Raw genomic sequence first — 72089 nt, forward strand, 5'->3', positions numbered from 1 at the left:
CTGTTTGAGGGCTTCTAACTCTACTCTATTAATATTGATTAATATTTGCTTATAAAGAAGCTTTCCTTGTAACTTTTTCCAAACTGTTTTCTTACTTGATTCAATCAGGGGATTGAATCAAGGGTTGTAAGGTTTGTTGGTGAGCCGAAGTTAAAACCAACGGTGTAAGGGTTCGATTGTGATCCCGGAAAAATAATCGGGTGGTTCTAGTCGGTGATCCTGTGAAAACCGACCGAGTTCGTTGTGATCTCGCGAAAACAACAAGTTGGGTTGTGAACTTGTAAAACAACCGGTTGTAATCCAAGGGATTATAGTGAACTCTCAAGTGAAGCTTGGGGAGTGGACGTAGGAGCAAGGGTTAGCTCCGAGCCACTATAATTTGGTTTGTGTCTGTATTGGCTGCTGTCCTCTCTCTCTCTCTTCATTCACTTCATCTAGTAACTTAACTAGTTGCTTGCAATAGAATTAGTTAATGACTAATCATAGTTTTTAATTGGTCGAGAATTAATCCAAACCCAATTCACCCCCCCTCTTGGGTTGTCTTCTTGGGCAACAGATGTGCCCTCGCACAACCTATCGAAACTGATGTTAGGATTTCTGAGTCTGCATATGCATTTGCACCACACATTTATAAGTTGCATCAGAAAATCCTTAAGGGCGGTCATGTATGTCCTGCTCAATCTAAGGTGCAAGCTGATTACCACAAGCATACCGAAGATGTTCAAACTTGGGGTTACGTAATGATCCATCTTTAAGAATTGTTGTCTCTTAGTGTTGGACCATTCAGGGTGTTGCACAAGGATGACACTGACACCTATACCATTGACTTTCTATTTGATTTGGGTAAAACCTTACTTTTAATATCAATGATTTAGTTGCAATCCCTGATGACTCTTTTGCTGCACCCTCTCTTGAGCTCGATACTTATCCTATTACTAATTCCATGCCATCTTCATTTTCTTTTCTCCTCCATCGAGCATAAAAAGAGTATATTGATTCTATTTTAGCCGAGCAAATAGTTTTTACTAGTGATGGAGGCATCCAGCATTTTTTGGTACGTTGGCGAGAACGACCGAAGTTCGGCTACACTTGGATCCAGCGCGAGGAGTTACCGCCGATTGACTCAGACTTGTTGGAGTACTACCGAGGGTACACCGAGCTGCTTTCGTCGAGGTCGACTTTTTTCCATCCAGAGAGAGTTGGTGTGGACACCAATGCCAGATCAGCCATCATCAAGTCTATGGTTGCCACAGGGTCCAGCCAGTTCAACCAGTTTGATTTTATTTTGGATTGATTTATTTTAGTTAGATTTATGTTATGTTGATTGGGTTTATTTGCATATTGTCATTTTAGGACCTTTTTCGAATTGTTTTCTTTGCAGGGGCCTATTTGTTATTTTGTGACCCTATATATATAAGTCTATGCTCATGTTTAGGTTTTTGATAAATGATGAATGAAAATTAGTCTCCTTTCTTTCTAAAGCTCTGGTGTGAAGCTATGGCCAGAGCCAGATGAGAAGCCTGGTTCTTCTTCCTCCCCCTCCTCTTCTCATCTTCTTCCATCTTCCCTCTTTCCTCTCCTTCCCTCTTTCCTCTCCTTCCTGCAGTTGTCCTGCATCACTTTCTTTGTGCTAGACATGTTTCATGTTCACTAAACTTATTTCCCCCACCCCCCAAAAGAAAACACAGCTCTTGATGGTCTGACAATATATGCGCAACTATTTGGCTTATTTCCCTGGCAAGACAAATGTTATTAAACCCACTCATATGATCTCCAACTTATATGGACACATTTTTTTTTTGATGTAAACTTATATGGACATATTGGAAGACAACATTAATACCATATGCATTTCTCTTACATGACAGGTGGGATTGACTAACTTTATCCTGCATTCGGTGCCTTTGAATAGAGCCCAATAGTCATATATACAATATCAACCCCTGAAGTACAAATTTGGCAATATCAAGCTTTATAAAGATCGGAATAGTTCTCTTGGCGTCAAATATGAAGCAAACCTTTTCATGGATCCACTTCTTGTCGTTTTTTCTTCTTTTGAGTGTTTCAAAACACCTCAAATTCCACTATTTTTGCCCATATGAAATATAGCCGTTTTATGCCTGCATCTGTTGGGATTTTTACCGTTGCATATTTGAATGACCGCTATTGTTGGACTGAACAGTCGCTACCTTTGATTTGTTAACCAGACTAGCCGTAGAATGACTCCATTAAAAATATATGACTTTCCTTCATGTATCTTACTGTATTTTTTTAAAAAAATAAAATATTTCTGTTTCTTTATATTCTTTCCAAAAAGTTTTTTTTTCTTTTTTTAAAAAAAATTATTGCATCCTAATTCTTGAGATAGGAGCACCTAGAAGCAATTCAATTAAATCTTCCTATGTGGAAATGCATCCTTACGAAGATACTATTGTAATTGAATCCTATAAGATAGACGGGTTAGAATGCCTCTATATATAGCGAAGTGTCTTTGACTCAATTTATTTTTTTTCTTTTGATTAATTATATTTATTATAAAAATTTGTGTCTGCAACTTAAATTTCCAACACCGCTCTCTTCTTTTATCTTTCTATTTTCTCTATTTATTTTCCCTACCCTCCCTCTGCTCCTGTCTTTGTCATTTGATTTTATTTGCTTAATGAAATATGAGTGCGCCGGAAGCTCTCCTATTTCTAAGAAAAAAAAAGAAAAGTATTTTTTTTTTATTTCATGCCTCTTTTTTCATATTCTTGTCATGATTTGAAGATGTAAGGATGACGGAATTAGAGAAGAAAAATGGAGAACAAACTATGGTTGAAGTCTTTAAAAGAATCTATATATATGGTTAAAATTGAAAAGTATAAATTGCTCAAACCTAAACTGCCAGTAAATATTTCGAACTCTAAGGAATTTCCAATCCCTTCTCTCAACATGGTTGAGGCAAATAATATTCTTCATGCAACATGTTTGCGATTTGGGTTGATGGGTCTCTAGGATTGAATCCTTTGGATGCTTGACCTAGGTTTGCTTAATCTCAGTTGAGCTGTATTATTCCTAGCAAGAAATAGCTTAGAACAAATACATTTTCAGAAACATCAATAAACTATAGCTTAATATATGTGCAAAACTCCTCAACATATTTCCAAAATTCTAATTTTTGGACCTCTTGGAAGAAATGATTTGTATCGAAAGATGTCAAACCGGCACCCAATCAAGATGACACCTATGATCATGTGTGCCGAAAATTACACTTACATTGCTGAATGGTCGGCCAATTTTATGCAATCAGAAATGCGGACTTGGATTCTCTAAACTTCGGACTAAAATAATAGATCATGTGCAACAATGTACATGTATTTTAGTGACTGACAAGCCTCGTTAATTATAGCTCTTTTCTTCTCTATAATAAAATTTTCTTCATGCTCACTTAACAAGCCAGATGGCTTTGCCTCCCTTTACATTAAAACAAAAAAAAAAAAAACAGAATCTTTAATAAACTATGATCTCCATACCATTGCAGTTCCTCACATCAATCTCAATGCACAATTGCACATGCCACACTGATTATAAATATTAAAAAAGAATCGAATATCACAAGCATACCTTGCATTGGTTACATACTCCACATACTCTCTCCCCAAATAATAATCAAATTAAGTACTAGAAACTTAGATTTACAAACCAAAGGAAGTACAATGCGTCGGTAGGAGAAAAATTCATGGCAGTTTCATCACATTCCGACAGCCATTCCCCCATGACAGCGTCATCTGTCACGTTGATCATTGATGCTGAAACCAATAAAATATTCTCGAAATCCATGAACCTTTTGCATGGATTTTACAAGAGACATGAGCAAATCCATCGTATCCACGCTTAAATACGACAGCGTGGGGCATGGGAATCCCCCCATCAACTCCTTATTTTCCTACCTCAAATAACGGCTACCAACTCAAGTCCATGAACACCACTCCTTCCCACAAACACACGGGGCGAAAAGTTTGATCTACGAGCTCTAGAATGGGACTCAAGATGTTGGACGTTTCAATGAATGAGAACCTCATCAATCTCCTGTCCACGAGCTCTCTACTTATCAAAGGACCAAGTGTCTCGTGTTTGCTCCACAAGAACATCAGGCTTTTCTTAATTTACCCTTTTCGGTCCCTTTTATAAACTCTACTGATCTGGGTAATCTCAAATGGATGCATGCGTATAATTTCTACTCAATCAAGTTGAGAAATATGCTCATGGTGATAATTTAGATAGTCCTTAGTTTTATAAAGTTTCTGATTTAATTCTATTTCACCATAATTTGTTACTCTTTGTGTTCCTTGTACCAGTTGAATTGCACATAAATTTGATAAAGCAGAACATTAATTGGATTTGGACCTAACAAGATCCATTTGGTTTGAACCAACTGTGCTTGATTCTGGGTTTAGAACTTGCATCACCGATATGACTTGGGTTCGTTGCAATGACACTACTTTCAATTAGAGAGGCATTTGTTTTCTAACTTTAGTGGTGGCGTTGCTGCAGTATTCTTCAAAACCATTTGGACCTTAGTTACCTATATGTGTAGACTCTGGATATAGGCTAAATCCAAACTGCATTAGTTATAACCTTCACCTAATCCATGTCTACCTAGTGGCCTGCACCTCTGGGTTCTATATTAGATTATATCACTAATCTCTAGGGTTGGTGGGAAGAGGAGTGTGATGTTGGCCCTTGTGTTTAAAAGGGTCAAATCGACAAGAGATTCTAGGGCCTTATAATATTCCATGGGCATGCATGCAAACCGGTGGAAGTTTTGTCTTGTGGGGTCAAGTTAATCTTGGAAAAATTTCACAGAATCTGGAATCCATTGAAAGTTGAAACCGATGCCATGTCAAGTCTGTCCCTACTTTCTTTGCGTAGCTCATCGTTTCGGCAGAAATAGAGGAGGTCGAGGAGCAAGACCCCACCATCAAGCCCAAGCAAAAGTGTGTCATGGTCTTGGAACGGCACAGAAGGGTGAACCATGACATTTGTGGCCTAAAGGCAACTCAGTTTGAATGATAAATAGCATAAAAAGTAGTAGTGCACTTCTCAATTGGCAAGGGATGCATGTTTGATGAAGAATTTTGGTGGTATTTTAATATTTCTCTCATGATTGACTTTGTTTTGGACTGATATAGAATGATTGGATTCTCTTTCATGTCTAAGCAAGAGGATTTGATATTTTAGAGTGACTAAAGGAAGAGGAAAAGTAGAAGAAGATACCCCAAAGTATGAACAAGGATCAAATCAATATTTATTTAATTAGAATTCATCCAATAATTGTACATCTAATATGTATAATTGAGCAAGACAAGATTAGATAAGGCGGACACTAAAGAGGGAAATGAGATTAGAAAGAGGGAGAACACTCGATCCTTATTTAATATTATTTCGAGCATGTTTGATATATGAAAACTAATATACACTTTCGAGTAGGCCGAACCTTTACTGTACATAACAATCAAAGTACTAAGATAGAAGGCTAAAATAGCCCATTATGTGTACATGATGCAGTAGATCCATTGCAGTCTTGTATGCCTTTTTGCTATCTTCTATCATGAAAGAGGAAGTTATTTCCAACAGCAACTTTCCTTAGGCAATTGTTTCTTATCTTAGTAACTCCAGTGATGGTTGCAAGTGGTGCTTTACATAATTAATTTCTCCTTTGTTCAAATAACTTTCTTTAGAAACTCAATTCCGGCAATAAACTGCCTATATGTGGCCTTTTATTTAAGTGATAAGTGGCCAAACATAGTTTTTCCAAGTGTCATGCATAAATTAATTAACCAAATCTTGATCGGCCTAATATTTTTAACTATTTTTATAGTATTAGCAGCTTTCGTCAATTTTTGAGTGTAAACAAGTGGTATGTTTGCCCGTTGGTATAAGTGGCTCATCGAACCTATTGTTACGGACTAATGCATCTATCTCATAGAAATTCTATGTGTAACCCAAACCAAACAAATAAGGTAAATAAGTCAAACCAAAAATAAAATTTTAAATCAAAAGAAAGGACCAATACTCTCCACATGCATGCAATAATATTAAGCATATTTCTTCTTTTAAATGAAGGCAAAGATTTATAAGCACCAATGGGAGAGTTACTCGCATGAACATTTTGTACCCACCCAATAGGCAATCATACTTGTTGATACTCGATTTCATTCCTAGCTCCATCCCCACAAGCACCGTGCTAATGATCATTAAATGTCATTTGTTGGACTTGCACCAATTATGCATAGAAATACCTCTCAATTCCGACTATACCAACTTGCTAACAAATCATCCATAAAAGAGTTCAATAGAAATAAGGTGTATTTCAGGTTTTTGGATACCACCGCTAATTAGTTTTCTTGGTATGGTTTGTATCTCTCTTGCATTGTAAAATAATAATTTTAATTAATTATTTTATGATTAAAAAATATTAGTATGGGTTTACAAGAGTGATAAATGGATTGGATCGGATCAAATACCAAATGAGTTAGATATATGATAGGTTAAAAATTTGTCGACTTAAATTCGATCTTAGGTTAAAAATCTAAATCTAAGGCTCTGTTTGGGAAAGCTTTTGGCACTTTCTGGCCCTCCAAAAGTACTTTTAGATGAAAAACTGTGTTTGGTAAATTTTTCAAAAAGCTGTTTCAGCTTTTGCGGGAAGCTGAAAACAGCTTTTGGGAGGAAGCTTCAATTTGGAGCTTTTGGGAGGAAGCTGTTTCAGCTTTTTCGGAAAGCTGTATTTTTGACAAAAATGCCCATATTAAAATATAATAATTACATAGCTTGTCCCTTTATAAACCTAAAAATCTGCTGGAGCCAAGAACCCTAGCCGTCAGACTCCCTTTCGTAAGAAAATTTATTTTTCTTTTCAATTTTTGTATGCATCTCTTGAACCATATTTTAGAAGAAAAAAATTTTAATCCTTCTCCGTACCTTCCAAAATCAATCTATTGTTATATTATGAAAAATTAATTTATACTAATAATTATAATATTTTATACCTTTATTATTGTATTATACTATAAATATTATATTATATTACATTATATTATAATATATTAATATATTTATTTTAAATAATTTAATATTATGTTATATTACCAAATATTAATTTACTCTAATAATTATATTACTATTATGCTATATTAACATAATATTATTTTATATTACAATAATATTATACTATATTGTATATTTATATATTAATTTATGTTATATTTTATTATGTTCTGTTGTATAATACTATGCAATGTTGTTTATGCTAATTTTGTCATACAAAAGTACTTTCTCAGTTTATTTACCAAACACAAAACAAAGTACCACACCACTTTATGAATGTAGTTATCAAATAGCAAATAGCTTTTTATAACAGCTCTACTTCAGACAGCTCTACTTCCAATAGCTATACTGCCAACAGCTTCTTTAAACAGGGCCTAAATATGATTATTTTACTAAATAGATAACCTATGTTGCAGAAAAAGATTTAAGTTGCGATAGCTGATTGGATCTGGCATGATCTAAAATGACGAACTCAAATCTTGTCAACTTTATTAAATGGATAACTTACCAGACATATCACATCAGGTCTCGAAAATCGTGAAGAGGTATCAAAACAATGCACCTTCTGATTCATTTTGAAAACCTCTCACACTGGTCCAAAAAATTCCATGCACCCAAATGATGCTGCGTCCCTTGGAGCCATGCAGTACCAAGAACCTCATAAATTGTGAATAGTTTGCAAATAAGTACCTATACAGCACCTCCACTGTGTACCCTGGGAATATATATGCTCTCTCCAAGGTTTGGTGTCAGATTTCTTTATTGCTCGCTTGGAGCAGGATCATTCCAGTTCACATGGGAAAGACATGGTTGCGTGTGCGTGTGCGTGTGGTAGGGATGGCAATTTGCACCAATGTTGAGTATTAAATATCATTTTGTTTTTAATTTAAGATAACTTTAACTTTCTGATGAACAACATTTTTATTTATTATTTCTACTAGCGTTGAACATTCAGTTTATTATCTTCTGTCTTAGAATCTTAGTTTATTTAATATTATCTGAGTAACCTAGATTTAACATTATATTCTTTTCATCTGTTTGATTTGTTTACTTAATAAAGAAATATTTTTTTTGTAGTTTTTTTTATTTCAACCCATCCTATGTAACTTTAAGCAAGGCGGGACGGAACAAGTTTTGAGATTTAAGTATACTCATCGGGCAGGCTCAAGACGTCTCGAGCTATATCGAGGTGAGTATGGTCGGTGCGGAGATGGTGCAGGTAATAATATACTATCCCTATATCTGCTCCATTGCCATCCCTGATTTATGGTTTTCTTTTTTTACTTTTTTTTCTTCTTTTAATTCATAGAAATCAAATACATTTTATCTTGAGAGTAAATCACTATCAACATTTTATGCTAGTTTAAAGCCAATTCTACTCTAAAAATGTGCCCTAAATCTGGTTTATTATATTTTCTAACTTATTTCTTTTTGTATTTTGTACTAATTACTTTATTTTTATGATAGCATACATGAATCATTTTTCCAATGGAGCATATAAAGAACTTTTGGTAGAAAGGCTTGCCCTACCAGCTTTATTTTTGCAAAAGCTAGCGTGCTGGTTTTTTTTTTTTTTTCTAAACCGGATGATCTATACAACACGTGTGCGGATACACCCAATAAAGTCGGAAAACAAAACATCCCGGAGCTCCCGGGGCAGCTCCCCGTCCCCTGCCCATAGGGTACTACTGGCATGGTTAGCCACATACGTGGCCACCCAATCCGCAGCCCTGTTAGCTTCTCGAAATACATGCTTCGTCTGGACTGCCCCTCCGTCCCTCATCATCAACTAGATATCGCGGATCAAGGGATGGTCGGCAGCACCGGCCCTCTGATCCCCCTGGATCCAACTAATAACCGTAGCCGAGTCACCCTCCAAGATGACTGATCTAGCTGAGAGCACACATCGAGCGTGTCGAAGACCCGCTAGCGTGCTGGTTTTACATACGATCCATTTACTTTAGTGTGTTATGTGAGGTCTCTTCATCGGATATCAACATAAAGGGTCTAGACACAAACATTATAACTAGCGTCTGTTGGAACTATTCAGGAAGCCCTAAACGTATGGGATATCTTCTTTTGTTGTTTCACAAAATATGCTTTAGGGTTGTCACTAGAACTAGTGGATGCAAACATGATCCAAACCTGTAAACCTACGAGTTACATTACATGTATGGGTTGAGTAAGAGACCCATTAATTGATGTCTGGGAATGAATCTAATAGAAGTGTACATTACATGGATCAACTTGATTTTAGCTCAATTATATTATATAACACATTAGGCTATGGGGTTGATCTGTGTGAAACTGACCCAACCCATACCCAAATATTCAAGCCTAATACGTTACCAATACATAATGTAAGGTTTTACGGGCAATTGGACATGTGCGATGCATATTTTTGGAAAAAGAGGGGGGGGGGGGGGGGGGGGGGGGGGGGAGGGAGAGAGCTATTTAGGAGTTTTTCTTGAGATAAAAGGAGCAGATAAAGCTCAACCTACCTTCATGAAGTGAATGAAATGAAACAGCTAACATCATATACACTCTTAAGTTAACTTTTGGACTTCTGATAAAATGTTGAACTTTTGATTTTCTTAGTATGGGAGCCTTATAAAGAAGCGAGGCTAAACTTATTTTGGATATGCTTGGATGCTCTATTATAGAATTTCAAGTTGTTGGTAGTTGAACTATAAAATGTAGGTTAACTTTTGATTTTCTTAGTACGAAATTTGGGCTGAAATTGGAGTATAGCCACACTCATGTTTGTTTTGTTTGACAATACACATACAGTTATGGATATTATTCGAATACAAAAGTTCTATTCATATTTATTTTAAATAGATGCATATAAAAGATAATTAAACTTTATGACCATAAAATCAAAGATATTACTAAATAGATTGTAAATAAAGTTAATAAAATATTAATATAGTCATAATTTTTTCTTAAATATTCATGAGTGCTATATATAATTAAATAGGATTGCAAATATAATCGGATATTTAGATACAGATCGGGTCATTGTCTATTCATATCTATATCTATCTTTTTTGATGGATACGGATATAGATACGGGTGTAGATATTATTTAGTTGCTCAATTTTCTATTCATACCAAGATAGATTTAGATACGAAAGTGGATCCGGACAGATCCGATCTACTTTCATCCTAGTATGGAAGCCTTATAAAGAAGCAAGGCTAAATTCATTTTGGATATGCTTAGATGCTCGACTACAGAATTTCAAGTTGTATAGAAGTGTTCGGTTTCTCAATCCAATCCAACATAATTTGAAGTTGGATGGGTTTTATCAGCCCAAACCAACCCAATGTTGTCTTATAATGGCCCAAAGTAACCTGAAGTACTTATGAGGTCAGCTTGGATTTAGGTTGTTTGGGCCCAAGTCGCATCTGTACGCGTCCATGCTCCCCGGGCTTAGGCCTTTTTTTCTTTTGTACCGGGCTTTTGCCTTTCGACTATTCTAATATGTTGCAAGCCCAATGCATGAAGGACGGTCAGAAATAGATCGCGTGCTATGAGGGTAGATCCTGCTTCGTCTCCCAAAAAAAAAAAAAAAAGCATCTAAGGCTCTTTGGTTGTTAACACAGAGGAAAGGTTTAAGTTTTGGATTTGAGTCTTGGTGACTTAATTCTCACGCATTTTGGACTTTCGTTGGATCGTCCGAAGGGAAATTGGCAAATTATCTTTTCCTTGATAGAAATAGTAAAGGCATGTAATGCTACTTAAAATAGCATGGTATATATGTCACTTGTCAAATATGATGCAGGTTTATATGGAACATGGGCTCCATAATTCCGGCGAAGCACATTTCAGGATCTGAGTATTGGTGTTCGTTTATTTAATGGAAGGTCAAGAACAACTAATTATACATAATAATATATACTATTCTAATTTTCGGAAAGATGAAAACTTTGTTCCCAATCTTTGAGTTCCCTTTTTCTCCCTTATGGGGACACCACACTGACCTCTAACCTTATTAATTATTCATCCCTACTTGTTACCTATTCTCAAGGTGAGATGGATAGGGAACAGGTCAATGACTTGACTAGATAAGTGCGTGGGTGTGCTACGAGTGTCTACACCGTACATGATAGTAGGTTCTGCTATCTTGATCTTTAAGAACTTTTACTATTAGCATGCTACCTTTTTGGAAAAGGGAGTGATGACTATCGATCTTAGAACTATAAAATAAGAATCTAGAACTAAAGGATAAAAAATGAAGATAATTGAAACATAAAATAAGAAGAATGATGATCATTGATTTGGCGAAGAGCCTCCTCTAAATTCCATTTTTATACTTGTTAGTGACTTTTATTAACTGCTAGGGTACATATTAGTGCTCAGCTTTGGCATTTGTCCTTATTATTTTATACCACATGAGCTACTATTGCCATAAATAGTAGTCACCTCATCTTCACTACTTCTATATTCTAGATAGTATTATTACTCCTCCCATATTCTAGATAGTGGTAAGATAGGTGTGAGAACTTAACTTTGATATTTGTTTGTTTTGGTTTATACCATATGAAGGCAATTATCTCTCTTTCATTACTACTACATTTTGAAAAGTGCTACCAGTTCTCCTATATTTTAGGTAGTGGTAATTGCTGTAACCCTCCCTTTATGTTCTATTCTACTAAAGACCTCATTCTAAGTTAATAGCTCTTGTCCCTCTAAGTTTACACCTCAATACTTGGTTTGACCCTGCTGTTTCGGCATGCACACTTAGTATTTTGGTCTACACCTTTGATATTTCATCCTATTTTTCTAACACGTGGTCTAAGGTTAGCGTCCTTCTAATACTACTTGGATTGCTGGCAATGTACTTCATCTTGTTGGCCAAGTACTTAGGTTTGTTGACCATGCAAAACTTTGGCCTACTGCATGAGCATAACTTAGCTTGCCGGCTGAATACAACTTCGGCCTATTGTCCAAATTCTTCAACCCGCTTACCGTGTTTTCGGTTTGTATCCTAGTACTTGATTGAAGGTTAGTATTCTTGTAGAACCTCTTATTTGGCCTGCACGAGATATTCCTTTTGAAGGCTTACTACTACACAAGACTTTTCAAAGGGTTATTGTTAATCGGTCTATGGCATCAATCTGGATATGGTGTAAATAATGCTCCCAATATATCATCAATCGATAGTTAGGAGGGTGATAGGATGTATCTGGAACATATCTATCGACCTGATTTTGAACTTAGCATGCATCCAACTTGACCGAATTGAAAGCAAAACTGATCATTTTATGCTAGAATATCTTTCGTATAAAAGTTATATAAAGTAATGTATCTTACCCTTATATGTCTTTTCTTGTCATTATATTTTGAGCCCACCCTGATTATCACAATGAATAATTATAGCAGACACAAGTGTGTTGATCAAAGACAAGCTTGCAGATAAACTTCTAACCCAATCAACCTGCGAGGTCAATAGCAATAGCAAAGTTTGTAGGGCACAACAGAGGCCCTCTAAGTGCTGTTGGTTTGTTAGATGGCACATTTATCCTCAGGCTCTATCTCTACCTCATGAGAAACTAGATTAGGTTTGCTTATTACATCTTTGAATTAAATGAAAATCCTAGGTTGAGCGAACTCTAGATAGGATCCATGGGTTGTGAGTTGTGACTAGACGAAGTCCCAGCGCCGTTTGTGCTCCAAGAGAAGGTGCCCAGAATTACGAACATGTCGCTCTAAGTGACATCTTTTGACATCAACAACTCTGCCCATTTCTCTTTATAAAACACTCCCATCCCTTCCTCTCTCATATGAGGATGGCTTATATGGTGATCTTGATGCATCAAAAGCCGTCTATTGTCGGCACAAATTGTTCGATGATGAGGTGCATTTGTGCCTTGATCTAAGATACGATGAACTTTACGGCTCTACCTCAACAGGATGATGTTTTTTCTTTTTTTAATTAGGTGATTTTGTGTCGATTATTGTGGACGTGCATGAATGTTTGTACCATGTAAGAGAGACTTTCCGGTTATATTGTTGAAAGGCATCTTGTTTAATAGAAGTACTAGAATTTTAGCACATAAAAGCAAACGGGGCTTTAATTGCCAGAAAGCTAAAACAAGAATACTTGTCAAGATTTAATGCAAATAAACCCAGTAGCTTGATATTTGTTAGATTATCAGCATAAGCACCACGCTGATTAAAGTCTTTTTTTTTTTTTTTTGCATAGATGGGAGTTTCACACTATTCTGGTGTGAATACATCCAAGAAAATTACAAAACAACGTATCCCTAAAGGCTTTTGGCATTTGTGCCCCATAGTCATAAATGAGGTCATCAAATCTGCAGCCCTGTTCGTCTTCCGATATACATACCTCGCCCTAAAGGAGATGCATCCCCTCGCTAAACTCTAGATGTCCTGAATCAGGGGGCGTGCGCTCACCTTCCTAGCTCGACTCTGGATCCAATCAATCACCATGGTCGAGTCACCCTCCATCAAGATGGCGTCAACTCTCAAAATGCGCCGCACATGGATGAAGCCAGCCTAGGCGGCCCTCAACTTCACTCCAGGCATCGAGCTAGCAAAGATCAGGCTCCTTCCCTATAGAATCCAGGCCTCTGATGAAAAAGCCTGCTTCTCCCTTTCTACCACCATCCAATATACATCAGTCGAAAATAACCTTGAGGAATCTCAAGAGTGGGGACTCCTAGGTGATGAATACCGTCCGAGATGCTACAAGAACATAGGTAGAGTCTCAGGTGCTCTAAGCTATTAAGGGTTCTCTCAGAGGACTGAGGTGCATGATCTCAACAGCCTGCACCCGAGTCTTCCCCAGTACTATCCTCATCGCCACCTTAGATAACACCGGCGAGTTGCTGGATTTGATTTTTTTTAAAAACCCCTATTTTGAATCTCCTCTCTCTTGTTCTATTTTGCCTGCTCTGCCATCCTTTGAGGCCAAGCCTCTTGTTGGAGCTCCAATTGAGCTCCTAGCAGGCTCTGCTATCGTAGCTAAACCTCAAGGTCGGTTAGCCGGAATCCTCCATTTCTCCCTATTCTAAGCTGAGCTAGTGTTAGTTCTCTTTTCTATTTTTTCCCACAGTCAGCCATCATGGCCATTGCTGGTGCCATGATCTTTATCGGAGGCTGGACCTCGGGCAGTGCCGCCATCGCAAAATTAAAGTCACCACCGGTTGCGACCACCAATGGGCCCTATGAGTTCTTTACCCCTTCCCCTATTTCTCCAAAAAGAAGAAGGAAAAAAAAACCAAAAAGATAGAAAGAAAAAGAAAAATAAAAGAAAAAAATAATTTTTTTGACTTCCTCTTCCTATGTACAATCTCTTGTTGAGCTGGGCGGACCCTAGCAGACGAACCCTCTCACGTGCTTTTTGACAATATTGGTAAAGAAAGTTTTGATTTATTCAGTTGGATTTGCATCGTGAGATTTGTATCAATGGATTTAGCTTTGCATGAGATGGTATATATTATATGATTTCGGTATGAACATACTTATATGTTTATCATATTTTGGATATCAGCAATTAAAGACATGATTATATGAACTATGATTCTAATTTTTTGAAATTATGGTAAGAAGTTATTTGGACTGACCTCGTTATGGGATAGCCTCTATAGGCTTATGCATGGAAGCCTCCACGAGCTTATACGTGGGACAACTTCTATGAGCTTATGCGTGGGACAGCTTTTACGGGTTTACATGTGGAAATTTTTTTTACTAGTTTTGGACTGGTATATGATCTTGATTAGTCCAAAGCCGAAAAAATAATTGTTATTGTTAACCTAAAGATTGATTTTGATGATCACAAAATCTTGAAGTATAATTACTAATGTTTGTGTTGCAAGAAAAAAGATAATTTGTTTTATAAAGAGTATAGCAAGTTGGAAGAATACAAGAAGGCTTCAAAAGTTCTCAAGAAAAGTTGGAAGAAAGCTACATTTCATTGGCCCAAGTTTCAAGTTCAAGGGATTCAAGTTGAAGGAGAAAATTCAAAGAAAAATTCAAAAGAACAGTCCTTGAATCGACTCCTGGAAGATTAGAGTCAACTCTGGAACTTTGGAATCCTATGGTACAGAGCTCGAGTCGACTCCCACTTTATTCGAGCTGACTCTCTCAGTCATGACAGAAGACAGTTTTCAGCGCTACAGTGCTCGAGTCGACTCCCACCTTATTCGGGCCGACTCTAGCAGGAAAAGACCGAGAGCAGTTTTCAATGCTACAATGCTTGAGTCAACTCCTACTATCCACGAGTCGACTCCTGTAGGAAAAGCTACAGTGCCGAGCCGACTCCTACTATTCACGTGCCGATTCCTACTTCAGCCGAGTCGACTCTAGAGTTGGGCACTGGGCCGGGCCGCCCACGGCCCGGCACGGCCCGGCACGAAGCGGCCTGATAGCTACAGTGCCGGGCCGTGCCTGGCACGGCCCATTTAAGGGGGCCGTGCTGGGTCACAGGTTACTGGCCCGCGGGCCGAGCCCGGCACGGCCCGCGGGCCAGCCCGGCACGGCCCATAAGGGCCTGGGCCGGGCTAGCCCGCGGGCCTGGCACGGTCCGGGCCTGGGCCCGGCCCGGCCCGATAAAAATTAATGCTTCATAATTTTTTTAATAAATTAAAAAATATTGAAAACTAAGGATTTATGAATATAAAGCCACCGGAATGGTGGGGGGTTTGGCATAGACCCCTACCAGTTTATTAATTTAAATCAAAATGGTACATGAAGGGAGGTTTGGACCTTAGTCTGACCTCCAGAATACAATAAGAAAGGGCCGAGGTTTGGACCTTGGTCTGACCTCCAGAATACAATAAAAATGTACAATTATAAAAAATTAAGAAATCTTACTAATCATCAGTGATTCAGTGAATCAGTATTCACTCTTCAGTCTTCAGTAGTGTTTGTATCATCATCATCAGAGGATGTTGTATTATGTCCACCTTTATCTTGAAGTCTTGCCTCAGCATCCAACCAATCTTTGAAGCAGAGAAGCATCTCCACCGTTTCGCCCGTCATCCTACTTCTCTTTTCGTCAAGAACACGCCGACCTGCACTAAAAGCGGATTCCGATGCTACCGTGGACATCGGCACAGCTAAAATATCGCGTGCAATTGCAGACATAACAGGATATTGATTTCTAACACTCTTCCACCAAGATAATACATCTAGATTCTCTATTTGATTTTCATCATATGCAGACTGAAGATCATTTCGTAAATAAAATTCTAGTTCACTACTTAAAGATGAAGAAGATGAAGATAAACTTGAAGCATGTGTGTGTCTTCTCTGTGCAATGAATGAAAAAATAGATGACGAACGAGAACTACTAGAAGAAGAAATAGAGGTTTGTATTTGTGCTCTAGATCCACGAATTTTTTCATTATATATAGCATAAATATCATAAAGAAGTTGTTTTACCTCATTTTTAGCAGGTTTAGGATCTTTAATCATATTTTCACAGTATGCATCAAATAAAATTAGCACGCCATTTAATTTAACTCTAGGATCAAATACAGCAGCTAAGCTATGCATAGGACATATCTTGTCCCAATACTCATTCCATTTAGATTCCATTAGGTCAATAATAGGCATTAAAACATCATCATATCTATGTTCCGAAAATTTTTGACCAATTATATATGCTTGTTGTAAAAATGAACATGAAGTTGGATAATAAATACCAGAAAGAACATTGGTAGCATTATAAAAACTAAGCAAAAAATCTTCCAAAATTTTTTCTTTATTCCAATCAGTTTCAGTCAATGTAAAGCCTAATCCACGATCATTAATATATGCACTTAATAAGTTTTTATATGGGTATGCATCATGTATCATGCTATATGTTGAGTTCCAACGAGTAATTACATCAAGTTTAAATTTTTTAAAACGTTTACTATGATTTATACATAGTTCCTTAAATTCTTGAAGTCTTGATCTTGAAGCATGAATAAAAGAAACTGCATTTCTAATTTTACCAATCACATCTTGAATCATACCCATGCCAGCTTGAATAGAAAGATTTAAGATATGACATGCACATCTAATATGCAATAAATTTCCATCTAACATGGGATGCAATGAGTCTTTTAATAATGCAACAGCAGAATTATTATTAGATGCATTATCAAAAGTAATAGACATAATTTTATCATTAATATTATATGAACATGCAGTTTGATAAATGATATTTGAAATTTGTTGCCCAGAATGTGGAAAATCAAAAGCACGAAAAGCAAGAATACGTTTATTTAATTGCCAATCATTATCAATATAATGAGCAATAATGATAATAAAACAATTACTACCTACAGATGCTGACCAAATATCAGAAGTTAATGAAATTTTTACATTTAAAGTAGAAAGTGTTTCAATTAAACTTTGTTTCATTGCTAAAAAGTTAGTCATAGCTACTCTTCTAAATATACGCCTATTAGTTCTTTTGTAAGCAGGTTGTAGGTTTAATTGAACATATTCTTTAAAATTAAAAGATTCACATAAACTAAAAGGTAATTCATCCTTAACTATCCATTTTACAAGTGCTTTTCTTTAATTTTCATGATTATATGCAAAATTACCTACAAGTAATTCCCCTTGTATATTAAGGGTACTTTGAGTTTGAGCATGAGAATCATGCATCCTATGACTCTCTTGATGTCTTTTTAAATGTCCTGTTCCCCCACTACTACTACAACTATAAAGTTTGGCACATTTTTTACATTTAGCTTTTCAGACTCCATCAACCATAACTCTATCAAATTCATTCCATACAGCACTAGTCCTCTTACGAGAAGAGGTTTGATCTTCACTCGGTTCACTAGTTCTAGAGGAACTAGGAACATGGGGTTGGGGATTAGTTTCTTCTCCCTCAGAAACAGGAGGAATGCCAAACTGACTTTCCTCAAAAGATGACATATCTAAATTGATGAATTCAAAAAATAAAAACTAACCACAAGAAGGATTGGAGGAATTGAGTAGAGGGTCGGAGGGCAGAGGCAGAGCCGCAGAGCCGAGATTCTGAGCTTCCTCTTGTGCTCTCAACAGGAGTGACCTTCTTTTCTCAACAGGAACCTCCTCTTGTGTAGCACTTGAACACTTGCTAAATGCAAACTAAAAATTAAATTGCTAGAAGAGCACTTTAGAAGAGAGAAATAATAGTAGTAGAGAAGGAGAGAATAGTTGGTTTGGTGTGGTGAGAATGAGGGAGGAAAGGGCTATTTATAGAAGCCCAAAATTTTTTTTCCCCAAAATACCCCTCAATTCAGCCGTTATTGGACTGTTGGGAGGGGTAAAAATGTCATTTTTCCAAAATAGCCGTTGGAAACGGCTATTTTCCTCCCCCCTCTCCAGACGGGCCGTGCCAGGCACGGCCCGCAACGGCAGGCACGGCCCGTTTGCGCCCGTTATGGGCCGTGCCTGGCACGGCCCGTGGCGTGCCGTGCCCGGCCCAGCCCGCCAATAGACGGGCCTGGGGCCGGGCCGGGCTTCCTTTTGCGCCCGAGACGGGCCATGCCGGCACGGCCCGCTTCATAAGCGGGCCGGGCCAGGCACGGCCCGTTTAGACCTTGGGCCCGGTGGGCCTGGGCCGGGCCGGCCCGGCACGGCCCGATGCCCAACTCTAGTCGACTCAAGGTCTGCGCTAGTCGACTCGAGCACTGCTGGGAGGCATAACAGCTAGTTTTTTACAGCTCCAACGGCTAGTTTTTCATCTCTAACGACTCTATTTCGTCTTCAACGGCTCTAAAATAGTTTCCAAAAACTTCTAAGCTATAAATACAAGATAACCAAGTGGATTAAATGGCAGCTCCACTACCCAAATGTCAAAATCATAAAAGAGCCCCAAAAACCAAGAGTATAGGAGTGAGCAACCAAGTGAAAGCCTTAAAAGTCTTATTGCAAGCATTCAACATCAAGTCCACAGCTCTGGAAGTTAGTGAAGCGTCCACGACTGCAATCAATCGACCAACATCTTCTATTGCTCTCCACATTTGGTTATTCTTTTATTCGTAGAGCAATAGCTTTTGCGCTTTAATTCTTTCAATTCTTGCACTTGTAAAGGTTCTTCCAAAACTAAATTGGAAGTTGTTGAATCAGGAGGATTCAACAAGGGAAAAGGTTTTGTTGGTGTGCTTTTGGAAAAAAACCAACTGGGTTGTTTGTGAGCACGAAAAACAAACGGAAAGGTTTTGGTTGGTGAGCCTTGGGAAAAACTAACTGGGTTGTTTGTGAGCCCGAAAAATAAACGCTGTAAAGGTTTTGGTCGATGAGCCCGTAAAACCAACTAGGTTGATTGTGAACCCGACAAACAATTGATATAGGTTTTGGTTGGTGAGCCTTTTGGGAAAACCAACTGGGTTGATTGTAAAGCCGGAAAAACAATCGGTGTAGATTTTGGTTGGTGAGCCCGTAAAACCAACTGGGTTGTTTGTGAACCCAGAAAAACAAACAGAGTGGTTTTAGTCGGTGAGCCAGGGAAAACCGACTAGGTTCGTTGTGATGCTATAAAAACAACAAGTTAGGTTATGAGCTTGTAAAACAACCGGGCTATAGTCTTAGGATTATAGTAGAATTCCTAAGAGAGCTTGGGGAGTGGATGTAGGTGTAGTTGGCATCGAACCACTATACTTTTGTTGTGTTTGTAATGCTTCTTTGTTGTTTAATTTTTTTACTTACTTACTTAGATAAATATCTAATTGAATTGCTTGTTTAACTCTTATCCGCTCATCCTTTAGTTGCAAGTATATTCAAATTGTTTAATCAAGTCTCATTTAATAAAACTGCATTAAGATTCATTGTATTAAATTGCATGCTTGGGCAAACTTAGACTGATTGTTTATTGAGTCCGCTGCTTAATAGTTTTAATCTTGATCAAATCAGAATCAACTTGCTGCTAAGTTTAAATTCTACTGTGCATCCATATAACTTAGCTTAATTAATTAAAAAGTTTAGAAGTAAATTAAAAGTTTTAAAAGATCCAATTCATCCCTTTTCTTGGGCTGTATCTACTGAGCAACAGTTATGAAATCTGAAAGTAAGATAATGACAAACGAATGGCATGATATATAAAACTGTTGTTGAATAATTGGTTAAATTTGAGAAATATATATATATTTTGATAAAATGGATATTGATGACTTATGTGCGTGTTATTTTGAATGAGCTTTTCGGATATTGTTACAGTAATTATTATATTTGGTATTGTTTATCTGATTATATTTCTTATTAAATTATTTTTGGTGTGGTGGTTGTGGATTCTTACTAGGCTGGAAAAGCTTATATTCATCTCTTATATATATTTTTTTAGTCATACAATGCGTAATTTCAGATGGGTGGGGTGTGGAGTTCGAGCTTCAAGTTATTAGTTTGTTAGTCAGTTTATTCTATTTTCTAATACCGACGAATATCTAAAAATTTTGTAACTGAACAAGTTGGTTATTTGATCATAGTTGTTTTATTTAGTTAGAATAATTAACTATTAATTGTTGATTTAAATTTCTAAATTGTTTGGAGACCGCTCATCTTAGATCATGTATGATCTCCAAGGCATCGTTCTAGAGATTATATGGCTGTGTTACATAACCGGCCAGGCGGCGGATTCAGGACATGGACTCAGAGTGTAGCCGATCTCACTAAATCACTTTGGTAACCTACCGATCTCGATACTTCGGATTCTAGCGACAATATATATAAAATAGAAAAGATAGAAATTAGCTCTTCTTAATCTATAAAGATACTCTCCATTGACTCTCTTTTAAGTCAATCTCTAAACAAATTTTGAGTGCCTTCTTTCTAATTAATCGAGATCAATTATGCTAAGCTCCAGCTAGACATGATAGGCAAGCTCACAATGCCGTGGCCACGGCTCTGCTCTTTTCCCTCCCTTGCTGAATCCCAATCCCAGAAAACGGCTCAAAAACGCAAACCGTTGACTGCCCATCAATTCCCGACCCCACACCCACCACCGCCCACCGGAGAAAAAACAAAAGAAAACACCTCGGAATCGCAATGTATTTGAAAGGACAAAATCGCCGCTGGATCACGTTACCGAGATCTCCACAACGTGGGCCCACCTCTTTCCCAGATCGAGTTCGAACTAAAATTCTGGCCAAAGCCCCTTTTTTAATTCCAGATCTGGATTCAAATAGATTATAGTCCAACCCCCGGACCTAGAAAGAAGAAGAAAAGTGGCGGAAAAAGTACGTCTTTACTCTACCGAAAACTTTTTGGCCTCTCTCTTGTGTAAAAGCTCCATTACTTTCCGATCATTAATTTCCAGAGCTTAGCCAAATTTAAGCTCCCGTCGATAAAGATGGAGGGGGAAAAACGGAAGAAGGAAGCTCCTTTTGTAAAAGGTCATTAAGATAATGCCTATAATGACATGCTTACATTACTGGATTTGGAATAAACTTGGTGGTAAGAAAGGTATAAAAGGATGAGATTCCTCACTTCTTTGCCACACCCATCCCGTTCCTTATTTTAAAGGAGGGTTCCTCGGTGATAGCTGTTTTGGTTTCCATTGCTGCAGACTTTTTCTTTGCCTCAGCGGAAATGGGTAGATGGGCATTTTGTGTTCTGATCCTGCTGTGGATTTTGTTTCCATTGGCAAACTCATCAGGTGGGAGACATGCATACTATTTTGCTTTACAATAGATTTCATAAGTTTTTTTTCCCTTTTTTTTTCTATATTCTTTTTGGAATTGTGGTCTGCTTGGTGATTGTTTCAGTGGATGGGCTCGATAAGGTGAGGGGGGTGAACTTAGGGGGCTGGCTGGTGGTGGAGGGGTGGATCAAGCCCTCCCTGTTCGACGGAATTCCCAACAGAGACATGCTTGTAGGTTATCCATTGCCATTGGTTTCAGCAATTGAGTTCCTTTTGGGGAATCATTGGCTTACTTGTTCTCTCTGTTTTTTTTTTTTTTTGGGGGGGGGGGGGGGGGGGGTGGAATTTGGGTATAGGATGGGACCCAGGTGCAATTCAAGTCGGTGACGCTGCAGAAGTATGTGAGCGTGGACGGTGGAGGCGGCATGAATGTGACGGTGGACAGAGATGTTGCGTCTTCTTGGGAGACCTTCAGGGTTTGAGCTCTGTTCTTGAAAGTTCTTGAATTGTTTCATCAATATTCTCTTGGAACTGAGATTATTGATGGATGGAAGACTAGTCCTGATTAAACCCTAAAATCATTTTTTGATTGCTGATATGGATTTTCTTTGGGATTTTTCGCTTGCTTTTGTTAATTTGCATCCTTTTTTCCAGTTCTTTTTATGTGTTTCGATGAATGAGGATTTGTGGTTTAGACATTGTGACTGATATGTAGAGTTATTTACGGTTAAGAGTGACAGGATGCAGTAGATTCTACTTTGTGAATGCATTTTCCTAGATGGATTGCTGAACTTGTGTTTATGCAGAATAACTTGGGTTCTGCTAACGGTGGTTGCAATTTCAATCACTAATATTACTTACTGTTATTGAAATTTATCAGCATATCTGATTATTAATCCATTATAAAGGTGTTCTTTCAGTAATGCTCCTTGCGTAATCCATGCCTGAGGAATGCTGAGGATTTTGTGGATGGTAATAATGGTTTGGAAAGTACATTGAACAAACATTGTCATGGCACTACTATTATAAATCATTAAGGTCTGATAAAGCTTGAATACTGTAGGCCCCCAAATATCTTCGGCAATAAGATTTCAGTGAGTTGAAATTGAATCAAGGCAGTTTTGTTTTGATGAGTTGCTTGCATTTGTAGCTTTTAAAGTTTTTAAATTGACTTTTGGACCTGCGCAGATCATCACCATGACATTGTGTCATTGGAACACAATGTTTCCTTCTGATGAATGCATTCTTACATTTCTTCTCATTGAGTTTCTCCGTTCTTTTTTGTTCAAATGGTGGAGGGGTCCTTGGTTACAAAATCTGTTTAGGCTGTTACGAACATAACAGTTGAGCCATAAATACTTTTCTTGGTCTTGGTTAGAAAATTTGTCTAAGCCATTTCCAAAAATGATGATTAAGCCATAACCACTCTTCTTAAAGACTTTTGTTATATTATTATACTACATAGCTAGAGAGACCAACTGGATGAGTTCTAGTTTGAAGTTTTGAGATGAACTCACCCTTTTAGTCAGTCCTTTCTAATTCTTTAATTTATTGTAGGTATCATGTGTCATGCTTCTGCCCGCAAGGATTTGACACAGTTGACATGCTATGATATTTTGCAAGAACTTTTCATGCATCACTATAAGGAGGTGTGCAGCACTGTAGAAAGATGCAAGGCAGGCACAATAGCAGATAACAGAGAAATTACTTTGTTGACATATAGACCAGATTTTTTCCTCAAAGAAAGAAAAGGCATCTAAATTACCTATAATTGCCTTGTAGTGGGAACTAACCTTGTTCAGTGCATTGAAACTAGAATCTGACTTTTTCATTCTGGGCCAGCAGTCTTGTTATCCTATCTAACAATTTTGTTTGTCCATGAACTTGTGCTCAGTCTAGTCATGTCAAAAAAGTCAACTATGCAAACTATTGCAAAACAAGCCTTTAGATGTCTAAGAAATAATCCCTTTTTTTCATCTTAATTTCATTGAGCCTTTTGCAAATATCCTTGGCAAATCTTTAATAAACCTTGCTAAATAACTTACTATATGTCAAAAGAAAATGCATTCGTTTTTCATCTTGACTCGAAGCTTTTTGTGAATGTTTTGAGGAAAGTTTATATAGGCAGTCATGTATTGTTCTTAGAAGGTATCATCCTATGCAAAAATAGGATGGGATGTTAGATTTTAAGGACTTTGCTATAATATATGTTTATTATATTTTAACCAAATGGGAGAGTGGATGTCAACCAGTGGGAGAGAAATATGGGAAACTAACGCTCAACTAATGAGCAACCAATTACTTTTTATTTGTTACAAATTTGTTTTTATCCACCTTCTCATGTCTCTCCTTCCTCACCCTTTTCGAGCTATTCTGTCAGTGCAAAAGCCTCCCCTCCACTATGATCTCCGGGGGTTTTATCCAAGGGTCTAATCCACTTTCTTGGCTGAACTAGATAAAACAGCTCGAAACTGCACAATACCAACCAATACCAAGTGCTACAACCACCGCTTGCCCTTTGAGCATTGGTATTACTCCATATCCAATGAAAAGGGTTGCAAACCCTTTGTTTCTTTCTTTGTTACAAAAATAGGAAGAGAGAGGAAGGATGAGGGTAGAACTGAATGGAGGAGCTCTATTTCCTCAAGATCTGGCTGTGAACCAATATATTTGAAGCTCTAAGACTCATCTACTAAGTTATTCTACCACTCATCTCCCCTCTATTTTTGCCAAAAAAGGCCAAAAATAAAAAATAATGGGAGAGTATGCCATAGATTTTTTCTTTTGGCATGATTTCATGCAATAATGGACGTCTACCATAGATCTATATTTTGGCATAATTAAATCATCAGTAGTTTTATTTTTTGTGAGATATATTTCATGTTGAAAATAATTGAAAAATAAAAATCAAAATACTTTTGATAAACAAATAGTAGCATGTTAGTGCTAAAGATGTGCATGTGCTAAAAATAATTTTTGGCAATAAGTGCAAACTATTTTTTTAATTATCATTTTCTTTTTTTTTTTTAAATGCTGTCATGTTGAATCTCAACTAACCAACCCCATGGTCTACTTTTTTAAAGTAAAATGTTCTGGGGCCTAGAACGCTATAAAAACTATTAAAACTGGAGAAAACAACACTAAAAAGCTATGAAACAATTAAAAAAAATAAAACAAGAAAGAAAAATATTTTTAGTGTACCGGTTTTGACTATTATATTGCAGCCTACAGGATAGGTATGGGTATCAAAACCACTAATTAAAATAAAGAAGACCAATAATGTGAAGATGTGTCTAATATAATTGGAATGGGTCCGCGAAGTAGATAAGTATTTCTAAAGCATATTATGGTCACCATATGTCTTTCAGACCATAAGGGAAATCCTAAGTCATTAATAAGGCTTTTATATGGATTTAAAATTTTGACAATAAGAAATGATCTGAATGCAAAAATAGATATATTTTGGTCAATGGTGGATGTGTCCTAACACTAGGAAGGTTAGGGTTAGAAGTGTATACACTAGAATAAGTTTAGAAATAGGGTTAGAAATAGGAGAATGGGGGATAAAGTGGTGAAAGATGGGGATATTGTTGACATTTGTATTAAGTTAGTGAGGCAGCATGACTTGGAATTTTATCGAAGGTTCATGGGAAGAGGAGAGAGAGGGCTATGAAACAACGTGGATAGAAGTGAGGATTTTTTGGAATTTGTTGCATTAATGATGGATATAATCATGCAACCTTTAATATAAATGATTTGCTAGGAAGGATTCGTCAAACAAATTTCGATTATTCAGGCTAGCACTAATTGGTTATGGTTGGTAGAACTGTCTTGTTTTATGCTAAAAGAGCACTGATTCCAAATTGATCTTAGAGCTTGTTGTTGAAATTAAATTTTTCTCAAGCTTTCAGAATTTCACAAGTATTTATGCTCTTTATGGTTCTAAAATTCTCTTCTAAGTGGAGATCTTTTTGGCTCCTGATTTGAGAGATTAAATCAACTGTTACTTTTTATACTAGTTATGGCGAGTTTCCGATAGAGAATTTCAGTTCCGATGCTTTGGAGGTCAATTTTTGACAAGTAGTGAGGGGGATCCGATATCAGCAACGGTAACTTCACCAGCGTTGAATGAAACATTTTATATTGAAAGAAATGATACTAGGGTTCACATCAAACTTTTGGGTGGAAACTATGTGCAGGTATTGCTTATGGTACTCAGCTTAGGGATTTTGAAATTGCACTTGCATCTATTTTAGTCATTTATTCCTCATTCAGAATATCAAATGCATTGTATTTCAGTTGCTTTACTTATTCCATACACCAGTACAACATAATAATAGGTTAACTAATCTGAATCTCATGCAGGCAACAATGAATAATCAGCTCACTGCAAATTATCGAGGGGTGCCTGGGTGGGATGATAATGCAGCAACATTTGAAATGACAATTGCTGCCAATAATTTGCTTGGGGATTACCAGCTTGCTAATGGGTATGGACATGATAAAGCCAAGGAGGTCCTGATGGTAAGTCTGACATATACTTTGTTCTTACCGCAATAAGAAATCCTGATACATCATAGACCTCTGGAAAAGAAAGTTTTCTAATTGTTAAAGGATAACTTCATAAAGCCATCTAAAATTTAATCATCAAAATCAGTGATATTTCATTGGCTTTCCACTAAATACTGCTGTCTAATTTTTTCTACTACAATGAACAGAAACATCAAAGAAGCTTTATCACAGCAGGAGATTTTGCTTTCCTGTCCCGGAATGGTATAAATACTGTGAGAATTCCTGTTGGATGGTGGATAGCACAAGATCCATATCCACCAGCTCCTTTTATTGGAGGATCCTTGGTAGCTCTGGACGGAGCATTTTCCTGGGCACAGTAGGTCTAGTTCCTGACTTTTCTTTGCAGCAAATAAGAGAAGCATGTATATTAAAAGCTTATCAGTCACTGTTATTTTTATCAGGTTTTCATGAATGTTGCACTATTGTTACTTTGAGTGCAGGGTCTATAATTTGAAGTGTATCATTGATCTCCATGCTGCGCCTGGCTCCCAAAATGGAATGGAACATAGTGCTAGTAGAGATGGTTCAGTAGGCTGGCCATCACCAGATTACATCTCACAAACTCTGGATGTTATTGACTTTTTGTCTGCAAGGTACAATGCTTTTTTCATGATTCATTATTAACATCTTTGACAGACATCCGCAAGAACTAGGGCTGTTAATGAGCCGAGCTGCTCGGACTCGGCTCGGGCTCGGCTCGGTAAAAGCCCGGCTCGGGCTTGGCTCGTTAGTCAAACGAGCCCGAGCCCGAGCCCAATATGAGGCTCGTTTACACCTGAGCCCGAGCCCGAGCTCGAGCCCGAGCAGCTCACGAGCCCAAACGAGCTCTAGTCTCCCACTGAAAAATTTTATTTCAGCACTATAATTCATAAAAATCTGACCACATAGAGAAAAATAGCCTGTTATGAAGCCCGAGCCCGAGCTCGAGCCCGATTACGAGCCCGAGCTCGAGCTCGTTCTGGAGCTTGTAATTGAAACGAGCTTTACGAGCTCAAGCCCGAGCCTTTGCTTTGCCAAGCGAGCCCGAGCTCGAGCCCAATATAGAGCTCGTTACCGAGCTCGAGCCCGAGCCCGAGCTTCTGTGAAACGAGCCGAGCCGAGCTCTCCCAGGCTCGGGCTCGGCTCGGCTCGTTAACAGCCCTAGCAAGAACTCCAGATGTTTGAGTTCCTTATCATATTAATATGAATACAATTCAACCATTCACCAAAACAAACTAATTTTAGACAATCAAATACAACAACATAATACAATTGATAAATTTGCACAAAAAAGATTGAATTGTGAGTAACACTAGGTACAATTTGATGGTGATATGATATAGGAAAAGAACATGTTTTATAATTCTTATTTTATGTTTAATTTTTTTTAGAATTTTAGAGGGTCCTGAAAGCCTTTACATGTTTAAGAAAGTGATCAATTTTTCGTTAGGTTGATTAGGTCCTTTCTTGAGTTAAATTATATGTAAAGAGTGTCAGGTTCATTGCAAATAAATAAGTAGTCTTTTCAGAATTATAAAATGTTCCTTTAAGATTATCTTTGATATAGAAGTTTAAAGCTTTCAGTAATGTAAGAGTTATTTCTACTAGTGGTAAAAAGATAAAGCATATGATAAAAATTATTATTAAATACCATGTGTTTACTTGAGGACAAAAGTGGTGCGGAGAAGTTTGTGAGTTATTTGCTTTCTAAAGACTTAGATCTTCACCAAAATTTCACTTTCCCCAGTTGGGCTTACAGGGGATTGCTTTTCTCCATTTGTAGGTATGCAAACCATCCTGCTCTTTTAGGGATTGAGCTTTTGAATGAGCCTTCTGCCGCTTCGGTTCCCTTGGATGTTTTAGTTAGTTATTACATGAGAGGCTACCAAATTGTTCGGAACTATTCATCCGAAGCATATGTGATAATCTGCCAGAGAATAGGAAATGCAGACCCAATGGAGCTTTATCAGGCGAACATTGGTGATTCAAACATTGTTGTGGATTTACACTATTACAATCTATTTGACCCATATTTTGATAACATGAATGCCATGGAAAATATTCAGTTTATATACGAGAGCAGAGTGCCACAGTTGCAGTCTCTGGACAGTGCAAATGGACCTCTTGTCTACATTGGTAGGATTCTGAAGTTAACGTTTGGTTTTACCTTTCAAGACTGATCTTACTGTACTGTTCCCTAAAGAATGCTATCATACTAGATATGAAATATCTGATATGCAGGAAGAGGTTTACTATTTCACTGTTAAAAATGTTTTGGATATATGTGTCATCCTTTATTAATTATATGAGAAATTTTTACAATAAATTATGTTACTACTATTCTTTCCCGAAGATTCAAACTAAGGAAAACCTGATAATTTCATGTAAGATAAGACTTTATTCACTTGTTTTATGTAACTACATTGTAAGTTCCTATGGCTAATGATTACCAGGATATCCAAGATACTTGGCACACTTTTCTTATAACATTGTTCTCTACTGAATTTTTGGTAGTTCCAAATTTTTTCTGATTTCTGTAGACTGATGTTATAGTATACATTACCTGTATATCATTCAGGAGAGTGGGTGAATGAATGGAGTGTGACAAATGCCTCTCAGATACAATACCAAATGTATGGAAGTGCTCAGTTACAGGCTTATGATGCTGCCTCTTTTGGTTGGTCCTATTGGACACTGAAGAATGATAGGATTCATTGGGATTTTGAGTGGAATATCAAGAACAAATATCTACTGCTTGGTAAGTCTTCAACTCCTTTTTGTCTTAACAATGGCAAACATTTGTTTTATCTCAAGTTTGTAGCTCTCGTATCATCTACACTTGCAACTATTTTATTGTCTTATAAGAATGAGACCGAGCCATGCTGAACAAAATATACGATCAATTTTGATGGCAACAATTCTTTGACAACAATCTCCACTTTGTTTCACTGGTTTTCGTCATACCAAAAAAGGCAAAGTTTAAGGTTTACTTGTGTAAGTCTCATCTGAAGTTAGCATCTGTTGACAAAAGTCATTAAATTCTACTTTCTAGTAAATTATGCTTCACGTCCTGAAATGGCATGACCTAATTGCAGCTTCTATTTGCCTTGTTCTATTCATGTAAATTTGCAATTAGTTCATTTTCTGTACTTTTTTTTCTGAAGAAAAGGGAAGGTGTTAAGCTCCACCCAGTCACCCGGGTAGCGGGGCATTTGAACCGAGGTCATTAGGTACCACCCTCCAATGAGTTTACCAACTTAACAAGCTGACACCATAACATGTTATTTTCCTAATATGCTTGATAGTTATTAGTTTATGGCTGCAGACAGGAATTATCTTGTGAAAATACAATGATTATGATATAACATTTGTACTTGGTATTACATTGACTTCATCTTATTTAACAGTATCTTCTATTTCTTGAACCCTTAAGTGGTAACTGTATTATTAAATTAAAATGACTGATATATCTTCAGGAAAAAAAGAACTCAGTGTTAGTATCTTCTGATATTTCTAGGAGTCTCAATTAATGATGTGAAAAAAATTCTAATATCTGGTTTCATATTTTAAAATTCTGTTGCAGGTAGTTCACCAATGAAAACCCCAAATAATTTTGTCTGGCTCACAGTGGCATGTGGGGTACTTTTATGTGCACTATCTGGTATGACATAGTAACTCTGCAAGCATCTGAGGGGCACTACCAAAGAAAATCTTTTTTAAAACCCCCATTTTTTGTTGGGTTGTTTGTCCCTCGTTTATCACTGAACATCAATAAGTTTCAGTTGTATTAACTGGAATATCCAAAGAAGTGTTAAAGATCCTGTACAACAATATCGACTCAAATTCAATATTCTTTTTCCCAACAGAATGGAATAAAATGCAATTATGGTAGCTTGGTTCTCAATTGTGAATTTGTTGTCTAAAGCCACTGTCTGTTTGTCAGAATATAAGCCCTCTTGACAACCTGTCCAAGTGTAAAATACCCAAGGAAAAGAATAACTAAAAAACCAAAATATGACAATGGAAGATAAGTCAATCCCATAACTTTTCCAACTGGTGTAAATGGGATTATGATCCCAACAGCAGTGACTGTGATGGTTGAGAAAATAACGGGCCATGATGCCATATCCTGTATAAATGGAATTTTTTCAGTTCTGACCATGTGGATGATAAGAGCCTGCATAAGGAGACCCTCAACAAGCCAAGCAGTGTGGAAAAACTCGGAGGCTGAAACTCTATAGGCTCCATAATAAAACCAAAGAAACAGAAAGGTGGCAACATCAAATATTGAGCAAACTGGACCATTCCATAGCATAAATATTGGTAACTCTTTGGAAGACCAATGCTGTGGGGACTTTGCATACCCTTCTTCCATTTTATCCCATGGTATTGCAATCTGGCCTATGTTGTACAGAAAGTTCTGTGTAAGAAGCTGCCTGGGAGTGAGTGGTTCAAACCGTAGGAATAGTGTTGCTATGAGGAGTGAGATAACACTGCTGATGTTTGCTACCAAAGACATTTTTATGTACTTCATAGTGTTTCCATATGTGAGCCTGCCACGTTCAACACCAGACACAAGGACATTTAAATCCTTTTCAAGTAGAATAATGTCAGCAAGGTTCTTAGCTACACTTGCTGCAGAGTCAACCGAGATCCCAACATCAGCAGCATCCAATGCAAGGGAGTCATTAATTCCATCACCCAAAAACCCAACAACATGGTTTCCAACCTTTTGCAATGACTGGACCACTCGAAGCTTCTGAATTGGAGTAAGGCGGGCCAGCACTGTGACTCTTTTGATGGTCTCATGAAACTCATCATGATCAAGGACCTCAAGATCTGGGCCTGTTATTACATGAGTCGTCCTGATTCCAACCTCTTTGCAGACCTTTATGGCCAGGGAAAGTGAGTCACCTGTTAATACCTTTGCCTTTACTCCCCTTTCTGCTAATTGCCACAGGGCCTGCTTAGCCGAGTCCTTTGGTGGGTCAAAGAAGGAGATGAGACCAAGGAAAACCATGTTTGATTCAATTGCTGTGTAGTTGGACATACTGATGTTTTTCTGTAATAGAAAATAGAGAGAGACTAAATTAACTAAGCATACACCATCATTATATATAATCAACATTTTCTGTACTTGATAGGCTATCCTAACTTCAGAATTTTAGTATTGCATACTAGAAGGTAAAGCTGCAGTGTTTGCTTAGCATTCGAAAAAATCCTCTTTTGTTTCCAAACCTTCTCATGAAGCACTGAAAGAGCATTATTTTATGCTGATAATTTGGTGCATACTTATGTAGAACTCTGAGATTTGTTAAAACCATCACACACCTAAGAACATGCTTTATGCTAAACAAACTTATTACATGTTAAGTGGAGTCACTAACAAAGACAATATAAAACCAATAAATGGACAAGAAGGTTCAGGTACTTGATCAGCGCTTGCCAAATTAATCTGAATTGGGCTTTTTGGTCCGTACTGAACCGAACTGACACCAAATCAGGATAGTTCAATTTATCAGGTTGGTTCAATTATAAAACCCCTCCCCTCCCCCTAATTTGATGGTTCAGTTGTTTGCTTGCTCTCTCAATGGTTCGAGACTCTCCACCAGATGCTTGCTCGCTTGTTCTCCTCCCACTTCTTAGATGCTGCAATGCCGTCAACCACCCTCAAAGGTAAGCCTCCCCCCTCTCCCTCTAACTAAGGTTTTGTACTTATTTTTATCATTCCGTTTTTTTCTCTCCACATATTCTCTTTGAACTCTTTCTTCCTTCCCCTCTCGGAGCCTAGCCCATGGTGCTTCCAAACGATCCGCCACCAGAGTAGGTCCAAATACTCTGGTATGGTATGTCCGGTATGGTATGGTACTGATTAGTACGGCAAACTTTGGAACGAAGTAAATTGCTACCCCTAAAAAGGTAAGACAAAAAAAGAAAGAAGAAAATAATCTGACTATATCAAAAATATATTGGAGTGTATTGTATTGTATGGAATCTTTATATTATGTAGCCTTTCAAAGTTTATCAAAAGTCAAAATCATAAAAAACAAAAATTAACAATAATTTTTGACAATCTGCGAAGGACAATGGGCTAGGCTGGATTGAGTTGGCCTTGAGTCAAGAAAGCTCTCAACCTGAACACAACCTATGTGTACTTCGATTAAACATGGAACACATAAACCAAAACATGTTTTAGTTTAAATAGAATAGATACCAACATGCAAACTTAAATAAATAGAGAAAAAAAGTAAAGAATATAACAAAAGAAAGGGAAAGGTGTACCATAGAATTTAGAGGGAAAAATGTGAATGGAAATTTTTGAAGTAAATGTTTGGGCAAGTATTTAAGTACCCAATGTCTACCATTTATATTGATTGTATCGTACCAGGTAACATAAAGGCATAGCCCAAGGTTCGCCGTACCGATACCGAACCCCGTACCGGTGCCGCACTAGTATAGGCGTACCGAGTGTCGGTACGGTACCGTACGCTCGGTACCGACCGTACCGACATTGGTGTACCGATACCGGTACCCATCGGTACGGGTACGGTACGCTCGGTACCGACCGGTACCGACTGGTACAGCGAACCTTGGGCATAGGTATGTCCCTTGTTACAAATCTGTACTAAATACATGGTACATCACCTTTTTCTTTTTTTTTTATGTGTGTGTTTGTGTGGGTCAGCATGGAGTGGTGCGCCATGTGTTAATATAGTACCATTACTGGTCCATACTATATGATAAGATATAGGTCGGTGCATGGGTGCTGGTACTTCAAGCCTTGGTTTTGAGAGTGGCTCTAGGGTTTTGGAGAGGGAAAGAGAAGGCAAAAGACAGACGGGAGGGAGACATTAGAGAAGAGGGAAGGGGACCGAGGGTTGATAGAGGAAAAGAGAGAAGAAAGGTGAGGGATGGGAGCATGGTCTGTTGTGTCAGTACCAGGCATAGACTGGTTGCTCGATGGCATGAGTCGGTATGGGCTCGTGCTGTGGCATACCAGGCCTATACCGACACAATAGAGGAGGCGGGAGAGAGGGCGAACGGGAGAGAGAAAAAGAGAGGGAGAAGGGGGAGAGGGAGGAAAAGAGGAGGGTAGCGGAGGCCAGCGGAGGACCGACGAAGGCCGGCAACCTGGGAAGGAGGCGGAGGAAGGCTTTGCAGTAGGGTCCCCTATTTCGAATGAAACAAGGGACTCGGCCATGAAGCCCGAAGGAGCGTCCTCTGCGCGGCTCGCCGGCCCTCCGTTGGCCGGCCTCCACCTCCCTCTCTTCCTCTCCCTCTCTCCCCCGCTCGCTCTCCTTTTTCCTCTAGTTCTTTCTCCTTCTTCTCCTTTGGCAACGGGTTTAGTTCCCGTTGCCGGAACTGTCCTGGTCCGCCGCCGAGAGGCTCGGTATGGCCGGAACTATTCGGTTCGAGACAGTTCTGCTGACCTTGGATAGGAAGGATCATCAGCAAAGGGACATCTCCTTTTCTAATCAACATCTTCACACCTCTAGAAGAAGGCAAAGACAAACCATAATGTTTTACTAGTTTGAGCTTTGATGTTAGTTTCTACATGTGTTCTTATATTATCCTGTGATAGTGACTCTAATGATTTTTGTATAGGAATGATGCCTTAAACTCTCTCTTGTTACTATATGTTAATCAGTAGATTCTGCAATCTTTATTATCTCCAGAACCCACCTCTGCCACCTAATTTAATTTTGGTGTGAATGAGCTTAATCATTCTTTTCCTAGAAGTCAATGTTCAAGAGAAAAAAGTGTTTAGAAAGGACTCTAGGATAAGAATGATTAAGCTCATCCATACCAACGTTAAGTTTAGGAGGAGGTGGGTTTAATAAAAATGCCATACCATGTGATGGCATATTGTTCAAGTAAAGTATATACATATATTAAAAAAAGTTATAGTTCATAATTCACTATATCAAATAGTATAGCAGGAAATGCTTGTAAGAACACTATATGTAGACATTCCAATCATGCTTCAATCACCTGTAACTACTTTGTGTCTGCTTCATATTTAGGAAACTGCTAAACTGGCTAGTATGCCTACTTCAAAGTTTGAGTGGACAAAAGTAATGATTAGCTGTAGCATGGAAACCAACTTGTAGAGAGAAAAATACTAAAGCCTCTCAATTGCAGACCATCTAGTTAAAACAGTCATGATTAAGCATGAAATTGTCAACATTATTGTGGTGTGGGTTGTTGACTTCTTTCAGTAATCTTTGTATCTATGTTTAATATAAACAAGTGCTAAAGATTGACATTGAAAAGTGAGCTTTTGCATTAAAATCTGTAATTAAGATATAAAGAAGTGGGAACGTACTGTTTTCATCTTTCTTATTGCTACTCCCAGGACCCGAAGTCCATCATTACTCAGTTCTTCACTTTTTTGAAGGACTCTTGACCGATCTTCTGGAGTCAGGGCTGCAGTTACACCACTATCGATTTGCTCGATTGAAGTACAGATGTTTAATACTTCTTCAAGCGCTCCTTTTGTTATCACACAACTAGCAGTCTCAATACCAGGACAAGTATCATCAAGGATGGTGTTTAGATCTGTTTCAACAATGACAGACATTCTTCTTCTAATAAAATCAAAAGGGACCTCATCTATTTTTCTCCATTTGGATGACTGGAATCTATATCCGTTGGTATAAACATATGCCAGAATTGCATCATCAATAGGTCCTTTGAGCTCAGTCTTGAAGTAAGAATTCAGAAATGCAAACTTCAGAACCCTTTCGCTGGGAAATCCCCAGCTATCTAAATGATGAATCACTATGACACGATCCATCGTCAGAGTTCCAGTCTTGTCAATGCATAAGATATCCCTACAAGTACAGGAATGTTTTTAACAGTAATTTTTTTAATAGATGGGGAACAAATAGTGAGCAATTGATCATATATAACATGCCAATTTTTGAAATACATACCTTTGATTAAATATAATTTCAACATTCATTCTAGAATTGGTTTTCTTCAGTTTAGTCTCAATTTTGTACATGATCTCTTGACCGGTAATATATAAAATGGAATCTCCAGTTGTACGTAAATGTCTTTAAAACGGATGTACGGTTTACCTCGCCAGTTCCTGCAAACCATAGGAACTGGTGAGGCCCTTCGATGGGCAACCAATGGCTCCTATGCATTGCACCTGCCTTGATTCACATGCTGACATGGAGCACGAGGGACTGGTGCAATGCATGGGGGACGTTAGATGGGATCCAATGGCTTTTCTGGTTCCTGCAGACTGCAAGAACTGGTAAAGCAAATTGTCCTTTAAAAAGACAATATGTTGATATATGTGTTACAAAGTGGAAGGCAATAGACACATCAGTAATTGCAACAGTTAAATTTTATTTCATTCATTTTAGAATTTGACCAATGTACTATTTGTGATATGCATTTTTGGTTGTCCTTGAGTTCAAGCTAGCATAGTTATCCATCTATAAATTAATCATTTTTATAGCTATCCTGCCTGTTTTGGTGTGTGTATGTTTGTATGTGTGTGAATGCATTCAATTTTATGATTGAAGAAATTTTCTACCATAGGCCACAGGATGGTCCTATGTGAAAATCACTGTTGAACGCAGAAGTGCTTATTGTGGTTGGGGTTTTCTATAGAAATGCAAGCGTGACAAATTTCTAGGCCAGTGCACTTCCCATCAATATCTTAGGAGTTACACTTGAGGAGTAACACTGCTTTCGGTTTGCCTATTCCCTCTCTCTCTCTCTCTCTCTCTTCTATTTTTCTGAGTTAATCTATAAAGCTAATGAACTGCTGGTCCATGTAAATAGAGACTCTCTGATGCTTTTATTTTTTGCATCTGAGTTTTAGTCATCTAAGACTTTTCGATCATTTAGTCCTTTAATTACTTTATAGAACTTAGATCTTAATCTTTTCTTTTTGAAAAATAGATTTTAATTTCTTTAGACTACTTTTGTTCGGATCGGTGGTTTTGAAAAATTCTCACACAATAATTTTCATACTTCAAGTACCTTTTTGATTTAATAAAATAGCATCATAAAAATGGTTAACACTTACATTGCCTTATAATTTTGTTTATATATGGTTGAATTCTTAATTGAAAAAATCTATCATTGGAGACTTATGTACAGAAAGTTGGGCAGGATCTGCTGTTGACAAAACTTGCTTGCACTATAACATTTTATTGGTACGGTTCTGGAAACTTGTACCAATCAAATATTCCAGAAACAACAAAAATAACAAATGGTATGCTATGTTTTTCTTTTGATGATCTATCTAACGTTTGTCCAACTGGATATTCTATTGCAAAACAAGTGCATCTAATTGAAAGGTAATTAAAAAAGAACAAAGAAATTTCTATGTATCACACCTAGCTTCATTGTGGTTCCATTACAACAGAAAGCATAAATATATACCACAGGTGCATATATACAGTACATACATGTACATCAACATAAGCTTGTAGGAAGCTTTATATACATAAATAATCACATTTATTATTGCACTCTCATAATTAGTCACATAAATTAAAGCATTTTGTGAACTTACATAGCTCCCATGTTTTGTATGGAGGATAAGCTCTTAACTATGCATCTGCCTCTTGCCATTGCAATGGCTCCTTTCGCAAGATTTGTATTTACAATGAGAGGAAGCATCTGTGGAGTCAGAGCCACTGCGACTGAGATCCCAAATATAATACTCTCACTTAAGTTATGAGTTGCATGGTAATCAGAGAGGACTATAACAGGGACTACGACTACCATAATGCAAATAAGTGCATAAGATGCACATAGAACTCCCTTTTCAAAGGCATCTGGTGGTTTCTCCTTTCCTAATGTGGCAAATATGGTGCTCATGTAAGTATTAGAACCTGTTGATATAACTAACCCGGTGCCACTTCCAGATACCACACTTGTTCCCTGGAATTAAATGACCCTTGTCAACTTTTATTCTAATATATGTTAAATATGCTTGAAACTTTAATTGGATACCCATGCAATATCAAATGATCAATTGCTTCTAAATCTTTACCATGAAGCATATATTCTTAAGCTCTAGAAGAGGAGTCCTGCGATCTTCCCTTATATTTGCTATTTTCTCCATGGTTCCTGACTCGCCTGTTAATGATGACTGACTGTTTCAAGCAGCAGCATGGTGATGATGTGTTCTATAAGTCATTGTAGAGGAAAGAAGCTATGATATGATGGAATTTAGTTAAGAAATTTTTGACATGGTATAAACAGCCCTGATTCTGTTACCTTACAACCAATTCTTTTGCTGTTAGCAGCCTCACGTCACCAGGAAAGAGATCTCCAGGACTGAAATAGACAATATCACCAGGCACTATGTCTCTCTGATCAATTTGCACTACTAATTCTGTTTGAATAACTCTTCCAGCACATCTCTGCACTCTAACAGGTGATTTTAGGAGTTCAGAGAGCTGCATAGCAGCTCTCGAACTATTGTATTCCTGAAATATAGTGAGTACTTTGTATGTAAAAATCAAGTTTTTCTGTGGTTCAGTATCTCAAGTTCTGTTCATAGCACCTAAACATGAAAAGAATTGAAAGAATCAGATTCTAACAGACCAAAATCCAAGGCATGCTATGGAAATTTACCTGGTGGAATCGAAGGCCCACACTTATCAGAACTAGTATAAGCATAATGCTTCCATTGGCATTATCAGCGGCTAAGTATGACAGGACAGCCATGACAACAAGAATGATATTAAAAGGATGTAGGAAAGCATTCCACCAGAGCTGCCACCAACTAGGGAAGGTATGATCAACGGGAATATTTCGACCACCTTCCTTGAGTCTCCTCTCAGCTTCCTTGAAGCTCAACCCTGTATAAGGTTAAACTGTACATTTAGCAGACCTAAATGTAACAAAGTTGTGACCTTTTCTATTTTTTTTTTATTTTTTTTTGAAGGCAGGAAATCCAATCTTGCAGCTACAAATCTGATGGAATATCTGCTATATCCAGTAGAATTTGTTATCTTCTAGCTATATAAGACCGCATCCACAGAGTCCAGATTCAAGATGTAATGGCATTGGCAAAGTTGATGAAGCTGGATATCAGACTATCAAAGAGAATGGAAAAGGAAAAGGAGAAACTTCCTGCTATTGGGCAGTGTCGATGAAATCTAAAAACCATAAATTCAATTCTAAAATATTTAGTGTATATCTAAAAGGTCTCATCAAGTTGTGATCAACTTTAAAAAAGAGAACTCTTGATAAGGAAGCGAAGCTTGCACACAGACATCATTGACATTGTATATAAACAACATATGCTCTCTTTTTTCTCCTTACCATACACAGACGCATGGATGCATGCAACCAACCACATGCATATAGTATTGCTACAAATCTATATCAACATTCCTATATGAACTGAATTTCTGTCTTGTTTTCTTGGACCCTCTTTATTGCCCAACATTCTTAATCATGCCATATTAATGAAATGGACTTTATGGCTTTGTGATATGAGTTGTTTGAGTGTGTCATGTATCAGATGCTGTTACAATTATGTAGGATGAATGTAGAGCTGCATATAAATATTTCATCACATGTTGTAAATTGAATGCTTTCCAGCACTAGCTCATTAAGAAATTTGGGCCAATCATTCACAGAATCTATAGTGATTAGATAATATGCAAATTTATCCACCAATTGTACTAAACTCAAAATGGAAGGTGGTAAGTGAATCTAGCAAAATCATAATGCCTTTAAAGGAAAAAAATTGTATTGATTGTAAAAACAATCCATCTGCCCATATATGAATTTATTATGTTTTTGTTGAATATTCTTGCATATTTGATGATAGGTTACGGATGGTTATTTTTTTGATTTCCATCTAACCACCTGTTTCAGCAAATCATGCCAGGTTAACAGATGCTTACAACTATGACAATCAAGGTTTTAAGTCTCGGCAGGATAGAGGGTGTCCTGGTCGTCCTATCCCATTCCGTTTTCGTGAGAAATGGGACTGGGACGGGGTCGAGACTCCAAAACCCATCCACGTAGGGAGAGAAGAAGAAAGAGAAGAAAGAAATAAAGGAAAGATGAAGAAAAGGAAAAAGTGAAAGGAAAGAAGAAGAAGAAAAAGAAAAGAAAGAAAGGAAGAGAGAAGTAAAAGAAAGGGAAGGAAAGTAGGAAGACAACAAAAAGAACGAAGAAGAAAAAGGGAAAAAGAAATAAAAAGAATAAGAGAAAGAAAGAGGAAAAGAAAAAAAGGACGGTAGAAAAACAAAAAAAAAAAGGAAAAAAGGGAAAGAAAAAAAAGGAAAAGAAAGAGGAAAAGAAAAAAAGGAAGGTAGAAAAAAAAAGAAAAGAAGAAAGGAAAGAAAGAAGAAAAAAGAAAGAAAGAAAGGAAAGAAGAAAGGGACCGGGTGGGATGGCAAGGTGTCCCGTTCTATGGGGAAACTAGGACACCCCCATCCCATGGGATTTACAACCTTGGTGATAATGTCTAGCATTCTTGCTGGCAAAATTCTTAGTGATGTAGGATAGTCTAGATGTTAGGGATCTATAGGATCTGGGGAAGTAAGCTTAAACCAATAAGTTGCTTGAAATTTTCAGGGTTTTAAATACAACAAAGCCATCAGTTATGTTTTTCTCTAGGAAGAGGAGTCTCTTGGTAGATTATGAGGCTAGATTCAAGAAGAAATAAGAAAGATGGCAATGGCAGATCTGATTCTGCAGCACTGCAGATCTGAAACATTAGTGGCATTAGGGGCACCAAGGGTAGGGCTTGTAGGGATCAACCATGGGTTGTGATGGAAGGCTTAGGCTCGCTGTCATATGAGGATGAGGTCTGCTGTGACTGCAGCGTTGATCTGACCTGAAAATAGACCCTGACAGCTGGTTGTTTGCCTTCCACAGATGGAAAGCAGTGGTACAATGGCAAGGGAATAGCTTGATTTGATGTTAAATCCACAAGCTCTGAGCTGCAGATTAGTTCACAGCAATAACAACAGAACAACCAAGCCCCAAAAAATAAAAAACAGAAGCAAAACTGGAGACGGTAAAAGTTAGCAAAAGGAGAGAAAAGATAATACCAGATTCATTCCAGGACCTAGGAATCACAGCTAGGATTTGAAGGCCTCATACCTTCTTTGCAGAGTCACATCACAAGAGTAAAGGAAATCAAAGTCTCCATTATTTTATTCATAATCTGAATAAATTCTGACTATATCATACCCTAAGGGTCCCTTTTGTAGCAACATAGAAACCTTAATTCGACTATAGTTTAAAATCCCAAAAATATACCCCTAATAAGGCATAGTCAGTGTTCACTATTACGGAAGCTAGAAACAGTGCTGTGAATAGTGGTACTACAGTAAATAGGTCCCATCAAGCCCACAATTAAAAATTGAGATCTTTTAATCTCATCCTTTGATGTTAAAAGACCTACTAAAAGCTAAAAATAAATGAAAATAAATAGAAAAAACAAAAAATTGATACCTATGACTAAATCTAAGAAAAATCTCATGGTGCAGCCCTTCAATGCACCATGATATGTTCTTGATCTCCATCACTGAGTAGAAGTTAATTATGTTTCTTGTTTTGTCCATCATTTTCATAATTCTCAACCCATTCGAACTTTTTTGCCTAGATTCTTGTGATACTTTCTTGGATTTTTAATTCCTCATAAACCTTGTTTTCTAGTGTTCTTGTTGCCTTGTCTGTTAAAATCATCACCAAATAACACTTGCATTTTTATTGGGGAAAGTGCAATTGTTCTTTCTGCTGATTATATGTCAACATATGCTTGTCTGTATGTTTTCAACATGTGTGCTTTTCTTTTATGGTAGGTTCTCAATCAATTGCATATAAGTAGTCAAAGAATACAGGCATCCCTAATATGCTTTCTGCACTTTTGCTGTAAATTCTGTAATTGACTTTACGGGCTTCATATCCTAAAAGAAGTAGTTCATTCACCTCAATATGTGTTGTGTTTATTGGTTTATGGCTTATAACTATTGTGAAAGATTTGAATATTTATAAGCATGGTTTGTCATACGGAGAAGTACTGATGCGTAACCGACCGTGCCATACTGATACCAAATCGGTACACGGTATGGGGGGGTATAGTAAGTGTCAGTACGTTGAACCGGCCTCCATATCGGGTGTACCAACATAATAACAGAATGGTACTAGTATAGGATCTAGTATCTAGATGGTGAACTTTGCTCACAATGGAAGGTTTAATCACTAGGCAAAAGATTTTCAAGTTTCAACCTTTGAATGATGTTTAGTGCCTCAAGCAGTACCATTTTTTGAATTGTTTGCACGGCACTTCATTCACTCCTGACCAATTTTAGAAGGTTGTATTAAATTTTCCCTTATCAATTCTATTATTGTGCAATTTTGAAGGCAGTGGATATTGGATTCTGGAATATGTGATAAGAAAGTGGATCACAGCCACTTCTAAACAATGTTTTGGTAATTCATCCTAACCTCTTGCAAACTTCATATGTCAGACTTGACCTATTGCGAATGGACTTTTTTAATTCCATTATCACGGTAACTTCATGATGCAGGCAATGATCCCTCTGTTGAAGCACCCAAGGTCTGGGAGTCCAACGAGAGGCCCAAATGACAGACTTAATATGCATGAGGGGATCTGGCAGTGTTGAGATGACATCAAATCCAATTAGCACAATTCAGTCTCATTATGCACATTCTTGTCATGGAGATGGTGATCTAAAATGGATCACTTCATGAATTTCAAGACATTCCAGGAGACGAAATGGTGGCTACTAACTACTAACTAATGGTCAGCAGCGGTAACTGGCTTCTGACAGCAAGATGACATCAAAGACCAGTGTTCCTAGCTAATTATCAGAGTAATCACTGGAAAATCATGGAGCCAACTCAGATGTTAAAGGTTCACCAATTCTTGGATACAGAATTGAGCCATTAGGTGTTCATACTGGACTTTCAGAAATCAAAATTTTCCATTTCACTTAAAAGACCCGTCATGTATATAAGTAGAGCAAGATATTTGGTTCTGTATTTCACTCAGTAATGATAAAAAAGGTAGGAATTCTATTGTTGGGAGAACAGAGGTCTCTTATAAATACGCATGAAAGTCTGCATAATCTCTGTCAATTCTTCAGCTGATAATGAGGGAGGAGACAGAGACCTGGCGATGGAGGAATACCTGAAAGGTTTAAAATTCTTGCATTAGTTTAAACCTATGTAGAGCTGTCTGTCGATTCTTTGAAGTACTTGAGGGGTTGACGCTTGAAAACATTGTGCCCGAGAGTAAGTGGGAAGTAGCGATACTTCATTCTGCAAGGGCAACTTTGCTTATGATTTGGAACTAGTGGACTTCGTAAATTGCTAATTCTCAAGCCTTGCAACAAGAACCAGCTAACTCCCACCAGAAATTGGTACAGAAATTGGTGCTTTTTCTACTTTGTTTGTTTATGCTGGGAAATATATTGGTGACCAAAGGGATCAGGCATTCATAGCCCCTAACTCTTCAAACAGACAGATTTTTCTCTTCTAAACAAAAATTCGAAGGAGAGGAGTGATTTGAAAGGATGATAATGCTAAATCCATGATTGCCAATCCTCTTGTTTCTCGGAAAGTGCAGTGCATTGGTTGGTCGTGGTGGCATAACAACTTATTCTCTGTTTTAAATGTCACAAGATAATTCAAGCCCCACAGTAAATGTTAGAGTCTTACATATTTAATTTCATCAGATTTTGCATGTTCTATTAACCACGATATGGATGAAGCAGCTGGAATTTATGTCCAAATAAATCTTCTTTCCAGTTTTTTGGTCTATACTTGGGTGAGTCTTTTCTCTTGAATGAACAGTGCACATCTTGTTGTCTTAGTATTCTAGTAGCCAATTTCTGATGCCTTACTATTACACTGCAATAAACGGTATCTATAGGAGCTATGCCTGAGATCGATCACTAATTGATTGTTTGCAACATATATATTCTTGATACAATATTTCAGAACAGCCAACAATACTGTAGAAAGAAATCAGTTTAGTCCATGAAGAGTAATTGTTGATGGGATACCTCTCTCAGTAGACTTCACATACTCAAAGACCATATCCTTGTCAGCTTGGGCCAAGGTATATATCCATGAGTATACTTTCTCCTCTGCTTCAGAGCGGGTTCCACCTTCACGGCTCCCTGAAGATTTACCAGAAGAGCAAAACCATCTCACGTACGACTTAGAAGAAGGAAAAAAGGAGTATAAAGATGCAGAGAAGGTGGATTACTTGCAGGTATGAATTTTCTCAAGCAACCGGCGATAAAAGCTCTCAGATGGCTCCGTTTCTCGCTGATTCGAAATGCGTGATGTCCCTTGTTTACGAGACTCTCGTTGATGCAGTTTCTTGTGTCCATGATGGATTAGTCAAACAGATGTCGAGAAGCAGATGAAGTTTATGTTGCAGTAGTGATGATGGTGGTCAAGGAATTGGTGACGAGAGGCGAAATGTAAGTTCTCGCTTTGATGTGGTTTTCTTCCTCCCTTCTAACTACTAAGCTCATGTGAGACTGTTAGGTGCATTTGAAAGTCAAAGAAGCATAGTTGTCTTTAAACTCCTCATAGATATTTTCTGAAGAAACTGCTGCTTGCACTTGCCAGTCTGCACTTGCTGGTCTCCTACCAAGAGAGCTACATGGGTGTCTGGTGCACTTTACTTGGTAAATTAACTGTACTGCACTCACAGGTTGCACAACAGTAGAAAAGAAAACAAGAAGGAAAGCCATTGATAAATAACTCATCACACCTTAACATTTGGCGATTTAGTGGTCTCACAGAACTTCCGATCTGGCAAGCGTAGACAACAAAAGATAAAGTAAAATAAAGTTCAAATCCTCCTCCTCCTCCTCCTCCAGCTTGAGTTATTGTTTGCCGTAGGTGGTAGAATCCTAATCTCAATTCTTTAGATTATTTTTTTTCTTGTAAGATGTCAATAGTGTTGTCTCCAGTGATACAGTTATTATTTCTACATTTTTTTCTGCTGTGCAGTTTCTTTACTTTAGACAGTGACTACCAGACATGTTTCTACGCTCATCAGAAATTTAAAAAATAAAAAATAAAAACTCCTCGAGCATTTGCGTTTCTTACGGTCTCTCTGTAACTGCCTTATAGCTCACAAGAAATAAATTTCACCATTTTTAGCCTAGCAACAGGATCATAAGCCTGTCGCATTGACTAGTGCAAAAGATGTCACAGGTTTTATTTGCATAAACCAGTCTTCCTCTCAACAATTTAAGCTTTTGAGCTGCAAATTTATAATAAGTGGTATCAAAACTAGATCTAGTACGTCATAACTTTTATTAGTCATGTAAGTTCTTTACTGAGAGATACTAAGGTCAAATAAGATCGGGCCCTTAGTGGATCCCTCTCACTTAAGTAAGAGCCAACTGTGATGAGTGCATGATATATTAACTAATAAAAGTGCCATATGGGTTTACTATATCCTTGGCTGGTTCTCTTTCCAACAGCTTAATCTTTTGAGCTGTGATTCCATGACAAATGGTGTCACGCCCCCGCCTCTGCGAGGCACGTAAGGCACCCAGTGCCCACGTGGGGGCCACATGAGGGGGAACACGGGGCTCCTCTGCCAGATATTGTCCGGTTCTGGGGCTTCACGCAAGCGTCCTTCACCCCTCCCCACGAGTCTTTCCGATGTGGGACTATTGGGCCTCACACCCTTCCCACCATCGAACAAGAGCCGTTCTCGGCTCTGATACCAAATGTCACGCCTCCGCCTCTGCGAGGCACGTGAGGCACCCAGTGCCCACGTGGGGGCCACATGAGGGGGGAACACGGGGCTCCCCTGCCAGATATTGTCCGATTCTGGGGCTTCACGCAAGCGTCCTTCACCCCTTCCCGGTTTTGTTTTCCACCCAAAATGCGTCTGCAGGATTAGGAGACACCCGCCTCATATGCCCAGGCTCTGGAACGAGTCTTTCCGATGTGGGACTATTGGGCCTCACAAACGGCACTTCTGCTTTATAACCAAATATAAGACCAAGCATTATCTGGATTGCACATTTGATTGGAACGCAACCATCTATCACATAACAAGTGATTCATGCAAATAGAAAAAGTGATGATGAAAGACCTAAGCCTTGTAAATGTCACCATTTGACGGGATCTCACTTGATGGACTTGGAGCAATTTATATTCTAAAGAACAATTAGTCTCCAAAATCAAAATGTGTCGTAAGTGATGAAATCATGTTCATTCATCAAATGGCTGCCATATATTCAACAAATTCGATTTCTCTTGCAACTCCTGCCGTGTGGTCTAGGCCTGGTAGGAACCTTTTCCGGTCATAATCCATGGATTCATTAATGCCGCTTCCCTTCCCACCTGAAACTAACTTCGTCTCACATAGCGATTGTTATAAAATATTCCAATATTCAGGCAAAAAGAATATTATTAAAATAAATAAACTTTTAATATTTAATAAGTGATACAAGCAAGTATATTCTTGTTTTATTAATATTATTATTATTCATTTTCCTGCTATAACACTATATGATAATTATTGTAAGAGTTCTTATTTATTTTAAATATTTTCTCCCCAAATGGATCTCGGTGGAAAGGATATTTGTTTTCCTTCCGTTTTCAAGGTTTTTATGCTGGCTATGATCTTGGTTTGACTAGGTGCGAGGAAACCCGTAAAGGAAAATTGAAAATATAGTTCTTAAAAAACAATAAATCCTTATGTATATGCCAATATGATGAATATATCAGCCAATATTTTCCGATGAAATATTAATTCGTTAATATGATATCTTAGTTAATAGCTCTCGATTTTAATATGAAGGGCATTCTAGTATTGAGGGATTCTGTCACTAAGGAGTTCGAAAAAAAATTAGATGTAAGCAGCTTTATTTTTCCATGCAGAAATGTTATTTCCATATTTCTATCCCATGATACTTAAAAAATAGTGGAGCAATCTTACCGTTACGTCAAGACCTACAAAGAATTCTATGTACAGCATGGGAGCCATCCCACGATACAGGGACAATCGTGATTGATGAATTGGACCATCAATTTCGGTCCTTGAAAGATCCAGACTCGTATGATAAATCTAGAATGAATAGTTATTTAAAATAGCTGATCTTCTCAAGTTTGGGGACCAAACTTGATGATCCAGTTCTTGAATCATGCACGGTTGTTAGTGTATTATAAGATGGCCATGATACATTGAGGCTCATGCTGAACATGAGATAGTGGTCCAGGAACACAGTGCCAGATGCATTACAGCTATCTTGCAATAGATGAAAAGATCCTTGAACTTGTGAGAATCCAAACTCTTATTATATTGGTGTTTCGATACCTCAAACCTGAAATATAGACCCAAGATGTTGAAAACTCCGGGGCGATATCACCTATCGTAATTTGGATGAGGAGGCCAAGTTTCACGTTGGCATTGGCTCCCTAAGCTTGGATGGCTATATGAGTAAAAGGTGGGATCAGCCCCTCTTAATTTCAACAAAAAGAATCTATTTGGGGACAACAATTTTATGAAAGGACAACCTGAAGGCCAAAGTTAGCTCGATTGCACAATAGAATATATTGATATATTAATAAATTCAAAGAAATTAAAAAAATATATATTTGGTGCTATTTTATTTTTAAAAAATTATTTTTATTATTTCTTGAATAATAAAATGAGGGAATTCTTTCTTCAATATTTTGAAAAACAGAAAAATTATAACTTTTACCGTAGCTATCATTACCACTTTCATTGTCCAACCATGGCTACCATCACCATTTATGTTGTCTCCACCATTACTAGTATCATCATTGCTATTATTGTCATCTCCATCACCATACTAAAGCTACCCCATAATTGCTCCTGCCATCATCCTCACCATCTCTATGATACCGTTGCCGCCATAATCTCTGCCACAACTACCATCATCACTGCTGTTACTACTTTCATCCAATAAATACTAATTCTAAATGAAACATTAACATGCAATTTTTTTGCACTCCGATGGGATTGGGGTAGTTTATATTTTACAGAATAATTAGTCTCCAAAATCAAATTGTGCCGTAAGTGATGAAATCATGTTGATTCATTAAATGGCACTCATGACTCATATATTCGACAAATTCGACAAGTCTTGCAAGTCCTGCCGTGCGGTCTTGGCCTACCTACATTTATAGTTCCCAGACCTTCCGTAATCCGAAAAAGGCTCGGACAATGCCCATAGCCCTTTGTAAAGTGGAATTTAGTTACGATGCAATTCAATTCAAAACAGAAAGTGACTCCTTTTCTGCCTTCTTTCTGGCCCTCAGTTCCCACTGAAACCTTCCCCAGAAGCTCGAGTGGAGATCGGCCCGTCTTAATTTAATTTAAAAAGAAACATAAAGAACAGAAGAAACCGAAGGAGATCTGCGATTCGGAGATATCAATTTCATCATAAAAGAAAATTGACCTGAAATCTTAAGAAGCCTGGACCCGGAACTGAGTACATTAGGATGAAACATTTACCTAAATTCTTTAATTACTAGAAACGAATTAAATTAATCCGGAAAGAATATTGGAGCAAACACGCCGCCTTCCCAAGACTCGAAGAGGCCGCCGGGGTTTCTAGTTTCGTTGTAGCTACAAATTTTTCGAAAAAAAAGAAAACAAAGAAATGCGGTCCCATATACTTTTTTAGGGTAGGTTTCTTAGGGATGGACACTTTGAGATCTATGCAATTGATGGATGATGAAATTTGGATTGTTTTGAGACCTGTGCAGTGAATGGTCCAATGGTATAGATTCATGCGAAGAAAAATGAATCCTTCATTCATGAGCTTGATTCCATCAGTGATTGTAGGGCTTGCTTCTAGAAATATTCTTTATCATAAAGATCCGGATTCTCTTATGGAAAGAAGTCGAGAAATCATTTTCTATACTGTATGCACCACGTGGCCGTCCTGCACTTCATTCATTGAATAAATACGTATCTAAATGCATTGATTGATGGTGATTGATGTATTGCACCGATGGTCAAATGATGCATAGGAAATAATTTCTGGAAGGGATGTGTATCCGTGGAAATCTCCTGCCCCGTTAACTAACGATTCGGTCAGGCCAACGAGTCGTGTCACCGTCGGTGATTATATTTATATTTACCTTCTTATCTTGGGCGATGGCCCAATTAAAGAGCCAAGGAGAATACTGGCGTTGGACGAGCCAAAACAAGAGAGCAATGCCAGATTTTCAAACATCCTCCCACTGAAACCGGATATCATGCCCAATGAAATGATAGCCTTGGAGAGAGAATCCAGGTGATCTAATGCCTAAGAACGTAGTCGTTTTATTTATAATGCCGATTAACCAATTAGCAATAATATGAATCTGAATGCTTTATGTATTAAGACTATATTTGGATGCTCTGCATCAACTATTGGGCAAATAAAATCTCCATGCCATAGAATCTTAAAAAAAGTAAATAGGAGATTTTGGATTGATAGATTCTCAAGAATTAGAATACAAAGAATCTTTCTAGAGGTGATTTCCGGCATCCCCATTTGTTTGGGATCATACGAACCAAAAATTCTATATTAGCAAATTCTTTACTCTCCAATGCTGGTCTTTTCTTACCATATATACTATGGATGTATATTGGCTGGATAGATTAGTTGGGTGCCCAAAAGGATCCTAAAATTCAAAAAAAAATATTTTACTATAATATTCTTTTGAAGTTTGAACAATCGATTAGGTTTAACCATCTTCCTATAACTAACTTTAGAACATGAACCCCTCAATACTTTGGCTTGGGAATATCAACATAGTAATTAGAAAAAAAATGATACGATGTTATTAACACCATATCTTAACAATCTAGCTGGCAGCCAAAAGCGAGTGTCACGTGAATTAAGTTCGATCGAATCAAAATAGGTAAGAATCACGTTACTCTTGCTAAGCTTGGATAGAATTTAGATGTGAAAAATCATACAAAGGATAAAAATTCTGGTTGAATAGGCAGAACTCGGTAGTAATGTGGATTATCAGGCTGAATGGTTAAGTCTTGACCATAAAAGATGCTTGGTAGAAGACCAAGGCCATCATATCGATCCCAGATTCTCAAGAATGGAGGATTATTGAAGGACGAATAATAAGCTAATAAAGTCTTCAATTGTTGTGTCAAAAAATATGAGATCGAAACCCATTCTTAATAGAGCTCGTAAGGGATGAAATATCCGGAGGAGGTTTATCTCCTGTTGCGTAGCTCATTGTTGTTGAGCTCTTTCTATCAAAAAACAAAGAGAGGAAGAAGAAAGAGAGCAAAAGTAATAATCAAGAGCGGGACAACTTAACTCAGGTTCATTTATTGGCACCCTTCTCCTGATATTTATGGTTGCAAGTCGATTAGATTGATCTGCTTCTGATCTAGAACCAATCTGAAATAAATCTGATCCAACATAAATCGATGTTATTTGGATTAGGCTTGGTTTGAACCATGACTCCTTTCAAATATGAATGGGCTTACAAAATCTTCAATTTGAACCCCAACTGACTCAAACGAATCCCAAACTAGTATAATACATATTTCATATTCCTCCTTGAATATACGGAATTAGTTTTCTTAATAAAGTTAGTTAATAATTCATGTTGTTAGTTATAACTATATATGATTTCTAATCAAATTTTATGTAGAATATAATATGACAATATTCACATGTTGCATACTATTACTTCATTTCATTATATATTTATAATATTAGATAGCCAATTTAAATATATATTATGGGTCACGTTAGGATTTTTGTTAACCCAATTTGACTCAAAAACTTGATGAATTGATAAATATAATATTATACCTGTCGAGTTAAATTGGAATGTAATTGGATTAGATTTAGATCAGGAGCGGCTCAATGGATTTGGGGGCCTAAGGTGAACTCACCAATAATAATAATAAATGCATTTAGAAATTATTTGGGGACCTTAATACATTTATAGCTGGAAGTTTTTTGGAGGTCTCAATGCATTTATAGCTAAGAATCTTTAGGCTTGGGGCCTCAATACTGCATTTATAGCTAAGAGCCTTTAGGTTTGGGGGCATTAATACATTTATAGCTAAAAGTTTTTTTGGGGGCCTCAATGCATTTACAGCTAAGAGTCTTTAGTAAGGCTGCAAATCGGTCGGATCGACTCATGACCCAACCCATTTAGACTCGATCCAACCTAAATTTTTGGACCCGCAGGTTTGGGTCAGGTTCTAAAATTGGATCCATTCTATTTTTCAGATCAGGTTTAGGTTTACTGAATTCGGACCAGACCTGGACCCGACCAGATTCAATTTTTTTGGGTGAATTTTGGATCATTTATCTAACAACCTGATCGGATTCAAATTCGAATTACTCGTTTAGACCCGCAGACTATAGCCTACTAAGTTTCTATAAAAAAAAATTAGACAAAATAAAGGCAAAAGAAAAAAAGGAGGTGGGAGGAGCGGTAAAGCAGTACTTACCCGAGCCCTATCACACCTCACCACTCACCACTCCCCACTCCCCATGGCAGAATGTCATGTCGCCCTTAATGATGATGAGATGCCTCTCCACTCCCCACCCTTCCTCTGCCTTTCCTTCTCCTCCCCTCCTTCTCTTTGGTTTCAATTGATCCCGCTCGATCTCTATCCCTTCCCTTCTCTCCCCCTCTTCGATTCTTCTATCTTCTCTCTCGATTTCCCCCAATCTCGTTATCCTTGTCTTACCCCTTCTCTAGATTGCTCTTTTGCAATCTATCGGTGGGGTTTTTGAGAGGAGTTAGGGCGGATTCAGTGAGGGATTTGTGAGGTGGTGGGGCCATGGGGAAGGGTTCAAAGACTGGGTGTCAGTCGGCGTCCCACGAGCTCTTCAAGGACAAGGCCAAGAACTGGGTGGACGACTTTCAGGGGATGTTTAGTGACCTTTCACCTCCAGTCTGCCCGCAAGGAGAGCCACACCGCCAATGTCGCCATCCTCGAGGAGTAGGTCCACTTGATGCTTCACGAGTGGAAGGCCGAGCTTAACAAGCCCTCCCCTGCCTCCTCCATGCTCGTAATCCTCCTCATCCCTCCTTTTTTATTCCTTCCTATAATGTTGGTTCCGTGGAGTTCTCCATACGTCTCTGCCGCGACCACGACCACCACTTATGGAGGAGAGAATGGGAGGAGGGGAAGCGGCGACGATGGAGTTCCAGATGAGGGTTGGTTTAACTGGGTGTGATGAAGGGTGCCCCAAATATTCTCTGTTAAAATTCTCTATTATAATCCAGACCCGACCTCGACTCGGACCCGACCCGGACTAGACCCGACCCAAATTCAAATTTTTTTGGTCGTGTTGCCCAGTAGATACAACCCAAGAGGGGGGGTGAATTGGGTCTTTTAAAATTTTTAGACTACTTCTAAAACTTTTCAATTAATTATGCTAAGTTGTATAGTTGCACAGTGAAATTTAAACTTAGCAACAGTTTGATGTATAGAATGTGACTTGATTGAATATGCTTGCAACTAAAGGATGCGCGGATAAGAGTTAAGCAAGCAATTTATCTAAGTAAGTAAGTGAATAAGTTAGACAATGACAAGAGGCATTACAAACACAACAAACATATAGTGGTTCGGTGCATCCCAGCACCTACATCCACTCCTCAAGACCTCTTGGGAATTTCACTATAATCTTACAGATTACAGCCGGTTGTTTTACAAGCTCACAACCCAACTTGTTGTTTTGCGAGATAACAACGAACTCGGTCGGTTTTCACAGGCTCACCGACTAGAACCAACCGATTGTTTTTCTGGATTCACAATCAAACCCAGTTGGTTTTCCCAAAGGCTCACCAACCACAACCTAACAACGATTGTTTTTCGGGTTCACAATCAACCCAGTTGGTTTTCCCAAAGGCTCACCAACCACAACCTAACACCGTTGGTTTTCCCCTTTGGCTCACCAACAAACCTTAACCCCTTGATTCAATCCCTTGATTGAATCAAGTTACAAGATATTAGAACACGAATTTAAAACAAATCAAAGCTTCTTAAACAAGCAAATATAACAATATAAACAAATAGGTAAAGAGAAGCCCTCAAACAAGTTGTGCAGATGAGGAAACTCGGCTTCTTCTTTACTTGACCCTCTTCTGATTTCGCACGAGGTAGAGGATCACTGAGGTAGCACACAGTTGGAGAGGAAGCTTTGGAATTCACTCGGATGCTCTTCTTCTCTCTATTTTGCTTTGAATGGCCCTTTTGTGCTTATGGGAGATTTTCCTTGCAATCTCTTTGAAATCTCTTCCCTAAATGTTCTCTCCCACTTCCATACCTTCTCCCCTAGCTCTCCTCTTGATTTTATAGCTTTACATGTCGTGGAAACAAAAATCTAGCCGTTAGAGACAAAAATAGAGCCGTTGTGCACAGTCTGCAACTCCTGACAAAGTTTCCGTTGGGATCGGAGTCGACTCGCGTGATCTGGAGTCGACTCGGCTGTAGCAGGAGTCGACTCATGCTTTTCTGGAGTCGGCTCGGCAACTGTTCCAGATTTGAATTAAAGTGGTCTTCTCGACTGGGAGTCGACTCGACTTAACCCGGAGTCGACTCGCCAAAATCTGGAGCTGACCTTGCACTTTTGGAGTCGGCTCATCCCAAGGAATCCATAGATGTATTCTTCAACTTGGCTCACTCGAGTCGACTCGTGAATTCTGGGAGTCGACTTGGCGCTCAGAGGCCGAACTCCCGATCTTCTGTCTTTTGGCTCGTTCAGTCTTGGAGTCGACTCGAACTGTTCCGGAGTCGACTCGGCTCTCAGTATCCGAAAAACAGTCTTCTGTCTTTTTGGAGTAGCGCTGCCTTGGAGTCGACTCGAACTGTCTTGGAGTCGACTCGAGTCTCAGAGACAAAAATACTGTCTTCTGTCTTTTGGTGTAGCGCTGTCTCGGAGTCGACTCGGGCTTTGCGGGAGTCGACTCGGCACTCAGTGTCTGAAATTGGCTCTCTGACTTTTTGCCTTGTATTTCTCTGGGAGTCGACTCTTGCTTCCTTAGGAGTCGACCTGCTAACCATTGGAGTCGACTCGAGTTCCTCAGGAGTCGACTCGGCTCTCAGGGTCCAAAATAGCTTCTCTGTGTTTCTGCCTTGTTACTCCCTGGAGTCGACTCGTACTATCCAGGAGTCGACTCGAGGACTATTCTTTTGGATTTTCCTTTGAATTTGCTCTTCCAACTTGAGTCCTTTGAACTTGAAACTTGGGTCAATAAATTGTAGCTTTCTTCCAACTTTTCTTGAGAGCTTTGGAGGCCTTCTTGTGTTCTTCCAACTTGCTATATTCCTTGCAAAATAACTATCTTTCTCCTTGCAACACAAACGTTAGTATTTATACTTCAAGGTTTTATGATCATCAAAATCAATCTTTAAATCAATCTTTGGGTCATCAGTCTCCCCCTTTTTGATGATGACAAAACTTGGAGTATATGCAATATAAAATATATTGTGTTCTAGAAGTAGTGCATAGCTAAGTTGCATGAAGTAGAAAACATATATATTTAAAACATACTTCATGATAATGCTTTAGATTTAATCAGCTTAACATAATCAACATATCTAAATTTAAGCTGGTTTGTATTCAATTCAGAACATACAGAATATAAAGCATTATGAGCATATAGTTAGGTATTTCTCCCCCTTTTTGACAACATCAAAAAGATAGTGAAATATTAAGCACAAAGATAAGACTACTCAAATATTTCTTTTTCTTATTGTACTCTGATTTGCATGTCAAATTATTGCAAGGATATGAATCATATAACTCAAGGCAATAATATTAGAATAAGATTAATGAGCATAGATCAGAGCCAATTAAGATAATTTCAGAGCAGAACACATCGAATGTGATTCCAAGGATAGTTTTCAACTCAAGTGTAGATGGAATCTTTCTTAAGTTAATTCAAGAAGTACCACGAATGATATTCAAAGAAAGCACGAATGGAAATCTAACCTCTCTTCAATAATAAGTATGAAAGCCCGTTCATTTAAGATATTTTGCCCAATATATTAAGTATTTTATCAACATGAGAGCAATTTAATTAATTTTCAGAGTATAAGTGCAAAACTCATATACTTGAAAAACATATCATCATGTTGGATCATTAATTCTTAATGACTTCAAAGTTCTTTTACGATAATAAGAATATTGGGGCACAAATACCAAAATATGCAATTTTTGATATATCTTAGAGCTCATTTAAAGACTTTCTTTTATTTCTTTAGAAAATAAGCACAATTTGATACATAAAAATATGAATTGGCATAAAATTTGAAGTTCTAAAGAGCAAGCCAATTAGGACTCATTAGTGAATTTCAAAATAGATTTTCTAAAAGATACTCAAGCAAATTCAACATATCATACTCCCCCTTTTTTATTAAATTAGAGGCTCTTAAGATCAACTATTTGAATTGCAATTTGGTTCATGATTTATGCATAAGATATATTAACCAAATAACAAGCCTCAAGGTGTATCATAAAGATTTTCAGATTAAATTTCAGATGATACATATTGGAGAGCATTAGGATCACTTTTCATTTAGTATGCTTTCTCTCTCCTTTAGTTATAGATTTATGCGATTAAGTTCCATAAGATCTCTCCTTCTAAGATTTTCTTTTCCCCCTCAATTGATCATTCCATTTAAGAGTTTATAATTTGAAGATAATGTTCAGTAAAATTGTCAATCTCAAAAAAAATATTTTCTATAAGTTTCAGCTTATTTTCATAAGACTCAATGTTTGAGATAAGACAACCTTTATAGAACTCATCTCAAGGTATAAACTCATTATATAATTAAAGCAAGTCTTGCAATATAAGGAGGTTTATTAAAATCAATCCATAAAAAGATACTGAATATCTAAAGCTCCCCCTTAAAAGATGCATTCTTCTTTAATCATTCTTTTCTTTTGTTGAATTTCATATTTTAATGATAAACGTGAATAAAACTGAAACTTTATGATATCAAGAATGTAGAGTGATCTAGAATTATTCAAAATTTATAGCAATCACTCTTTTTAATCTTTCAAGAACAAGTTATGCTTCCTCTTAATCTTTGAGAAAATGTACTGAAATATTAATCAGAAAATGATTCATTTGAAGCTCAAATTCTTTTAAAAGCATTTACATTTTCTTTCTTTTAAGAATCATTTGAGTGAGCTGAAATGTTTCTAGACTTAAGATCATTCACTCTCTTAATAATATATATATATATATATATATATATATATATATATTGATGGAAGTCTTTAATAATGTAGGAGAGAAAAACATATAGATGATCATTGAAGTATATATATTTATAGAACTCAATTTCTTAATTATAGTTTTTCAGCAATGTATACATGAAGCACAATAAATCTTTTTAATATCAAAATAAAATCATATATTTAAAAATATTTGTTTGCAATTAAGATCATTGAAAGATACATCATTTAGACCAATATTAGTATACTTTAAAGATAAGAAATGATATGTTTCGGATGCGTATCGGAGCAATCAACCAAGGCATCAAAATTAATTTTGTTTTTCTTACATTAAGATTTTATTTAGAGATCATATTGAGTTTAAGCTTTTATACAAAATCAGATTCTGAATTTCATAAAGATTTTCAATAGAGTCTTTCAAAGTCATAATTTGAGATATGTATCTTCCACATTGTAGCTCATCTTAAATCATTATGATTGAAAACACATATTTCAATAACATTAGAGCACTTTCAGAATCTTTATATTTAATATTGAGTTTCGATACACAATGGAGGATATTTTAACAAGTATTAGGACATTATGTATCAAAGTTAGGCAAGTAGAAAGATAGATCAAGATCAATTCAAAATAGAAATATCATTCTCTTCTTCTTTTTGCAACTCTATTTAACTTTCAAAGATAATCGTGAATGACAAATCTGAAATTTCTTTTCAATAGTACCAGAATAAAACATTCAATCAAATTATTTAAGCATGGAGCATTACACAATATTGAGAGTCCGTAATTTAAAGCATCATGCCACATGCAAAATATATTATATGTTAAGTCATGCATTAACATATTAAGATCAAGCATGTCAAGAATCAAAATCAATTCTTTTCGAATTAACTCTCCCTATTTAAATATAATCTTCCACTAATTTCATCCTTAAAGTGTGTTTCCAAGTGATTAAAGCTTGACTTGATCCTTCTTATATACTTTCATTTACTTTGTTATTCATTTTTACTTTCTTATGCTCTATACTCTATTTGCTCCCTATCCGGTGGAGTTGGAAGGGGCACGAGGTACTACCACTAGCCTCCCTCTTGTGCCATCCCTAATATACCCTACACCGAATAGTTGGGTCAAATAGTGCCGGGTACTACCACTAGCCTCCCCATTGGCACCATCCCTATGATGAGCAATATAGAAAGGTTAAAATGTTCACTTTAAATACTCCCTCTATTTAAGTGTAATTCATTACGGATTTTATCCTTCCAAAAGAATGCTCACACAAGTCTCACAAATATGCTGAATATATTATGCTTGTTTTGCTTTTTCTTAAGATTGGAGTATTTGCCTTTACTTAGATTTTACTTCTCTTGAATAATATCCATTATCTTTTCTTTATCTCTCTTTTTTTTGTTATTCTCAAGTAATTTACTTGAAAGAGCAGAATAAAGAAATAATCAAATGTATCATATAGAGGTATATCAAGCAAACAACATTTTCATTATGCTCAAGAATTCATAGCTTCTCACAAGTCATTTTAAATCAACATTTTAAGTATATACTTGTGTATTTCATGGTTATGATATAGGCAAAGGAATATTTTAGTTTGAGCAAACCATGAAACAATTTCTAAAAGCATAAGTCAATCAATACATATATAGACATGATATCAAGAAATTAATAATTAAAGACTTTAATCATGCCATAGTAAGATTTAAATTAATGACTTTGCTCAGCTAATTTATGAGAGAGGTATCTAAAATTACCGAATCATTCTGCATTCTTCAAGTCAAAAACCTACTAGAGAGGTATCTAAAGTCCTCTCTCTTGTTTACATGTGAATGTTTATTGTACCTTTTATGGAGGTGTCCTTCAAGTTGGAATCTCTCATTTTCTTGCTCAAGGATCCTGCAAGCTCCTTTTCTTCCTTGAAAGAAAGTTATTAGTTTCTTCAAGATACAAAACATTCATCCACCATATTTTTAACTAGATGACTCAATATAAGATATGATACTAGTTGAATGTTGAGTCACTTTACTCAAGAGATTCCCTAAGTATAAGCAAGCACATATCACTTGAACTAAAGAGATGGTTTCATTAACCAATATGGTTCAAGTACAAGCATGTGAGACAATAGAAGGATTTATCAAGATCAAATCAATTTCTTATTTTCAACATCAATTTAGCTTAGATTCTATTTGCTTAAGATAATTGTCAATAAGGCATGCTAGCTAAGTTTTGATCAAATTGCCTTAAACAATTGTTTCTATCAAAATTCAGATTATGATTCATTTGTTATCAATAAATTATGATTCATTAGAGTTAGATTGAAGTCTTGCACAAGGGCACATAATGATCACACAATCTGGTCTATTAGGTATATGATAAAATAATTATTCTATCATGCTTTTGATGCTTGTTCCAAATCACAAATTGCTTTATCATATTTGTAATGAATGTTTTCAAATAAGGTGGTTATTTTATATAGATCTGAAATAATCACATAGAAGTGCATTCTACACATTCATTTGACAGAATATAAAGCTCATAAAGCAAGCAAATGATAATGGTGATCTTTACTTCTAATCATGCAAGAATTTCATCAAGATTTATTTCATCTTTTCTTGATTTAGTCTTTTAGTAGTTATCAATTTTTCTTCATTAAGTGCATTTCTGAAAAACTCAATTTGATTCTAATTATTAACAAGTTTTCAGATTGTTATATGTAAAAGATTAACCATATACATATATAATTTGATTTTAGTATTTTGATAATAAATCATTAGTCTCATAAAGAATAAACTGAATTGATATTTCTTCAACTAGAATCTTTTCATTGAATATTCTATACGCATTGCTTGATGAATGATATCCAAGGATAGAAATATCTTTATCAGATTTGGCATTATTTTCAAAAGACCATATCAAGCATATCATAAGCTACTGAAAAATATGAAAGATATGCAATAGATCATTTTCTATTTTTCAGAAGATCAAATGGAGTTTTCATCAATAATAGACCTAATAGAAACCATATATATGACAAGCAATGATGATAGCTTTTAACAAAAAAACATTTAAGTAGATGACTATCATACAACATTGCCTTCTTCATTTCTTCAAGGATTCTATTAATCCTATTTTACTTATAGTGTTCTTGGTGCAGAAACAATTGAATTCAATATTATTTTCTGTGCACAACTTAATACAAAATTGGTTTTCAACACTATGCCATGATTCATAGTTTGCAAACCTTTTTCATTTGATCCCTTTTTGTGAGTTTGTGCCAATGCAGAAAATATTTCAATTTAAGTGCCAAGAACAAAACCAATGTAAGCTTTTGAAAACTTAGTGTTGGAAACAACATCTTTTAGATTTAGAAATTGATTTTTTGTTTGTTTCCTTAATTAACATGCATAGTAAACTCTGACCTTTCAGAAGATACTCTAAGTAAGCCAATGGCAAGGTCTTTTGAGATTAAGTACATACTAGCATGAGTTGATTTTATATCCCAAAGATGGTTTCTTTAATCTTGGTATTCCATACCAAGTGCACTTTTTCATATCTATGATCGATAAACAATAATGCCATGGATAAAAACTCTCAATCAAGCATATAGAGAATTCATAGAGTTATTCTAGCTACTTATCCAATAGTGAGTAAATCATACTAAAAAATGAAGTGATTTGATTATTTTTCTAAAAGTATTTTTCTATATCACAAACTTGATCAATAGTTGCAATTCATATTTTAATCAAATACTAAAGCAAAAATAATGGTGAGATGCAAGGATTACTGATTTCATTATTATTATTATTATTATTATTTATTTAAAATTACTTTTCATAAGTATGTTTTGAGTTTCATTTTTTTTTGACGTGTGTCTAGAACACCCATTTGTATGAATCTATTTGTTCCATGGGTATCTTGGCACATCTATGTCTACATCCTCATATTTTTATTTTGGGTACCCAAGCTTGCTTGGGTCCTTGAGAATTAGGACATATGGTTCCTTTTGGAACCCAAATCTGTTTAATAGTAATAACTTTACCATTTGATTTAATTGTACTTGAACTATAGGTAAGGTTGTTATGTCCATTCTTTTCATGTTTGAAATAAGTTATCTTATTTAATGGTTTGCTTGGTGAATTGATAACCTTTTTCTCTAGAGATTTATTATTAAGTAAAGGAGTAAAGCCAAATTTTGATTTATCATAAGCAACACATTGGCTTTCAAACATTATTTTTAATCTTTCTGAACTTTCATTGAATTTGTTAATAAGAGATTTTGATTGTTAATTTCTTTACTCAAGTTTTGATTTTCTTTAATCAAATTCTGATTTTTCTGAATTAATTGTTCTGAATTTAACCTTAAAATTTCATTTTCAGAATTTAGTTTATCTTGTATTTCATCATTAGAATTTCTTTCTTTTGAAATTTTCAGATTTAGTTTCTTAAGATTTTTATTCTTCACAACTAATTTTCTACATTCACCATACAAATCATGAAAAGCATTTAATAATTCATCATAAGAGAATTCTTCTTGAAAATCATTTGAGGTAAGAGTAGATTCAGATTTTACCTTGTCTTCTTGTGCCATAAAGCACGAGTTAGTTACCTCTTGTAGTTCCTTGGAGCTAATATCATCATTGTTGCTCCTAACTTTTAATTTCTTGCTTGACTCTTTCTTGGTCAAGGCTTCTTCCTTTTTATCTCTTTCTTCCTTTCTTCTAGCTTCCTCTTCTTCTTTGTCTTTAGGAAGCTTTTGAATCTTTCTTCCTGATTTAGAGTGTTTCCTGCATGCTCAATGTTAGTCTTGCAATTATCCTCAAGTAAACTAACATGGGGTTCTTCGGAAATATCATAAGTTGCTTCAAGAATATCCCATATTTGTTTGGCAGATGAACATATACAAATTTGGTTGAAAATATTTTTATTAAATGCACAGTAGAGAAGGTTCATAGCCTTAGCATTTAGTTCAGCCAAATTTTTATCGAACATACTTTCAATTAATTTCGTGGGTGTGTGTAGGCCATTTGTTATGACATTCCATAACTCATAGTTTTGTGATTGAGTAAAGATTTTCATTCTGGCTTTCCATTGAATATAGTTAGATCCATCAAGCAGTGGAGGTCTGTTTGTGGAAAGTCCCTCAGCAAGTAATACGTTATGTGGGGTTGTCATGATCTTTGGCTCTAGTCGGTTAAGACTACAAATAATATTTGAGCACCTGCTCTGATACCACTTATTGCCCAGTAGATACAACCCAAGAGGGGGGGTGAATTGGGTCTTTTAAAACTTTTAGACTACTTCTAAAACTTTTCAATTAATTATGCTAAGTTGTATAGTTGCACAGTGAAATTTAAACTTAGCAACAGTTTGATGTATAGAATGTGACTTGATTGAATATGCTTGCAACTAAAGGATGCGCGGATAAGAGTTAAGCAAGCAATTTATCTAAGTAAGTAAGTGAGTAAGTTAGACAATGACAAGAGGCATTACAAACACAACAAACATATAGTGGTTCGGTGCACCCCAGCACCTACATCCGCTCCCCAAGACCTCTTGGGAATTTCACTATAATCCTACAGATTACAGCCGGTTGTTTTACAAGCTCACAACCCAACTTGTTGTTTTGCGAGATAACAACGAACTCGGTCGGTTTTCACAGGCTCACCGACTAGAACCAACCGATTGTTTTTCCGGGTTCACAATCAAACCCAGTTGGTTTTTCCAAAGGCTCACCAACCACAACCTAACAACAATTGTTTTTCGGGTTCACAATCAACCCAGTTGGTTTTCCCAAAGGCTCACCAACCACAACCTAACACCGTTGGTTTTCCCCTTTGGCTCACCAACAAACCTTAACCCCTTGATTCAATCCCTTGATTGAATCAAGTTATAAGATATTAGAACACGAATTTAAAACAAATCAAAGCTTCTTAAACAAGCAAATACAACAATATAAACAAATAGGTAAAGAGAAGCCCTCAAACAAGTTGTGTAGATGAGGAAACTCGGCTTCTTCTTTACTTGACCCTCTTCTGATTTCGCACGAGGTAGAGGATCACTGAGGCAGCACACAGTTGGAGAGGAAGCTTTGGAATTCACTCGGATGCTCTTCTTCTCTCTATTTTGCTTTGAATGGCCCTTTTGTGCTTATGGGAGATTTCTCTTGTAATCTCTTTGAAATCTCTTCCCTAAATGTTCTCTCCCACTTCCATACCTTCTCCCCTAGCTCTCCTCTTGATTTTATAGCTTTACATGTCGTGGAAACAGAAATCTAGCTGTTAGAGACAAAAATAGAGCCGTTGCGCACAGTCTGCAACTCCTGACAAAGTTTCCGTTGGGATCGGAGTCGACTCGCGCGATCTGGAGTCGACTCGGCTGTAGCAGGAGTCGACTCATGCTTTTCTGGAGTCGGCTCGGCAACTGTTCCAGATTTGAATTAAAGTGGTCTTCTCGACTGGGAGTCGACTCGACTTAACCCGGAGTCGACTCGCCCAAATCTGGAGCTGACCTTGCACTTTTGGAGTCGGCTCATCCCAAGGAATCCATAGATGTCTTCTTCAACTTGGCTCACTCGAGTCGACTCGTGAATTCTGGGAGTCGACTCGGCGCTCAGAGGCCGAACTTCCGATCTTCTGTCTTTTGGCTCGTTCAGTTTTGGAGTCGACTCGAACTGTTCCGGAGTCGACTCGGCTCTCAGTATCCGAAAAATAGTCTTCTGTCTTTTTGGAGTAGCGCTGCCTTGGAGTCGACTCGAACTGTCTTGGAGTTGACTCGAGTCTCAGAGACAAAAACACTGTCTTCTGTCTTTTGGTGTAGCGCTGTCTCGGAGTCGACTCGGGCTTTGCGGGAGTCGACTCGGCACTCAGTGTCTGAAATTGGCTCTCTGACTTTTTGCCTTGTATTTCTCTGGGAGTCGACTCTTGCTTCCTTAGGAGTCGACCTGCCAACCATTGGAGTCGACTCGAGTTCCTCAGGAGTCGACTCGGCTCTCAGGGTCCAAAATAGCTTCTCTGTGTTTCTGCCTTATTACTCCCTGGAGTCGACTCGTACTATCCAGGAGTCGACTCGAGGACTATTCTTTTGGATTTTCCTTTAAATTTGCTCTTCCAACTTGAGTCCTTTGAACTTGAAACTTGGGTCAATAAATTGTAGCTTTCTTCCAACTTTTCTTGAGAGCTTTGGAGGCCTTCTTGTGTTCTTCCAACTTGCTATATTCCTTGCAAAATAACTATCTTTCTCCTTGCAACACAAACGTTAGTATTTATACTTTAAGGTTTTGTGATCATCAAAATCAATCTTTAAATCAATCTTTGGATCATCAGGTCGGATCCAAGTTATACATGGACCTGTCCCGATCCGAATGGCATGTTGGGTTAAAAATTATAGCCATGGACCTGACCTGATTTGACCCGATCTTCTATTGGGTTGGATCTGGGTCCAAAATTAGGATCCGAATAAAAAACCGAGTCCGATCGGGGTCATTTAAGACTCGAGCCGACCGGATCCATTTGTACCCTTAGTCTTTAGGCCAAAGCCTTAGGCGACCACCTTAGTCGCCTAAGAGTTAAGCCGGCCCTAATTTAGATTCTCTTTGTTGACCTGATTTATATATGGATGGGATTTGGATTGTACCTATCCTTGATCAAACATGAACTTTTTGCAGCCTTACTAATATTACCTTTTATAAGAAGCCTCAAGTTCAAAACTCAGTGGTGGCATTCTCACCATTATGCTTCCTTTTCTAATCTTTTTTTCTTTCTTTGGGTGACTGGGTCCATTGGCTGGTAAAAAAAAGGCTACCTCCAAGTTATGCCTCCTACTCAATAAACCTAAAAGTTTTTGTTATCCTAATTATAAATATATTTTTATGATGTAATACTAGCTAAAATTATATATGCAACTCAGTTACAACTTAGTTAGCCATGGAATCAAAGTGTCTAATTGAAAGATTGCTATATATTACTAATTATTAATTGATATATTTATAAAACCAAATTGTTAACATAAACTGGAGGCTAGTTATCTAGGAATTAAATCATGAAACAACAATAAGAAACTAATTGCATCTACTTAGTGTGGATAGTGAAACGCCGGTGAGAGCTTGCCATGTAGCCCACGGCTGACCAATCAAAATCCACCACATGGCCAATCAGAGAGATGTTATCATGCCCCGGACCCGGATCCGTGACACGGCCGTACTATTGCCGACTACCGCATCCCGGACATTATAGATGCATGAAGAGACTTTTAAATTTTAAACTCTCTCCCCAACTAGCGACAGCTTGGCTACGATCGTGAGAGGTTTCCATAATCACACAACAAATGAGTGAGACGCATGGGCTAAACACCTAGGCTTAATCTTCATAAGAGCTTGCCATGAAGCCCATAACCGACCAATCAAAACTCACCACATGGCCAATCCTAGGGATATGCGGAGAGACTTTCAAATTTCAAACTCTCCCCCTGACTAGCGATAGCTTGGCTACAATCATGTGTGGTTTTCACAACCGCACGATGAATTAGCAAGATGCAGGCTAAACTCTGGGTTATAATCTTCAGGACACGCAATCTCTTACCAAAATTGGATAATTGATGTGCCCGATTTTTTTGGTGATAGGTACCGATTCTTTCCTATATAAACATCTCCTGAGGTATCCTCTTAGTAAGTATTTTCGAGCTCTAAAAGTGCTCTATTATTCTCTTTCACTACCGCTCTATCTCTCTCACAATATCTCTGTTGTTCTCTAAGTGTTAGTCTAATTTAGGCATCAGAGTTTCCTTGCCGGACACTCACTAGCAAGAGAATTTTTCCATTTTTATTATTTCAAGTCAGATCCTACATCAGAGCAAAGTTCGAAGCAAGATCTCTGCCATTTAACGCTACATCGGGGAACGATCGACATAGGAGCTATCACCATCTGAGTACAACAACCACTAAATCGTCATTGTAGAGACGAGCAGTGATCTTTAGCTAACTTTCTCGATCATAACAGCCAATAGTTCGAGCACTCTAGTTTCTTAGTCAGCTTGATGCCTTGGTCAGGCTGATTTCCGATGTATTTGAAACCATGCTATGTGCCTTGCAAAATTTGTGAAATGAAGCCAGTGGGGCACATGGAGTTTGGTTTGGAAAAGAACCATACTCTACTTCAAAATTGTCATCATGGATAACGTGATCAAACATTGACTCGTTTTGTCAATATTTGTCATGAACCCCTATTAAATTCAACTTGGATGGTGGCATCATTAGATTAAATTAAACATTGTTGGGAGTTTTGTTATGTAAAATAAATAAATCTAATTTTACTTATAAGATTTGTAATTTAGTGCATTTTTTATGCACAATCCACAATGCTTTGCATGTTATTTCACAATCACACACACACACACACACACACACACACACACACACACACACACACACACACACACACACACACGTATATGACTTCCAACTAATGTTGCTGGTATTAAAGCAAGCATTGCAGGGGAAAGCCCGCGCTAGTATTAAGAGCATCTAGTACTGATCCTCCGTAATCAGAAATAATAGGAAGATATTTACTGAAATCAACTCCATTCATTAAAATGATTACATAGCAAAAAGAGATAACTTACCAAAATTTGGTGATATATAATTGAATTTTGAATTTGAATCACCATAACCTGGCCTTATTTTGTTTCCGAACTTAACCATTAAATACATCAAATAGCTGCATGCCTCTAGTTTGCACACCATTTGAATTCCGTCATTATCTTAGGACTCGTTTGGTTCAAAAAAAAAAATGGTTAGCAAAAAAAAAAAAAAATTGTTATTTGATTAGAATTTTCAAAAAAGAGAAATAAAAAAGTAACATGTTTATTAGAATAAAATTTTCATATCTTATAAAAAAAATATGAAAGAACTACTCTCAAGCCATCAAAATTTATAGATAGGATCTTTTCTTTTATTAAAAGTATAATAGATATTGCACACAATTTTTTTAGAAAATGCGCCACATTTTTATGGTCAATCAAATATTTTTCAGGCAATCATATTCACATGATTCAGCTTTTTCTAAAAAAAATATTTTAGTGAAAAAAATTCTTTTTACAAACCAAATGAGCCGATAAATATTGCTTTGTAGGATTGACTAAAAAAGAACAACATTTTACCTCAAAATTATTCCAAAGTCTCCATGCCCCACTATTAATCTACCTATCTATGCCCATCCTTTAACAAATGCCACTTGAATCTAACTTTTATTTAGATAAATATGTAGATATTATTTTGTGAGCTTCCAATTTCTTACAAATTCTTTTATTTGGATATTATGTTTGTGCAGAAAATAGTTGAAAGTTTTTCTTTTCTCCTTCCAGACTTGTACCAGTTTTTTAAGTTGCGTCTTTTGACCCACTTTCCCGCTTTCCTCCCTTCCTACTTATTATCCCTGCCAACTCCACTTCCCGACCCGTTATTCTCTCTCGCGGTGTTGCCGGCTCCGATGAATCACCGCCATCCAATCTCCGCCCTTGTTCTCCTCCTTCCCTTGCTTCTACTCACCCCTCGGTGCTCAATCGCCCAGTCCTCCCCTTCCTCCGGCCGCAACAACGACGACGACGACGACGACGAGTCTTATTTCAACACGACGAATTACAACGGTTCGATGGCGATCCTGATCGTAGTGTTTATCATCGCGTTCTTCATTACGGGGTTTTTTTCGATGTATATCCGGCGGTGCACCGGCAACGGCACGGAGTCGGGCCGCGTTTCCGTGCGCGGCGGCGCCGGGTGGGGGCAGGAGGGGCTGGACCCAGCGGTGCTGGAGACGTTCCCGACGCTGGTTTACTCGGAGGTGAAGGGGCTCAGGATCGGGAAAGAGGCGCCGGAGTGCGCGGTTTGCCTCAGCGAGTTCGAGGACGACGAGACGCTCCGGCTCCTCCCCAAATGCAGCCACGTGTTCCACACCGATTGTATCGACACCTGGCTCGCCACCCACGCCACCTGCCCGGTCTGCCGCTCCAATCTCGTCCCCGACCCCGACGCCCCACAAACCCCCGCATCCAATCTCCAACCGCCGGCGCCGGCGGCCGTGGAGGGGACGGTGGGTGGTGGGGAGAGGGCGGATGCGGCGCCTGCGGAGCAGGTGGAGATCACGGTGGACGAGGAGGCGGCGGAGATGGAGAGGAGGGAGGAGGCAGCGGAGATGGAAAGGATCGGAAGCCGGAAGCGGGCGATGCGGTCGAGGTCGGGAAGGCGGCCGGCGAGGTACCCGCGGTCGCACTCGACGGGGCACTCGGTGGTGCAGCCGGGGGAGAATCTCGACCGGTTTACTCTCCGACTGCCGGAGCACATCCTGATGGAGATCATCGCCGCCGAGAAGCTCCACCGGTCGACGAGCTGCGTCGCTTTCCCGACCGCCGGGGAAGGGAGCTCGCGCCGGGGATACGGCGGTGGTGGAGGGAGTGGATGGGAGGGGAGTAGCCGCGGTGGGAGGAGCATCCGGCTGGGAAGGTCGGGCCGGTGGCCGTCGTCGTTCTTCGTGAGGACGTTCTCGGCGAAGATTCCGACGTGGAGGAGGGGGGATGGGGAGGGCTCCGTGAAGAAGGGGGATGGGGAGGGATCCACGAGGGGGAATCGCTTCGCCGTGGCGCCCTTCGACTGCCTCGACGGCGGCGGGAAGGCCGAACGCGTCGCCGACGAGGACGAATCGTCCAGTGCCGCACTCGCCCGGCAGGTTTGACCGCATCGAATTTTTTTTCCTTTTCAAATTTACTACTTCACTATTGTATTGAATAAATCAATTAAAATACACAAGGGGGACATGGCGGCGTAAGAGCGCGAGAAAAGATATGGTGCCGTTTTGGACTCCTCGTTTAGAAGAAAGATGTGCTGCCGCTGAATCTCGGAACGAGATCGGAATGCAAGAAATGGAGCTGAACCGACTGGCCGAGAGATAGAAAATCTAATTTTTTGAAAAAATAATTTATAGGAAGCCTGTTTATCAGAGAGTTTCCAATAAAAATTTCCAATGTCTAAGGATAGAAAAGCAGCCGTATGAAAGAGAGAGATTTCAGTATAATTAAGTTCTCTATGAACAATATCGCGTATTTGAGTTGATGTGACGTGCACTGGTCGCCAAACAATAGCCAGTCGTACGTTTACGGTGTGAGCATCGGTTGCCATAATCGTCAGTCGGCACGTGTCAATTGACTCCTTGGCTAGTCGACTCCTTGGCTAGGATCGAAGTCACTCACTTCGATTTATGACCGAGGTCGAGGAGGCCGGTTCGAGATGGAGGTGCCCAATATTTTTTCATTAAGGTGTACTAGATTTTTTTTCTTTTTTGTAGAAATAGATTTTGTTATTCAATGGAATAATTCTTGCTTCATCCATTAGATATATGTTTTTAAGATTTTTATTTTTTTCCTAGTGATGGCAATTTGAAGGTGGTTTCTAAGCGGTGGCTAAGATTAAGAATAGACCGGAGAAAAATAAAGAGAAAAGAATGATGGATGACAGTGGCAAATAAGAGAAGAGAAGGTTTAATTTAACATTATATATATGACTTTCAATGGAATGTTGATGGCATATTTTAGGTTGGAGATTGCAAGTTTACCATTTTCTAAGATGTTTTGACATGTAATTAACTATTTCAAGCTAGTATTTTAAGGTCAATCAGATGGACCCGGCCGACTGGCAATATCTTATCCTACATGAATCGGGTCTACTTTAAATTTTGATTTTCTAAAAAATTAAGTAACTTGACCATTGACTCACAAAATATATAATTATTACAGGAAGTGCATGCGTATGTTGTTGAAACACATGGAATAAACCTATTTCATGAAAGGGATGTTCTCGAGCTCTTCATTGGTAGAAAAAAATTATTAATCCATCCTGTTTCACCTACTGTTCACTACATAAAGTTTTTTTTATTTGATTTGATCCACGTCATAGATTCTTTTTAAGATTCTAGTTATTGATTTGTAAATTATATTTTTCCTATTTATAAAAAATTAAGATAAACTTATATGTATATTTGTTTGATGCTAATGTATATGTGTGCTTATTTTTTCATTACAAAGTCAGTTATGAGAACTAAAAATCTCCCATTTTTATGATGCAAATATTAAATATTATATACATAAAAATTATTATTCTCTATTTTTTATATTTTTATAATTGCAAATTTTTCACTATTTTTAATAATTAATTAATTAATAGTGCGATAGTTCAAGAGTCGAGTGGTTGATAGGCTCACCCTTGATTCAGATTAAATCTGATCATGGGGCGGGCTTGGGCATAAAAAATACTAAATTTTACATAAATTCAGTCTAAAACCTAATTAAAAATGAATAGAATTTATACCTAAGGCCCAACCTATGATCAGCTCTAACCCAGACAACTGAAACAGGTTGGCCAGGTTCCACAACAATGCTATGTTGCTGTAAACAGATTCAGGTACAATAAATGACATGTTTTGTTGTGGATGATGATTATAATACTTCAACTAGGGTTCTCCATATGCGTGTGATCCTGGAAACTTAAGTATTCGATGGAGTCGCTCCTCAGGAAGGTGGGAAGGATGGTTTAGGATCGAGATGTTATGAGAAAATTAGGAAAAAGAAATTGGAAGAAAACACAAATTGCAGTAAAAAGTTGACCTTGTACTTTTTTTTTTGGGTAGAAAGTTCGCATTGTACTTTGAGATAGACAAGTTACCACCTTGATAAAGTTACCCAGAAAGTAGACAGGTTTTCACCTAGAAAGAAAACAAAAGAAAAACTTAAATGAGCTTTGGGCAGCAGAGCCACGAGAAAATAAATAGGAATGAAACAGAGAGAAAAGGATCGATGATGTGTTTCTATGTGACTTTGTTTTATATCGCATTTAATCTATAATGAGTTATAAAATGAGAGCATATAAGCACCACAAGAATTTTTAACCTTTTTAATATGGGACTATTACTCCTCAACACATTTACATAGAGGTTTCGGTTGATCCTATCTAAAAATCAAAGCTTTTATATGAATAGATCCAAGAGTATATAAGCACTATAAGGGTTCTCAACCTATCCGATGTGAGACTATTATTTTTCAATATGGTGGATGGAGAGTGGGATCTTGTTGATGAATTAGAAGGAAGGCAATACTGAACAAGAAATAGAGAAACCAAAGTCATACACTCTTAATTAATCAACTAGAATGATGAATTTGGTTAGTTAAATCAAAATCCAAGAGAGGTTATAACATATTAGGTTTCAAATATCGTGTAGGATATGTGTCAGGGAATATGTGTAATGTTGAAAAAATTAAATGCGCATGCGGCTTTTTAGGCCCCATGCGCGTTTGCCGGTGGAAATTACGTGAGCCAGCGCCCGCGGGGTGCTGGCCGCTTAACTACCGTGGATGCGTCCGCGGAAGGCGCGGACATATCCGAAAAAGATCAAAAAAGCCTCTCTAAACACCTCTATAAATACATTTTGATTTTATCTCTTTTGGGACACGAAAAATTTAAAAAAATACCAAAAAAAATCTAAAAAAAAGTTCTTCCTTTTAGCCACTTCTGATTTTTATTTTTGCAATTATATTCAGTTTATTTTATTCTTTTTATTTTGTTCTTCGTTGGATCTACAAGTCCGATCGGGTTCGATTTGGCTTCTTCCGAGACGTACTGAAGAAGAATTTTAGGGTCGTCGTATCTCTGAGGAGGATTGTCGGAGATCCATACATGGAGGCAAACACTTCTTTAGAACAACGTCTATACGCTTCGACCTGCCTTCAATCAGGCTATTTTCTCTTACTTTTGTTTTAAAATTTAATATTAGTGGATCCGTAGGATTTGCAATTTTATGATTTGAATTTATTAAATGAATAGATTTATTTTGTGCTAGAATAGATTTCTTTTATGATTAAATAGATTTATTTTGATACCGAATAATATATATATATATTATATTCTCTTTAAGAATTTTTATTAATTGTAATTATAGATTTATTTGCTTAGTTACGTGATATATTGCTAACAATCTAAAAAAGTATTTGTTTATTTTTTTTTGTTAGTAATATATAATACAGTAAATTATTCTAAAAAGGTAATAGTTTGTTTAACCTCCAAGAGATTTATCATACCTCCATTTGGACTTCTCAAGGAGTAATTTCTAGATCCCATTTAAACAAAAAACTCGAAAATTGGTTAATACATAATAATTAATTCATTGAATTGATTTATTAGATCTCAATCAATTACTCTAATAAGGTAATAAATTATATAATTCATTGAATTGGCATTTTAGATCTCAATTACAATAATTTAGGATGGATATCTCGTATCCGAAAACTAGCAGTTCGCCCCGTCAATCCTCCAGGACCCAAATAACTCAATTTTCGCCCATGAACGATTTGTGTCAATGGATTAGTTCGAATTTGCTAGCACAAAATTAGTAATCAATTATTCTAATAAGGTAATAAATCTTATAATTTATTGAATTGATATTTTAGATCTCGATTACAATATTTGATTTGCTGGCACAAAATTAGTAATCAATTATTTTAATAAGGTAATAAATCTTATAATTCATTAAATTGACATTTTAGATCTCAATTATAATATTTGATTTGCTAGCACAAAATTAGTAATCAATTATTCTAATAAGGTAATAAATCATATAATTCATTGAATTGACATATTAGATCTCAATTATAATAATTATTTTGCTAGCACTAAATTAGTAATCAATTATTACTAATTCAAAAAATTCAAACGAAAAATTCAAAAATTAGTAATCCATAATAACAAATTTAAGTTTGCACTTAGATTTTTCTAAAAATTGAATTTGTATGATTTCTAGTGACTATATCCACTAACTAATAATGTCAAAGAAAAGTTTATCAAAAAGGCATACGTGCCTAAAAAAGGCTGGTACTTAAGTGAGCCTAGTGCTCTCCACCGATCTGGAGTTGATCTGGCTATTATTATTTTTGGATATATCAACTAGTCATTCAAAATTCAATACAAATTTTAGTGCAATCTTTTGACATAAACTTTTTGCCTTCACTTAGATTTATGTTCCTTCTCTATAACCTTGAACCTATAGCCTCAAGCACTAGTAATCACCTTAGTGCCAAACCTGAAAAATTTGATAGCCATAACTTTAGGAAGTGGTAGAACCAAATGCGGTTCTGGCTCACCACATTAGGGTTGATCTCAGCCATAGGTGAGAACACTACTGAAGTTGATAACGGATCTAACCCAACTACTTCACGACCTGCTACTCGCCAAACTGAACCTTCTGCCTCCACCAGCACACCCTCTAGGATACCTGATGAAATAGACTATCATTGCATCCGTAGAATCCTAGGTGCCCTCTCTGAAAGGTTGTATGACATTTATTACACAGTCAAGAGTGCCAAAGAACTTTGGGACACCCTAGATAGCAAATATGGTCTTGATGATGCTGGGGTAAAGAGGTTCAAGGCCCCCGACTTCAATAACTTTAGGATGGTGGACTCAAACCCTATGAATGACCAAATCTATGATTTCGAAATCCTGATCCACCAGCTTAGAGCCAGTGGAACCTGTCTGATAGATAAACTACCTAATTTCTGGTCTGGTTCTGCTAAGATCCTAAGCCAAACCCAAGGAGGTCGTACCCTAACC

The 72089-nt window shown here is 37.4% G+C and overlaps 3 protein-coding genes across 8 annotated transcripts; 2 read left to right on the plus strand and 1 right to left on the minus strand.

Moving 5' to 3' along the window:
* The first annotated feature begins 21164 nt into the window (after window positions 1-21164).
* LOC103695608 (probable glucan 1,3-beta-glucosidase A) lies at window positions 21165-42287 on the plus strand. Of its 4 annotated transcripts, XM_039121071.1 has the most exons (13): window positions 21166-21276; window positions 21357-21502; window positions 21606-21695; window positions 21805-21911; window positions 22037-22156; window positions 25700-25879; window positions 26046-26204; window positions 26399-26568; window positions 26693-26845; window positions 28015-28367; window positions 28810-28989; window positions 41601-41669; window positions 41768-42287. In XM_039121071.1, exons 2-13 carry the CDS (start codon window positions 21445-21447, stop codon window positions 41824-41826), a joined length of 1698 nt encoding a protein of 565 aa, XP_038976999.1. In that variant the 5' UTR covers window positions 21166-21276; window positions 21357-21444; the 3' UTR covers window positions 41827-42287. The 4 variants fall into 4 exon arrangements, with proteins under 4 accessions (XP_038977000.1, XP_038976999.1, XP_038976998.1 ...); XM_039121070.1 differs by having other exon boundaries at window positions 21166-21502; XM_039121072.1 differs by lacking the exon at window positions 25700-25879 and having other exon boundaries at window positions 21165-21502.
* On the minus strand, window positions 29994-43832 carry LOC120103673 (magnesium-transporting ATPase, P-type 1-like). 3 transcript variants are annotated; one of them, XM_039121069.1, is made up of 9 exons: window positions 43474-43831; window positions 43268-43384; window positions 37842-38068; window positions 37482-37693; window positions 37255-37357; window positions 36984-37142; window positions 36772-36878; window positions 34558-35065; window positions 29994-31293 (listed from the first exon to the last, which is right to left on the minus strand). In XM_039121069.1, exons 1-9 carry the CDS (start codon window positions 43598-43600, stop codon window positions 30151-30153), a joined length of 2703 nt encoding a protein of 900 aa, XP_038976997.1. In that variant the 5' UTR covers window positions 43601-43831; the 3' UTR covers window positions 29994-30150. The 3 variants fall into 3 exon arrangements, with proteins under 3 accessions (XP_038976997.1, XP_038976995.1, XP_008775200.1); XM_039121067.1 differs by having other exon boundaries at window positions 36772-37142; window positions 43474-43832; XM_008776978.2 differs by having other exon boundaries at window positions 36772-37142; window positions 37482-37770; window positions 43474-43584.
* Window positions 43833-65871: 22039 nt separating this feature from the next.
* LOC120107687 (E3 ubiquitin-protein ligase ATL31-like) lies at window positions 65872-67170 on the plus strand. The gene has a single exon (XM_039121066.1). The coding sequence runs from the start codon at window positions 65932-65934 to the stop codon at window positions 67168-67170; it is 1239 nt and encodes a 412-aa protein (XP_038976994.1). The 5' UTR covers window positions 65872-65931.
* Window positions 67171-72089: the final 4919 nt, after the last annotated feature.

Source organism: Phoenix dactylifera, unplaced genomic scaffold (assembly GCF_009389715.1).
Source record: "Phoenix dactylifera cultivar Barhee BC4 unplaced genomic scaffold, palm_55x_up_171113_PBpolish2nd_filt_p 000960F, whole genome shotgun sequence".
Lineage (NCBI taxonomy): Eukaryota > Viridiplantae > Streptophyta > Magnoliopsida > Arecales > Arecaceae > Phoenix > Phoenix dactylifera.

What these genes read in the sequence shown, in the direction of transcription:
- LOC103695608 (XM_039121070.1), top strand. Translation starts at nt 21,445, where the DNA reads ATGCCTATAATGACATGCTTACATTACTGGATTTGGAATAAACTTGGT. An exon ending in TAAACTTGGTGGTAAGAAAG is followed by an intron (nt 21,503 to 21,605) that starts GTATAAAAGGAT and finishes CCATTGCTGCAG; the next exon opens with ACTTTTTCTTTGCCTCAGCG. An exon ending in ATTGACTTTTTGTCTGCAAG is followed by an intron (nt 26,846 to 28,014) that starts GTACAATGCTTT and finishes CTCCATTTGTAG; the next exon opens with GTATGCAAACCATCCTGCTC.
- LOC120103673 (XM_039121067.1), bottom strand. Translation starts at nt 43,600, where the DNA reads ATGGACACAAGAAACTGCATCAACGAGAGTCTCGTAAACAAGGGACAT. An exon ending in TTAAGAATATATGCTTCATG is followed by an intron (nt 37,143 to 37,254) that starts GTAAAGATTTAG and finishes ATTTAATTCCAG; the next exon opens with GGAACAAGTGTGGTATCTGG. An exon ending in ATACAAAACATGGGAGCTAT is followed by an intron (nt 35,066 to 36,771) that starts GTAAGTTCACAA and finishes CTGTACTTGTAG; the next exon opens with GGATATCTTATGCATTGACA.
- LOC120107687 (XM_039121066.1), top strand. Translation starts at nt 65,932, where the DNA reads ATGAATCACCGCCATCCAATCTCCGCCCTTGTTCTCCTCCTTCCCTTG.